The 72,089-nt window shown below is 43.0% G+C and overlaps 1 protein-coding gene across 1 annotated transcript; it reads left to right on the forward strand.

Annotated features, from left to right (window-relative positions):
• Positions 1–17,408: 17,408 nt before the first annotated feature.
• LOC122922191 (protein delta homolog 1-like) lies at positions 17,409–52,682 on the forward strand. Its single transcript, XM_044272710.1, has 6 exons — positions 17,409–17,840; positions 17,941–18,026; positions 43,678–43,738; positions 43,906–44,036; positions 45,388–45,529; positions 51,836–52,682. Exons 2-6 carry the CDS (start codon positions 17,963–17,965, stop codon positions 52,551–52,553), a joined length of 1,116 nt encoding a protein of 371 aa, XP_044128645.1. The 5' UTR covers positions 17,409–17,840; positions 17,941–17,962; the 3' UTR covers positions 52,554–52,682.
• The last annotated feature ends 19,407 nt before the right edge of the window (positions 52,683–72,089 follow it).

Raw genomic sequence — 72,089 nt, forward strand, 5'->3', positions numbered from 1 at the left:
TAGGAGCAGATCCGTCTGTACAAATACCAGACGGATCCGCTCCGAACGCAAGTGTGAAAGTAGCCTAAGACTGGATCCCCTCTCTCTCCAAGTTTATTTGTTTGGGAGGTAATGGATATGTACACGATGCTTGACAGTCCCAGATAGCTCAAGTGTCTGTAGTCAATAAGATGACACAACTGTCAGTAATCTTCCACTGAGGTGATCTGCCATCAGGGCTCCTAAACTACAGCTCAATGTAATGAAAAAGTCCTGACAGTGACCTGCAAATCCCATCATAAAGCCACATATTCTCAGAGAAATAGAAGAGATGGAAGAGCAGAGAAATTGAACGTACAATCTACAAACCTACTCCTATAATATAATACTGCCTCCTATGTACAAGAATATAACTACTATAATACTGCCTCCTATGTACAAGAATATAACTACTATAATACTGCTCACTATATACAAGAATATAACTACTACAATACTGCTCCTATGTACAAGAATATAACTACTATAATACTACTCCTATGTACAAGAATATAACTACTATAATACTACTCCTATGTACAAGAATATAACTACTATAATACTACTCCTATGTACAAGAATATATCTACTATAATACTGCTCCTATGTACAAGAATATAACTACTATAATACTGCTCCTATGTACAAGAATATAACTACTATAATACTACTCCTATGTACAAGAATATAACTACTATAATACTACTCCTATGTACAAGAATATACTATAATACTGCTCCTATGTACAAGAACATTACTCTAATACTGCTCATTATATATAAAAATATAACTACTAGAATACTGCCCCCTATGTACAAGAATTTAACTACAGTATATTAACCCTCCAGTCTCATGTAGAGCAGGTCAGGAGAGCCAACAGATCCTCTATACTACACCACACAGGGCAGCCGACAGATCTTCTATACTACACCACACAGGAGAGCCGACAGATCTTCTATACTACACCACACAGGCAGGGGTGTTGCTAGGATCTCAAAAGATCTGGGGCCCAATGAATATGGCCCAGTTCTCTAAGGCTACTTTAACCCTAGTGGTGGCTTTCTCCAGCTGGCTGTTCCGGCGGGGGAACAGCCTGCCGGATCCGTGCTACCGCTAGTGCACGGTGCTGCCGGAAGTCCGCTCTGGCCCCATTCACTATAATGGGTATTAATGGAGGTCCGGCCGCAGCACAGCAAACATGCCAAGAGGCGACTGGAATAAAACTGCAGCATGCTGTAGTTTTTTTCAGCTCACCTCTCTGCATACTTGCCGTGCTGCGGCCGGACCTCCGGCCCGCCCCATTATAGAGTTATTTACAGTGACTTCATGTTTGGATGTCATATAACTGTTATATTTTGTGTTCACAGAAGCAGAAAAGATTGTATGCCTTTAAGATTCATTATATGAATGTGAGGTAAGCTCAATGACACAGCAGAACCAACAGAAAGCATAGAGTTAAACTGTTGTTGCTGGGCAGGAGTTTTGACCAATCACAGCCAATCTCACACACAGCTTGTGTGGGAAATTCCCCTAGCAGGAACTTCTGGAATTATTATTCACCAGAGAGAGGAGCTGAACAGACATTCGCTCCACTAAGAGCTATGTTTTATGGAAGCAGAGAGCCCAAAATAGGTATTCAAAGCAGTTATATATTGTTCCTATTGTTAATGTAGTGATTAGAACTGTATACTGAACTAGTATATATGTGTATACTGAACTAGTATATATGTGTTTACTTACAGTTCCGCCAATTGCATACTCAACCAATCTGCAAATAGTTACTGCTAACTACATAGGCTCACCGGGAGCAGGCAGTTCCGAGAACAGCCCTATGAAGGCTGTTCTTGGAACTGCCTGCTTCCGGTGACCGCATGTGTTTCAGAGCGGCTCGCGCCGCAGGCACAGGTAAGGACTTACCGCTGCATCGCTGGGCTTGGGAATAAAGATCAACATCTATATTTTCCCTTTAGGTGCTGGGATAAGGTGTGTTGGGCTAACAACTAATTAATACAAATGTCCTTTGGGACTTATTCTTACACCTATTTTTCCCTGCACCTACCAATTGCCTAAGACACAACTTTTAATTTTTGTTCAATTTAAAATGTTTGGTAGTGCGCCGACATAACATTTGTGTTTTAAAATTTCCAGTGACACTGGCCTTTATTTGTTCACTTTCTGTCTAGATACAATGTTGCCATTACAGGCTCCGCGTTTGCCTGTCTTCAGTCACGGCACTGCGTCTAGAGTTAATTTGTATGCGTAAGCACCAGTGATTCCTGTTGTTAAAATTAGAGCCTCACGCTGCCCCCCGACATGTTTCGCCGTGTCACGGCGTCCTCAGGGGTTCGGGCAGTGGGAATAAAGATGGCAGATTGCATGTGTTCGTCGGTGAACACTGCGAACTGTCCATCACTAATTGTTATAGCATTTAAAGTAAAAATGTCTGAGCCTAGTATAACCATGCCACTGTTAGAGGATACAAAGATAGATAGGGTAGAAGGTGAAGACCAAGAAAACCTGTCTGAGATAGAAGAGTCTAATGCAGCACTAGTCTTGACTCAAACAAATCTAGACCAAGCAGATGAACTAAGACATTCATCACGTGCCAGAAAACCGACCCCAAAGATGCTGGAAAATCTGGAGCAAGAAGCAGCATTAAAAGAAAAGACGTTCACCCGGATGTATGATAGGTGAAAATCATACATTAAAGACATTCGTAGAAAGCTAAAGCAAGAAAGTATAAAAAGGAACTTGAGTGACATGGTAGAGACGGTAGAAGAATCTGAATCAGAGCTTATGACAGCATATGTCAACCTGCGGTCATCTACGACACCTTCCCAGGATATTGTAAGGAACATGGACACTTACTGCGGTCACTAAAGATTTAGTAAAGCTCACGAGAGAACTATCATCTGCAGCAATCTATGATAAAGTTAAAGCAAGAAGTAGAATGAACGAGCTCTTTATGATAGACTATGCTAAGTCTTAGGTTGGACCACAATCTCAGGTGGGACTCCCTTCGCTAGCAGAAGTGCCAGCCCCATATCAGAGTCCTCAAGTACTTCAGCTAAAAGAAGAATTGATTGAGCAACTTGCTGTCAAGAGAGCAGAAATTGAGATGGAAGCTTCCATCGAGGCACAGCGCCATCAAATGGAGGCACAGCGCCATCAAATGGAAGCTGAAATGAAAAGTCTGGAAGAAAGAAGTTAAGATCATAGAAGCCAGACTCAGTGTACACAAAGAGGATATGAATCAGAGTAGTCTTTAGTTCAAATCTGTACTAAGTGAAGAAGTAGACTCCTATATGGAAGGAAATCTCCAGCATTTAGTGAGGAAATAAGTCATTATCCTTCCATCCCTGCTCAGAAAGACAAAAAGAGACCTAGTCTAGTGAAAAAGGTGTGTGAATTTACCCTCTATCTCTACCGGTAAAGATGAAGAAAGGGACTCGCCTAATTCAGAACTAAGTGAGAAAATAGAACCGGGTGATTCTATCCCTAGATGTTACTGCAACGGTTAAGATAATGTTACAACTATGGTCCCAGCAAGACAACAGAACAGTCCTTGCTAGACTTCCTGTTCCGGAACACACTGTATTTTCAGGAGACTTACTGAAGTTCATAGAGTAGAAGGCAAGCTTTGAAATGATCATTGAGCATTATTGCTTCAGTCCAGTTGACAAGTTATTCTACCTTCAGAGATATGTTGGTGGGAAGGCAAAGAAAGATGAAGAAGACTACAAGCAAGCTTGGGAAAAATTGAATGCAAGATATGGTCATCCTTTCTTAGTACAAAGCCTTTAGAGAGAAACTGATTAACTGGCCTAAAATAGGTCCTGAAGAACACTTCAGACTCCAAAAGTATGGTGACTTCCTGCAAGCATGCAGCTATGCCATCCCACATGTTCAAGGAGTGGAAGTACTCAACGACTATCTAGAAAACCATAGGATGCTAACTAAGCTACCTGAAAAAGTGGCATCCTACACCACTACATGAACTTCCAAAAAAGGATAAATCCTCAATACCTAAAGATACTGAGGAAGAAAAGAAAGTATCGGTATTCTCTTGCAGAGTGAGGGAAGGAGAAAGCAACGGCACATCAATGGTTGTACCAGTTTGCATTTCAAATCCTAAAAGGAGGAACAAGAAGGTATACGCTTAGGCACTACTGGATGCCCAGAGTGACGTCACCTTCATTGATCAAGAAATCTGCAAGAAATTACAAGTGGCTACAGAACCAGTGAAGCTCAAACTCGCCACAATGACAGGGAGAGACACATTAGTGAACAGTCAGAGGGTCAAAGGACTGAGAGTTAGAGGACTTCAAACTGCACATTAGATACCTCCATCTTATACAAAAGATGATATACCTCTAGATCGAGATCGCATACCTACCTGTGAAACAGTTAATGACTGGGAGCACCTTTCTGTCATATCTCATGAAATGTCCCCGCTGAAGGAGTTTGGTGTTGGACTGTTGATAGGCTACGATTATCCCGAAGCCTTGGTACCACGAAAGGTAATCACAGGAGAAAAGGGTGAGCCCTATGCTGTTCAAACTGATTTAGGATGGGTTGTTGTTAGAGAAAAACAGCAGATCGCAAACTCATGACAGGTGACAGGATTGTATCATCAAATATCTGTCCAAGAGCTACCAACTGTAAGTCTATCAAAAGTAATCAAGATCCTTGAATCCTACTTTGCAGACATAAGTTTCTAAAGAAAAGAGTGTATCCCAAGAAGACATAAAGTTCGTACACACTCTAGAAGAAAGTATTCAGCAGAATCAACAAGGTCATCTTGAAATGCCCATACCTTTTAGAGAACGACCTCGTCTGCCAAATAACAGAAATATTGCCCTAGCAAGATTGAAATGTTTGAAGAAAAGGATGGGAAGAGATCCCAAACTCAAGAATGATTATTTGAAATTCATGGAAGGCATCCTTGAAGAAGGACATGCAGAGAAAGTTAATAACCAACCTAAAGAAGGAGAAGTGTGGTACATCCTACATCAAGGTGTCTTCCACTCAAAAAAAACTGATAAGATTAGAGTAGTATTTGATTGCTCAGCAAAGTACGATGGTGTTCCATTGAACGATCATCTACTAAAAGGACCAGATCTTGGTAGGCGGGCTCAGATGTATTTTGATCAAAATATATTGGCTAAGTGTCTCAGATATTATCATATCAGAATGAGGGTTTAGTCCATATATAATGCTTGCATCTACTTTACAAAGTGCATTTCTGTGGTTTTCTTTAATGATATGGCCAGGGACATCCGCACTTTTCCATATCATATCGTGCAGGATGTTTTTATCTTAGTTTTTTCTGTGTTTGTTCTATGTAGTATTTGCTTGAGGAAGTGGCACCTTCAAGTGTGAATGCGCACCTATTATCTTGGGAGTAGCATTCCTCTGCACTTTTGCCCCCTCCCCTATCCAATAGAGCGCCCTAATTAGGTGGTACATATGGCTGTGCTTGCTCCTCCTCCCATTGGTTGCATGATGCACATGGAGGTGACTAGGAGCAGCACACCATATGTGCGGTATCTTCGCTCCTGAACATAGAAGCCCAATGGCTTAGGTAGGTTTAGCGTAGGACCCGCCTGACCTGAGACTACCTTGGCGCTTGGTAGGCGGGCTCAGATGTATTTTGATCAAAATATATTGGCTAAGTGTCTTAGATATTATTATATCAGAATGAGGGCTTAGTCCATATATAATGCTTGCATCTACTTTACAAAGTGCATTTCTGTGGTTTTCTGTGGTTTTCCAGATCTTACAAACACTCTGCCTGAAGTACTCTGTAGATTCAGAAGGTATCCCATAGCGGTCATGTGTGACGTTGAAAAGATGTTCCACCAGTTTCATGTGAAGAATGAAGATAGAGACTTCCTGAGGTTTCTATGGTGGGAGGACGGAGATACAGATTCAGAGTCAGCAGAATACAGAATGAAAGTACATTTGTTTGGAGCAGCATCAACTCCAGGTTGCGCCAATTATGGTATGAAGTACCTGGCCAATCAGAATGAAAAGGATTGCCCATCAGCAGCATATTTTCTGAAGAAAAACTTTTATGTAGATGATGGTCTCATAAGTCTAGAGTCCACAGAATCTGCAATCAAATTAGTGAAAGAAAGCCAAGAATTATGCGCAAGAGGAAACCTGCACCTTCATAAATTCATCTCAAACAACAGAGAGGTACTGGAATTCATCAGTGACTCTGAACGTGCATCAACATTGAAGAATGTAGATCTTAATTATGATCATCTTCCAGTTCAGAATGTACTTGGATTGGGATGGAATGTAGAGAATGACAAGTTCTTCTTTGAAGTATCTATTGAAAAGAAAGTTGCAACTAGACACACCATTCTTTCCATTCTATATATGATCCATTGGGATTCTTGGCCCAAGTAATCCTCAGAGCAAAATAAATACTACAAGAATTATGCAAACAGAAGTTGGGATGGGACAAGCCCATACCTGAAAATTTGAGGCCAAGGTGGGAGGGTTGGATAAGAGACTTGCAAAACTTGAGAGAAGTTCAGATCCCCAGATGTTTTGTACCTTATGATTTCGGAAAGTACAAGAAAATAGAACTTTATCACTTTTCATATGTCAGTAATTATGGTTATGGTCAGTACTCCAACATCAGAGTTATAGGAGAAGAAAAGATACACTGTGCCCTGGTTATGGGAAAGGCCAGAGTTGCACCTACCAGTATTCAGACAATACCAAGACTTAAACTGACAGCAGCTGTTGTTTCAGCATCAGTAAGCAAGTTTCTGAGAGAAGAATTGGAATTACAAATAGATGAAGAATATTTTTGGACAGACTTACAAGTTGTCCTAGGATGCATAAACAACGAAGCGCGAAGATTCCATATCTTTGTCGCCAACAGAGTTGAGAAAATTCGGGAAATAACAAATCCAGAACATTGGCATCACATTGACACAAAGCATAACCCAGCAGATCATGCTTCAAGAGGCCTGAATGTAACAGAACTGGAGTAGTCTCTGTATGAGTGACAGCTGACTCAAGGTGAGCCAACAGACACTAGTACATGGCACCGAGAAATTAGGAAAAACTGTCTAACCCCAGCACAGGTAGAGTACTGCAGCATGGTAAGTGTTCTGAGTTCAGGACAGGCAGTGAAGAGTCAATACAGAGGTCAGGTCACGCAGAGGATGGTCACAATCCAGGAAACAGGCACAAAGTCAGTACACAGGCAGACAACAGAAACAGTACACATTCACAGGACACTAGCAAGCCAGTAAACCTTTTGTTCATGCACTTTCCCACAGGAAAAGATGCCTTAAGTACCTAAAAGTGGTCAGTAATACACTGGAGCAGATTAGGCTGCCAATGTACTAGTCCTTCAATAAGTGGAGGGAATGCATGGGCCACATGGGCAGAGGAAGAGAGGCCTTGCTGACAAGAAGGCACCGGCCTGCGTGGAGAGACAGAGAAACCCTGGCAGTCAGCCTCATCGGGAAGAGGAGAGCAGGAGGTGGGTACACATTGGGATAAAGAAACCCAGAACCAGTGTGTAGAGTAATGCAGCTATGAGCTGCAACTGTAATAGGGAAAAATACAAGTGAGTCTCCTTGCATTAACCCCTGCCACAGAAGAAATGTCCCTTTCGTGAATATGAACAGACAACTATGTAAAGTCACACTGAGTTCTCAAAATCCTAATTCTGTAATAAACCTCTACCTCCTATTTTATCTAGAAGAGATGTTCTACAAAGATGAATATGTAAAGGTCCTATAAACCAGCATGAAAGAGGACCTGTCACCATTGATACATTTAAAACTTTGCTTTTACTGTCTTCTGTAGTACACAGGGGGACTGGGGGGGGGGGGGTATTAGTGATTGATAGCATTTCTTGTGTAAGTCTGTATACAGAGATATCTGCCAGTCACTGAAGACTGTACATGGGGGTAATCTTAAAGGTGACCTGTCACCTCAAAATGCTTAGTAATCTGCAGGCAGCATGTTATAGAGCAGGAGGAGCTGAGCAGAATGATATATGGTTTTGTAGTAAAAGATTCAGCAAAACATCAAATTTATACATCGAAGGGGTCATTTATTAAGCTTAACAGCTAGTTGTGCCACAATCTGCGATTTCTCTCCACCCACGCTAGGTCTAAAAATGTGGGCGTGGCATGGACGCGGAAGGGGGGTGTATCGGCAGGCCCATATCATTCACCATTTTAAGACCTAAATGTAAGACGGCTCGGAAGCTATCTTATATTTAGAACTGGTGGAGGATCCTCCGAAGTTATGTAGAAGCCGGTGTGAGAACCACCATCAGCTTAGGGGTTTATTAGGACCTACGTCTAACATGTCTTGATCTTTTCCTACAAAACTAAATATTCATTCTGCTCAGCTTCTCCTGCGCTATAACATGCTGCCTTTAGATTGGATTGCATTTGTGGTGTCAGGTCCTCTTCAAGTGGTTTTGAAAATGTTGCTCTCCGAGGTGCTGAAAAGCTAATCATTATCTGTCAACGTAGCAGAGTGAAAATGAGAGCTCACTGTAATATCATAATAGACCCACAAGTATCAAATAAATTAATTATTGATCAAATGGGCATTACATCCTAAACCGTATCAAACAGCATCTGATCATAGGCTATCTATTATTTGTCTCCTGCTTTATCTGTCTCATATCTATCTCCTATGTATCCATCTATCTTTCTAGCTATGTATCTATATATATATCTTATCTATCTCATAATGTCTATCTACTTTGCGGATGGAAATCTCTTGTTTTTGAATGACTGCTCAAGACATGTCCAGATATTAAAGCAAGTCCGAAGAATTGAAATGTCTTTCCTGAATTTCCGGTGTACACCATATCATACGCAGAAATGCGGCTTAGCGATTTTGTCTTTGGATTTCTTCACATAATGGACAAAATGACTCCCCGATACATGCTCTGATTTCCTCTCCAGTCTTGGGAATGCATATCAGGCTAAATGAGTGTGAAGTCATCCTTAGTGATTTAAGAATATCAGACCTTTATAGCTAATTGTGTCAGGAATGAGTGATTCATTCCTATTGTGGAGGTGTCAAATAAAATTGCCAATTATATCATGGAAACAAGTTTAAAATATAAAGTCAGCCTTGTATGTGTGAAATGCAGCTATTACAACTGCACAATATGGAGTGAAGCATCTTCAAGAATATACTGTACTGTACTGCCAATTTTAGTACTCCCCAATAAAACAGCTATAATATCAACTTCTATTTTAAAGCTTTTTTCCCCCAAGATCTCTACTTGCTGCCCATGAGCAGAAACTGAGCTTATAAGACACAGGTAAGTGTGTCTGAATGCTCATCACATGATGCCACTATAGCTCAGATCTAATTATTTTATCATTTTCGTAATCTCATTCAGCTCTGTGTAGCTGAGTTGTTTTTATACACCCAGGGCTTTCTGTGGGCAAGATTACCAATGTAAAGGGCTACAGTTCCCATGATTCCTCATAGACATTACCTCTATGAACAGCTGCTGCATGCCACTCTAAGGTAGTGATATCATTACTCCCTGTTTTCACACACAGCTCTGCTAGGGAGACACTGTTCTGCTGCCCAGAATGTGAAACAGGATCCCTCAATGAAAAATGGCAAATAGTGAAATGAATAATAGAAATAGCAATTAGGGATGAGAGATATGATATATGACCTCCTGTACTACAGAAGGGGGAGAACTAGATAACCTTGTGTTTAGAGTATGAATCCTCTTAAGCAGGCAGTAACAGGAGCAAAGTCATAGGGGTGCAAGTGATACAGTCATACAGAGGTATTTCAGGTACAGATAGTACATTAGTAAGTGATACATCTACTATTTACACACAAGTTTTACAACTCATAAAACCCATTTAAAACATGTCCAGCTTATTCTGACACAAATGTATTACATTAAAGTAAGTTGTTGACTTTTCTTATTCCTGATTAAGGCATTTGGAGATAATAGAGATATATCATATAGGGTTATCCCCCGCAATTGGCACCATATGGCTTTACTTTCAAAATCTATCTATATAATCTATCTAAACAAAAACTTCATAGAACACGAAGAAAAGGCTGATGGGAGCATAACTCCAAGTAATGTAGCCAAGGGAAGAGTTAAATCACATGATTAGATGGGATGTTTAGTTTGGAACAGGCCACATAAGAGGCAACCTGATTACTACGTATAACTGCTGTATATCTGAGGATAGAGATTTGTCTAAGGAGATTGTAATTCCCAGAACAGTGCAGCCGACAAGAGAACATTTCCAGTGTTTCAAACACAGATGGTAGCTCATAATTATTTTGTGTTTTTGTATTATAATAATAGGAATGAAGAGCTGTAAAAGAGAAAATATAAGGAGGGGTCAGAACAAATGAAAAAAAAGAGAAGAAAGAGTAAGAAGATATGCAAGGTACAAAAAAATACAAGGAGAGGAAAACAGACACCAGAAAGAAGAAATAAAGAGGTAGGAATATGAAGTAAAATATGAAAGGCATAAAATAAAGAAATAAAAAAAGATAAAAGGAAGAATAAAAACATGAAGAAAAGAGAGGTGGGGGAGGAAGAATACAAAGAACAAGAGGATGAGGAACAAGAAAATAAGACATGTAAATAAAGTGGTAGGGAAGAATATCAGAAAAAGAAGAGACAGAAGAACAATAAGTGAAAGAGAATAGGAGAAGAACCAAGTAGGATGGGGAAAGTGTAAAGACAGAGGAGAATGAAGAAGAGTAAAATGAGATAGAGAGTAATAAAGAAAAGCAATTAGAGGAATAAAAGAGACAAAAAGTGATATAAAAAAAGGAAAGAAGAAAAGAGCAAGAATAAAAAGAACAAGAAAATCAACATGAAGAAGGGGAAAAGAAGTAATAGGAGGATGAGGCCAAATGAAAAGAATGAATGACAGAAAGAAAAGAGAGGTGGAAAAGAATGAGGAAACAGAAGTAACATGGAGAAGGGAAAAAACTAAGAAGAGGTAATATGAAATATTCTAGTATTTTTATTACTCACAGAAAACACTCTGGTACTGGGTTCTCCAAACTGCCAGGTTTCATCATGCATTTGATTACCACACCAGAAGCATATAAAAATTGTGTTTGCAGCTTGTTTCATACATTTAATACATTTTGCTTCTACTCTATTAGCATGTGGTGAAGAATTCACTGCTTCACACAATCCTAAGGGATGGCTCAGGCTCATTCAGCAGACAACTAAGACTGGATCCCCTCTCTCTCCAAGTTTATTTGTTTGGGAGGTAATGGATATGTACACGCTGCTTGACAGTCCCAGATAGCTCAAGTGTCTGCAGTCAATAAGATGACACAACTGTCAGTAATCTTCCACTGAGGTGATCTGCCATCAGGGCTCCTAAACTACAGCTCAATGTAATGAAAAAGTCCTGACAGTGACCTGCAAATCCCATCATAAAGCCACATATTCTCAGAGAAATAGAAGAGATAGAAGTGCAGAGAAATTGTACATACAATCTACAAACCTACTCCTATAATATAATACTGCCTCCTATGTACAAGAATATAACTACTATAATACTGCCTCCTATGTACAAGAATATAACTACTATAATACTGCTCCTATGTATAAGAATATAAGTACTATAATACTGCATCCTATGTACAAGAATATAACTACTATAATACTGCTCCTATGTACAAGAATATAACTACTATAATACTGCTCCTATGTACAAGACTATAACTACTATAATACTGCTCCTATGTACAAGAATATAACTACTATAATACTGCTCCTATGTACAGGAATATAACTACTATAATACTGCTTCTATGTAGAAGAATATAACTACTATAATACTGCTCCTATGTACAAGAATATAACTACTATAATACTGCTCCTATGTACAGGAATATAACTCCTATAATACTGCTCACTATATACAAGAATATAACTATTATAATACTGCCCCCTATGTACAAGAATATAACTACTATAATACTGCCTCCTATGTACAAGAATATAACTACTATAGGCCCCCCCTAACCCCCCCATTCCTCCCACTTTCATCCATACGTGTCTACTATCATATCACTCTACTATTATTAAGATCCCATAACAATTGATCTGTTGTGTCTCAGATAAGACTGTATCACATTAAAGTACCTCCATGGGCTGCTAATAGATGTATTAAATGTTATCTCATGTAATCTATGCGCCCTGAATGTATTACACACACCAATGCATAAGACATGACTGTTGCTGTATCTCAATGTACCCTGTTGATTATGTTTTTTGAATAAAAAGAACATTGGTAAAGAGTATAACTACTATATTACTGCCTCCTATGTACAAGAATATAAGTACTATAATACTGCTTCCTATGTACAAGAATATAACTACTATAATACTGCTTCTATGTACAAGAATATAACTACTATAATACTGCTCCTATGTACAAGTATATAACTACTATAATACTGCTCCTATATACAAGAATATAACTACTATAATACTGCCTCCTATGTACAAGAATATAACTACTATAACACTGCTCATACTGTATGTACAAGAATATAGCTACTATAATACTGCTCCTATGTACAAGAATATAAGTACTATAATACTGCTTCCTATGTACAAGAATATAACTACTATAATACTGCTCCTATGTACAAGAATATAACTACTATAATACTGCTCCTATGTACAAGAATATAACTACTATAATACTGCTCCTATGTACAAGAATATAACTACTATAATACTGCCCCTAGGTACAAGAATATAACTACTATAATACTGCTCCTATGTACAAGAATATAACTACTATAGTACTGCTCACTATATACAAGAATATAACTACTATAATACTGCTCACTATATACAAGAATATAACTTCTATAATACTGCTCCTATGTACAAGAATATAACTACTATAATACTGCTCCTATATAAAAGAATATAACTACAGTTTTTTAACCCTCCAGTCTCATGTAGAGCAGGTTAGGATCCCACTTGTATAATATTGATGAGTGGTATTATTTCTTTACAGTTGAGTTCCTCCTTTGCTACATGTGTAATAAGTGATGTCCTCAGCTCCTCATGTCCTCCTTGCTAAGGAGCATTGACAATCCTTAACCTCCCCTGACCTCAGCCCCAGGCACGATGTTTATCTGAAGTATGTGAATCACCAAGGCAGTGATTCATTCATTCTCCATCTCTACTAGAAGACCAGCAAGTATTGAGAATTAATTGAAGGCTCCTGTTCAGAAAGTTTGCATAGCACATATTCATGCACAGTCGTAGCAGTGGTGAGTAAAGGCTGTATTACACAGCCCGGTGTGGCCTGCTCGCTAGTGGAGGAGACTGATGCTATTACATGCAGTGATCTCCTCCACAGCATCGTTATGTCATTGCACCTTCCCATGCTGTACAGTGGTTTGCCGGCTGCAGATCGTTATTAAACACCGCAATCTGCTGCCTGCAAACGATAATTTTTTAACATGTCAAAAAATTTGGATTGCCTCTGGCAATCGGCGGCAGTATTACACTGCCAAATAATCGCTAATAAGATTATCTGCAGAAAAATCGTGCAGTGTAATAATACAGGCTTTAGTTGTAGCAGTGCTGATTTTATCTTTTGGTAAACAGGTCTGTTAGATAAGAGGCCAGAAAACCTTCTGTGTTACTTAATGAGGCTCTTCAGAAGTGAATGGAGCCCTGGGCCTACAGGTGCATGTAGTACCACTGTATTCAGGGAGGGGACCCAGGATTGCTGGGGGTCCCAATGGATCTCCTAAGATCCGGAAAAAATATTGGATTTGCCCTTTTACGTGGCAAATTCACTTCTTCTACATTATTATATTTAGGTGTAGTAAAGTTGAGTTTGCAGATACAGCAGAGCTAAAATTAATTTTTTACAACTTGTACTGGTATCACAATAATATATCTTTAGTTTTACATAGGACTGCACATAAAACTATTCTATAACCTTAACTTGATAAGTTCTCCTTATTTGTTAATGATACAGTTTATTGACACATTCATCCCTGCTGCATCTGAGTCAAAGCATCTGTGCACATCCTGACACCATCCATCAGTGCTCAGGGACTAAGACTGTCTAGGAACACATCCTGTAGACAAGGGAAAAGGAAATGCCAAGCGGTCACTTTACTCAATCAATTCCAGGAGGAACAACAGAGGAACAGTACAAAATGGAGTTCTAACACAATAATTGTTATAAAACTACAACAGACTTGTCAGGAGAGCCAACAGATCCTCTATACTACACCGCACAGAAGAGCTGACAGATCCTCTATACTACACCGCACAGGAGAGCTGACAGATACTCTATACTACACCACACAGGAGAGCTGACAGATCCTCTATACTACACCACACAGGAGAGCTGACAGATCCTCTATACTACACCACACAGCAGAGCCGCCAGATCCTCTATACTACACCACACAGGAGAGCTGACAGATCCTCTATACTACACCGCACAGGAGAGCCGACAGATCCTCTATACTACACCGCACAGGAGAGCTGACAGATCCTCTATACTACACCACACAGCAGAGCTGACAGATCCTCTATACTACACCACACAGGAGAGCTGACAGATCCTCTATACTACACCGCACAGGAGAGCCGACAGATCCTCTATACTACACCGCACAGCAGAGCTGACAGATCCTCTATACTACACCACACAGGAGATCTGACAGATCCTCTATACTACACCACACAGGAGAGCTGACAGATCCTCTATACTACACCACACAGGAGAGCTGACAGATCCTCTATACTACACCGCACAGGAGAGCTGACAGATCCTCTATACTACACCGCACAGGAGAGCTGACAGATCCTCTATACTACACCACACAGGAGAGCTGACAGATCCTCTATACTACACCACACAGGAGAGCTGACAGATCCTCTATACTACACCACACAGGAGAGCTGATAGATCCTCTATACTACACCACACAGGAGAGCTGACAGATCCTCTATACTACACCGCACAGGAGAGCCGACAGATCCTCTATACTACACCACACAGGAGAGCTGACAGATCCTCTATACTACACCACACAGGAGAGCCGACAGATCCTCTATACTACACCACACAGGAGAGCTGACAGATCCTCTATACTACACCGCACAGGAGAGCCGACAGATCCTCTATACTACACCACACAGGAGAGCTGACAGATCCTCTATACTACACCGCACAGGAGAGCCGACAGATCCTCTATACTACACCACACAGGAGAGCCGACAGATCCTCTATACTACACAAAACAGGAGAGCTGACAGATCCTCTATACTACACCGCACAGGAGAGCTGACAGATCCTCTATACTACACCGCACAGGAGAGCTGACAGATCCTCTATACTACACCGCACAGGAGAGCTGACAGATCCTCTAAACTACACCACACAGGAGAGCTGACAGATCCTCTATACTACACCGCACAGGAGAGCTGACAGATCTTCTATACTACACCGCACAGGAGAGCTGACAGATCCTCTATACTACACCACACAGGAGAGCTGACAGATCCTCTATACTACACCACACAGGAGAGCCGACAGATCCTCTGTACTACACCACACAGGAGAGCTAACAGATCCTCTATACTACACCGCACAGGAGAGCCGACAGATCCTCTATACTACACCGCACAGGACAGCTGACAGATCCTCTATACTACACCGCACAGGAGAGCTGACAGATCCTCTATACTACACCACACAGCAGAGCTGACAGATCCTCTATACTACACCGCACAGCAGAGCCAACAGATCCTCTATACTACACCGCACAGCAGAGCCAACAGATCCTCTATACTACACCGCACAGGAGAGCTGACAGATCCTCTATACTACACCGCACAGGAGAGCTGACAGATCCTCTATACTACACCGCACAGGAGAGCTGACAGATCCTCTATACTACACCGCACAGGAGAGCTGACAGATCCTCTATACTACACCACACAGCAGAGCTGACAGATCCTCTATACTACACCGCACAGGAGAGCTGACAGATCCTCTATACTACACCACACAGCAGAGCTGACAGATCCTCTATACTACACCGCACAGGAGAGCTGACAGATCCTGTATACTACACCACACAGGAGAGCTGACAGATCCTCTATACTACACCGCACAGCAGAGCTGACAGATCCTCTATACTACACCACACAGGAGAGCTGACAGATCCTCTATACTACACCACACAGGAGAGCCGACAGATCCTCTATACTACACCACACAGGAGAGCCGACAGATCCTCTATACTACACCGCACAGGAGAGCTGAGAGATCCTCTATACTACACCGCACAGGAGAGCTGAGAGATCCTCTATACTACACCGCACAGGAGAGCTGACAGATCCTCTATACTACACCACACAGGAGAGCTGACAGATCCTCTATACTACACCAGACAGGAGAGCTGACAGATCCTCTATACTACACCACACAGCAGAGCTGACAGATCCTCTATACTACACCGCACAGGAGAGCCGACAGATCCTCTATACTACACCACACAGGAGAGCCGACAGATCCTCTATACTACACCGCACAGGAGAGCCGACAGATCCTCTATACTACACCGCACAGGAGAGCTGACAGATCCTCTATACTACACCACACAGGAGAGCTGACAGATCCTAAGTAATTATTATAGGCATAATCATTTTAGGATAAATAAAAATAGTTTAAATAATGCAAACTATAGGAAAGATACATTACTTAAAGGCGATGATAATAATTATATTAATTAGGGATGAGCGAATTTCATATTTTGAAGTTTGTGTGAGGGTTTGTGTTGTAGTATTTACTGAATTGTGCTATGGATTCCGTTACCATGAACCATAACTCCATTCCTTGATGGAATGTATAACGGAATGCCTTTAGAGGATCCATCCGGTTTACGTTATGCAGGAGAGGACTCCAGCATAAAGTAAACTGGATGGCTCAGTTTTGCAGCCCATAGACTTCTATTATGAGGGAATGAATAACGGAATGCCTCTAAAGGCATTCCGTTATGCATTCCGTCATGGAATTGTGTTATGGTCCATGGTAACGGAATCCATAACGCAATTGAGTAAATACCACAACACGAACTTCAAAATATGAAATTCGCTCATCCCTAATAATAATAATAGGCTGAATGAATATTGTTTTCATTATTTTTGTAATGTAGTTTGTTTAATTGTTATTCTGTCGTTGACACCATGGTTATAATTGCCCAGCATTCATTTAGGTCCATCATCATCATCATCATCATCTTCTTATAAGAAGCATTACAAATCCACTTCCTGTTTTGTGAGGAGCTTGGTGAGCGAGGAGCAGCAGTGTCGGAGGCGTGCTTATTTCGGGCTGTGGAGAATAATCCTTATTTCAGTTGTTGCTATGAAGAGATGGAGTAGTTCTGGCTTGAGAAGAATTGATGCTGGATAGCGCAGGCGATGGCTTCTCGTTATCCGCTGCTTTATGATTGTGGAGCCGCATGACTAGTGAATTGCTTTGTTTTCTGTGAGGCATGAAGGTTCCTGCTGTCTGCCACTCATTGGAGTAAGACATTACACTTCTTGGAGAGCAGCTGATTTGAAGCTAATTTGGGCATCTGCTCCGCTTAGTAGTTTCCCAATGAACTGCTGAGAGAAAGAGCTGGCATCTAAAGGGCATCACATTAGTACAATTCCAGAAGTTTGGCTTCAGAATCCTTGGAAGGCGATAAATGGTGGAGATGTAGTGGTTGCTCGATAATTATTCCCTTTGGGTACCGCAATCAAGGTTAGTACCTCGGTGCCCACCTTGTGCCAGCTTGGTCACTATAAATAACATCATGCCTAAATTGTGTTTTTTCGCTGGTAACCAGTGTTTTGTATTTCAGTTACCTGGAGGAACAAGTGGTGATGGACCTGCCAGTTCTTCTTCTGTGCTTCATCTTTTCCCAGTCCATAGTGTCAGCTACTCAAGGTAAATCCAATGTGCTGCCTTTGCCTTGCGTTCATTTCCCAATCAAAAGTGTCTAGCAACCTGCTGCTCCACAGTGGAACTATGAGTCTCATCATCCTCTTTCAGGGGATGATAAGAATTGTGTTTAAAAGAGTCATAGGACTCCCCCTATTTTACTCTATATACATTTCACTATTGATGAAATGACATTTTTATATGTAAGAATAAGAAAACAATTGTGTATGTAGAATTTTTTGGTGTGTGATGCTTCCTATTAAAGGGTTAATATGGATCTGTGGCAAATTTGTGTTGCAAAAACCTTAAAGAACGTTATATTTTTATGATTTTTGTTTCATTGTCTTCTACTATTTCATTATTTCCATTATTACATGTTTTGCATGAAGTAATAATATTACAATCAATCGGCCGTTGCAAAGTAACCAAGCATCCCATTCAGGATACAACCGATTGTAAGGAAAGGGTTTGGTACATATCTGATTGTGAAAAGGGAACTCCACCTGGTTTCATACTCATATGGTATAAGATAATGCTGGTTGTTGGGGGAGAGGGGCTGAGGTCAGCCAGGGGTCTTCCAGCCGAGTGCAATGGTTTGAAGGATTCTGGACCCCCCTCTACACCGGTTGGAAATAACTGGAATTCTCCACTAAAATGGTTATTATCACTTATTCTTTAAAATGTATTATATGTGTTACGTCAATGCCAGCACTTACCTGAGTCACGGTGGGTGTCTGCAATGATAAAGGAGGACTACACCCTCCTATGTAAGTACCGTGAGTCCTTACCTGTAAAGCAACAGGGAGAAGATGTAGAAGTGCTTTCATATTCCCTTACAGGTAGAATATAGCCTATTATAAGCCTCTATAGGATGTAATAAGTAGGATAAAACCATCTATAGAAAATAACCCTGGATGAGATGCAACCCTTTATAGGAAATAACCTTGTAGAGGATATAATGTATTGGCTCTTAGCATACATAAGATGTAACTCTATATAGGATACCTTTGGAAGACCCTATCATTTTTCCCCCCTGTCTGGGAAACAACCCTGAATAGGATTCAGCCCTGTAAAGCATCTTACTATCATATGCGCTTATAAAGGACATAATGTAATGTAAGATATAAACCTGTATAGTCTAGACTATATATATATAACACTCTATAGGAAACCACTTTGTACACATCTGCCCATTTATGAGTAATTGCACCCTATTACCTTTGATATGCCCTGTATGTAAATGCACCCTATATATATATATATTGTGTGAATAGTCTCCATCGGATTCGCCTCTTTTAATAATACATCAGTACTTTGCTGTCATACACTCCATCTACATGGTAACCTTTCATCCCATATTTCAGCCAGCAGCGATGCTACATGTGAGAGCCCCAGCGAGCGCCGGCTCCGTTCAATATCCTGTTGATATATTGCACAGATAAATCTGACTAATTTTTGCCCTCACCCTCCCTCCCTGGGATCGAATGCAATATTGAATTATTTAATAATGCCTCATTAATCTTACAAAATTCCAATATAATCAATTTGGTGTCCCTCCAATGTTGCTCAGATGGGGCGTGGAGAGATTCAACTACAAGCAGGGCGGTATTGTTGTCGAGGCAACAATGCGATGCCCAGCGAGTATCGGGCATAGGTCCTGCCCTAATTAACAATTCACTGCACATACTGTAAATAAGGAACTAATGGCCAACACGCGGTGGCATCTCTCCAGGCCTGATGTCTGACTAATATTGGAGGGACACTTTAAATATTATTCTCCGACCCTTTCATGCCGCAGCCATTTTCCGTTTTTTTTTTTTTTCATTTTTGTTTTTTATTCCCTGCCTTTCCAGAGCCATAACAGTTTTATATTTTTTCCATTCACATAGCCGTAGGAAAGCTTGTTTTAAGTTGTACTTTCTAATGTCACAATTTAACATTGCATACGACGCAGTGGGAAACTGGAAAAATATACAAATGGGGTGGAACTGGAAAAAAATGCAATTCCGCGAGTTTTATGGGTTTTGTTTTTATGGCCTTCTCTATGCAGTAAAACTGATTTGTGCACTTCATTCTCCAGGTCAGTACGATCATAGCAATAATAGATTTTATATAGTTTTTCTTGTGTTGTAATAAAGAAAAAAAACTTTTGAAAAATGAATATTTTCTTTGCATCACCGTATTCTAAGCCCCATAACTTTTTTATAGCTACATCTACGGAGCTGTGCGAGGGCTCATTTTTTAGGAGGGAGATCTGTAGTTTTTTTATTGATGTCATTTTGTAGTGTGTATGACTTTTTATTCAGTTTTTCTGAACATGGCGAATCAGACATTTTGATTTTTTTTCCCTGTTACAGCGTCCACCGTACAGGAGAAATACATTTATAATTTAATAGTCTGGCCATTTTGGAACATGGTGATCCCTATGCTCTTTATATTTTGTATTGTTTGTTTTTATTTTTAATATTTTAATTACTTTTTTTTTTTACTTTTTCTTTTACACCTCTTTTAAGTCCCCCTAGGGGACCTGAACATATGATGGTCTGATTGCTTCTCACATAGACTGCAAAGAATTAGCAATACGTTTAATACGTTCCTATGGAGCCCTGTCACAGGCATAGGTATGTGTTACTGTGGTAGCCTTCAGCCTTACTAAGGGCTACCACAAGGAACAAACGGCTTCCCCGACTGCTGAGCGGGAGAGCTGTTCAGGCCCTGAGAGTGCAGTACTCCTGGGGAGAAGACTCTCAGGTGCCTTGGTCGCAACTGACCCTGGCATCTGAGGGATTAAATGTCCACAATCAGCATTATTGATGATCGTGGACATTGCCTCTGGGTGTCTGCTGTGCATCTGCGCTGCTATCCGGAAGTATAACGGCGCATGCACAGTTGCTACTCCAAAAGCAGAGGCTTTGTGCCACTACTCAGAGCAGCATACAGGCGTAAGATTGTAAGGGCCAGCCAAAATGATGGCCCTGTCAATCAAGTGGCAGGGCGAGCAATGCATCTTCAGTTTTGCGGACACCCACTCGCAGGAGTAGGACTCTGGTTGATGAGACAAATTGATTCGCTCATCTCTACTCGGGAGTCCAAGCTGTTTAGCTTTTTGAAGACAAAGAGTGGATAAAATTGTAACAAACCCTCACCTGTGAGAAGTACATCATTAGGTCTGTCCAGGTTTAAACGATAAAGAACTGAAACATGTGGGGTAATTTAATTTGGCCGACATTTCATTCATCATTCTTAATAAAAATAAAACATAAATGCGCTGGAGTACTATTGTATGAAATGTATGAAGAAGCGCAGGCCTCTAAGTAAATTTTGTGCATCTTCTTTTGTGCCAACAAAACAAACCTACTCCAGCAATGAGCTATAATTGAAGCCAATTTCTGGCATAAGTTACGTAGTTGTTAACAGTCCTGAATTTGCAGGAACTGTCCATAATTTTCAGAGACTGTCCTGGCAATTTCAAGCTGTCCTGAAATGGGTGTGGCTTTTATAAGCCCGCCCATAAATGGTCAGCCCAAGATGGGTTTGGGCATTTCCAAAGCAGGGCTAGGGGGGGGAACTAGCTCTCCTTAGGGAGAGAGCACCCTGCTCGGACACAGGCCTCCTACCCAGTTAAGCCAGTACTCTGCACTGATGAGGGGCAATCACCCCGAAACAGCTGTCTGCAGATGAGGTGCTGGCTTATTTAATATCCAAGTCATGTCACATGGCTTATTTTAAGAGCTAAATATTGACTTATAGGATAGCTGCCTTACATCTGGTGGCATTAGAGGCAAAGCTTGTTAAGAGCTCATTTGCATTTCTTCCCTCCCAAAGCAGGGCTAACACGCCCCATATTTGCATAAAATTATAGTAAATCTGTCAGGCCATGTGAGCCCCCCCTCGCTAAGCCTTGCCCAGTTTTTTCAAATGTGGAGAGTGCGGTGTACAAGTAGGAAAAGTCACAAACTTTTGCAAAATGTGCTTGCTCAAAAATGTACAACTTTCGTGTGCTAGAAAATTGGCATGTAGCCTTTTATAACCCTCCTCCCCTGCAAAGGTATACTAGCAAGTCGACTCGTTTTTCTTTACAGTGGTGTCTGTTTCCGGGAAAGGTGGGTGACCATCAATATGGCTTCCCAAAGAGGTGAGGGGAGAATATCTTAAGAGGGTTGTTTCCAAATATAACATTAATGGCTTATTCTTATGAAGGACCATCACTGTGTGATCAGCGGGGGGCTGAGAATTATAGCGGGACTGCAGAGTTTACGATATGGCGGTGGTATGGCTGCTGGGCTTGGTAGTGCAGCACAATACCATTGAAGGTAATAGGCAGCGCTCTATGTAATGACAAGCTGTAGTACCTGGAATAAGAAAACAGAAGGGTCTATAATGCACCATAGAACAAAATGGCCCCCTCACTTTCTTGAACGTTGGGGTCCTAGACATATCCTTTAAATTAATCAGTGACCAAGACAGAACCTTTTAAAGGGGTATTCCAGTCCACTGGATAGGCGACAAATGTTAGATCAGTTGGGGTATGACCACAGAACCCCAATGTTTGGAAAAACTATCGTCCCCTGGCCACACAGTCATGTCATAGAGCAGAATTACTCAAACTTATTGGAAGTGACAAAAGCAGCTCGACAAGGCGGTGGACTGGGGTCCCCATTATACTGAAGGACTTAGTGGATAGGGATACCATTTTTGGCTGAAATACTCCTAAAAAAGGAAGGGCTGGACTGAGGGCAAAGCCTGGGGGGAGACCCTCATGACTAGAGTTGGAGGGAGTGGACATTGAGGAAAGGGAGGACCTGTGATAAGGGAAGAGCAAGGAAGGGAGGTGTGGAGTCTGTGGAGGGTGTTATATGGGGGGGGGGGATGCACGGGATGGCAGCCATTTTGGTAGCCACCGCATTTGGGCTGCACTGTTTTCCCCTTGTTTTTTCTTTTGACTGCGATTGGTTGAGTGGAGGGGTTGGCCCATCGGACTGGTTCTCATCATGGCAGCCATGGAGTTGGTGGTAATTATGGTTCTGGTGTGGTGGGGATGGAGTCATTAAGGCTCTGGACTCCCCAGTTGCAAAAAAGGGCTGTGGTCTGACAAAGATCTGCCCGGGTTTACTGGGCTTGGGCCCAGGGTTTTGTTCATTCTGCCTCCAAGATGGCGTTCATCGGCTAGAGGTACTGTTACAGGGGTTAAATGGGCAGTTTATGTCAGATTTTTGTGCCCCAAGGACCTTCCCCGGTCTTATTTGTTTGGGAGGGGACCCTAATGGATTGAGGCCTGTAGGTGATTCATGATATTATTTATCTTATGTTTGTTAATAAATGGCTACTGTGGCCAGAACGCTGATCGGATTGTGGTCATGTCGTCAGATGACTCTTGCCTCAGGAGCTGTTCAATGTGGTGTGCAGGGGGCAATAGTGTCTACGGGGCTAGTCAGGACTGTCACATGTAAGGAAAGCAACCGCATCCCTGAACCCCTAGGAGCCGAGGATGCATCCCTACATGGCTTGGTGTATTTGACATTTACAGCTATGGGAAAGCCCTGAGAGATACTGTGGTGGCCATATTAGTTGTCACCCAGATTTCTCATTGTTAGGGCTCATGCACACGACCATATGTATTTTGCGTTCCGCAAAAAAACGGATCAGCGAAAAATACATCTGTGTGCATTCCGTATTTTGCGGAACGGAACAGCTGGCCCCTAATAGAACAGTCCTATCCTTGTCCGTAATGCGGACAATAATAGGATATGTTCTATTTTTTTGCGGAACAGAAAAACGGACATATGGAAACGGAAGGCACACAGAGTACCTTCCGTTTTTTTTGTGGACCCATTAAAATGAATGGTTCCGCATAAGGTCCGCAAAAAAAACCGAACAGACACAGAGAGAAAATACATTCGTGTGCATGAGTCCTTAATTTTAGGGATTATCGCTTTTGTGGTTGAGAATTTTCATCCGTGAAATCCATATCTTATAATTGGTTGGCTGAAGGTTTATGGCGTTCTTGTACCCCGCAGTGAGATGACACTTGCTTTCTGATATTCACACTCATTTTCTAGCTGTAATAAAGCCGAATGAAGCTGTGAACTGTCGCTAAAAATATCTAGACTGCGGGTGTAACTGGCGACAAACTCAACTCTGCTACATTTTTACGCAGCAGTATTTCTTAACATCAGCTCTATAGTCGGCATTTAAAATCAAGCATTTGTGTCATTTATTGAAATAATTATTTTTCAATTTATCACTTACCAAGTGGAAACATCAATATCTGATTGGTGGGCATCTGACACCCAGGACCCCCGCCAATCAGCTGTTTGAGTAGGGACCGGTGCTTGCAGTAGCGCAGCTGCCTCTCTCTACATCCTCAGCGCAGCACCGTCCATTGTATAGTGGCTGTGCTTGGTATTGCATTCAGCCCGATTCACTTCAATGGGGCTGAACTGCCCCTAGCCCTGCGATGGCTAACCTCCGGCACTCCAGCTGCGGTTAAACTACGACTCCCAAGATGTACACTTGCTTGGCTGTTCTTGGCTGTTTAACCCGTATAGAAATGAATAGAGCATGCTGTGAGTCGTAGTTTCACCACAGCTGGAGTGCCGGAGGTTAGCCATCCCTGGCCTAGGCCATGTGACCGAGGAACATGACGTCACATGGCTATAGGAAAAGCTGGAGAAGGCCATGGTGCCTTCTCATACAGCTGTTCGGCCAGGGTCCCGGGTGTCGGACCCCCACCCATCAGATACTGATGGACTAACCAGATTAAATAAATAAAACTTCTGTCTGGGGTATTAGAAGGGGTAGTTCTGAGATTAAAAAAACACTGCACCTCTCCTGCAGCAACATCACCAAGTGGTAATCACTTGAATAGCACTGAACTGCAGTACCAGACACAACCTATGGTCAAGAGTGGTGCTGTTTCTGGTAATAGAGGTAATCCAATACAATACCTTTAAGATGTCAATCAGGTTCACAGCCCATTTACAGCATTTTATAGTCGCAATACTAAATTCAGACTCCAAATATGCATTTTAGATCCATCAACTGCAACTTTTTGACTGTTTCCAAGTAAGAAAAATCCTTTTTTTATATATATATATATATATATATATTTCTATTGCGCTGAAAAATAAGTGGAAATAGCAAATAGGATACAGAAGATTTATATGTGACGTGATTAAATTTTTATGTCTGGATCACTGATGTATCGGTCTCTGGATGATCAGTTTGTGATGTCGGCCTCGTTGTTGAGAAGAAACGTGACTTACGTGCGGTGCTTAAGAAGCCTGGAGAGGCCTCACAATGAAAGGATGTTTTCTCTCATCTGCGCGGAGTCGTGCCGAGCGCTTCCTTCCAGCAGAAAGAGAGAAGACAATAATTGGGCGTCTGCAGGTATTTATAGCTCTGCAGATGACATCCAATGTCGGGTCCAGGGGAGCGAGGTCAGGAGGCTGCTGACGAGTGCGGTACATAGGCCTGTGCCTGATACACCCTCCAATTATTCCTACTCCTAATAACAGCCGTGAGAAAGGAATGACTAGTTATAGAAGGAATAGAAGAAGTAGTAATAAATCTACGATTAATGCTTCTATAAATATGAAACAAGCAACACGAGTAATTCTACTAATAGTAAAAGTAATCGGGCTACCTGCACGTGTTGTGGATTACGTGCGTTTCCTCCATGTGGATTTTTGCGCAGAAAAGCGGCCACATAAAATATTAGCAGCAAAGTGAATAAGATGTTCTGAATCTCATATACATGTTGCATATTTTGTATGTGCAGATATTGCCCAGCCGTGTGTATTTTAACCCGTTAGTGACCACCAATGTAACTTTTTACGGTGGTCACTAATGGGTCTTAGGCTAGGCCACCTCCTTTTTTACGGTGGTCCAGTCTAAGTGCTGCATGGGTCTCTTGTGCAGCGGAGAGCAGGAACTCAGCTCTCACATGAGAAGCGGGCTCCTGTACTAATGGTTCGAACCACCAGAAGCACCAATCTGGGTTGTTTAACCACTTAGATGCCGGGGTCAATAGCGACCTTGGCATCTATGTGGTTTAGAGGGAGTTCTCTCCGTCTCCCATCAGCACCCCTTGAAACAGATCGCAGGGTGCTGATCTACAGCACCCATGGCCGTGCTGCGAACCACAAATTGCTATCCGGAATGCACAGGCACAGGCACTGACCGTGGGCCAGCCGCATGCGGATCGCGACCCCATTCACTTGAATGGGTTCTGTGATCCCTCCGTTCTGCAAAAAAATAGAACAAATTCTATCTTTTTGTGGAACGGAACCCCACAAAAGCACTCCGTAGTGCTTCCGTTCTGTGGTTCCGTTCGGTTCCGCACAGCATCTCCGGTTTTGCAGACCCATTTAAGTGAATTCAACCGTGATGAGGAATGCACACGACCGGTGCCCCGTGTATTGCGGACACGCTGTATGCGGGCCGAAATACGGCCACGGGGTGACACATGTTCATGTGAAAGAGGCACCTCTCTGGCACAGCGGCTGTCATTATATCACAGTATAATACACTGCACTGCATAATCATTACATAGTATTATAGAAGCATAAAAAGATTGCCTGCTAAAGTACCCTTGTGGGACTATTAAGTGGTTAGAAAAAAGTTTAAAAAGTTGTATAAAATAAAAAATACACCTTTTTGTCCATTGCAAAAAAGCGTTTCAATGGAAAAAATTGCAAAAAGCAGATCCCCTCCACATATTTGGTATGACTATGTCCATAAAGATCCTCACTAAACTATTTTTAATACCATATTAAAAAATATATATATTTGCCAGAATTGCTGTTATTTTGTAAAAATCCAGCTCTTTGTCTAAAAAAAGGGTTTTTATTGTGCAAATGTAGTAAAATATAAAAGAACTATTGGGGTCATTGATTGAACTGGTGTAAAGTAGAACTGACTTAGTTGTCCATAGCAACCGATCAGATTTCACCTTTCATTTTTGACAGCTACTTTGGGAAATGAAAGGTGGAATCTAATTGGGCAACTAAGTCAGTTCTACTTTACACCAGTTTGATAAATGACCCCATATATGTATTTGGTATCTCTGTAATCGTATTGAACCAGAGAATAAATTGATAATTTATGGTAAAAGTTAAACGTCAACGCAATGTCACGGCCACGGTTATGGCCGTGACTCCTTGGGAGCCGCATACAGTTGCCCGCGGTTTGGGTAGTTGTTTCAACCGCAGCTTGAGGCATGATGTTGTTTGCCTCAAGTGCGATTGCCGCGGACAACAGCCATGTGTGCGGTTCCCTTGGAGTTGTGTGCGTGTGTGTATGCACGTTTGTATGTCTGGTGTGCACTTTGTGTTGTCTGGTGTGCACTTTGACACTTTTCCTTCACTGTGGCTGCCCGTGGCAACGTTTGGTATGTTGTACATGTGGTGGCAGGGTCCCGGCCTTCGGGCTGTCTCCCAGGACGGCTGCCACCCATGTCGTTGCCTGCGGCAACAGCCACAGGGTGATTTAGTTTGGTCACTTCCCCTTTATGTGTGTTTTCCTTCTGTAGTGCTGGAAGGGTTAACTCCCTTCCCAGTGTGTGTGTGATGTCACTGGGTGTGTCCGGCTGTGGGGTGTGGCTTCTTGGCCTATATAACCTTGGTGTTTGGCATGGCTCAGGAGGTTGCTTCAGTCATGCTTGGCTGGAGCAGCCTCCTGTGCATATGACCTGCCAGTGAGAGCCACCCCTGTGGTCATAAAGATATTGTCCTTATGTTTATGTCTTTATGTGTGTTGATGTTGTATGTTATGTTCTGTTGGGACCTTCCTATGTGTTTGGTGCAGCTTACGGTTCTGGATTCCTGTTTGCGCAGGGATCCAGTCAGCAAGACTGTGACAGGTTGGTGGAACTAATAGTTCGCCTGTCATTCCCGTAAGGCTGTATGAGTTCCCCTTTTCCCAACAGCTTGGCCATGGAGACTCCTGCTCCTCCGTGCCTAGGAGGAGTAGATCGTCTTACCCAGCTCCTAGCTCAGGGATCTGCGGAGGGTAAGTCAGGGCTCCGAGGTTCCTGCGCATGGGTCCTCCTCCCTTAAAGGTCGGCCCATGCAGGTAGGAGTTAGGGTCAGGTTAGGGACGCTTGAGGAGGTGACCTGCTCCCTATCCTGTTCTCCTGGCCGAGCAGCCACAACATCACCTGGCATCGCACGGCTGAGGGTTTTCCCCATCCTCAGCCGTGACACGCAAATACTGAGTGGCAGCATTACTGTTTTTCCCATCCCCCCCCAGAAAAAGTAAATATTATATAATATTAGGGCTCATGCTCATGACCGTTGTTGGCTGGTGCCCATGTTGCGACCTGCAAACAGCGGGTCTGCAATATACGGGCACCAACCATTTGTGCACCGCATAACGTGTGTGGACCCATTCACTTGAATGGGTTTGCAATCTGGAAGGTTTGGTGCAAAATGGAGGCACAAAACCCCACGGAAAGACTATGGATTCCTTCCACAGGTTTTCTTGCCGGTCCTCTGCACAGCAAAAAAAAAGACCTTGCTCAATTTTTTTGCAATGCAGACAAATCACAGACCCATTCAAGTTAAATGGGTCTGCATCCGTTTGCGCCAGCCACATGGACAGTGCCCGTGCATTGGGGACCTCAATTAGTGGCCCCCAATGCAAGGAAAGGGTGGCACACGTTCTTGTGCACAAGCCCTTAATCAGTAAGTTATGTGTACCCTAAAATGATGCCATTTAAAACTACAACTTGTCCCGCAAAAAAACAGAGTTCATATGGCTCCATTGACAGATAAATAAAAAAGTTATAGCTCTTGAAATGCAGTGATGAAAAAATTCAAACTTAAGCCCAAAAATTCCCACAAAAAATATGTATTTTAATCAGGGGCCATTTTTTTGCGTCTTAAAGGGAAACTCTCCAACAATCTGCGCTGCTGGAGCCTAGAAGTTTTTTTGTTTTAGGCCACAGGAGTACAGGCCCCAAAAATTAGGCATTCACTTGACAGAAAAGAACTTGTGATTATGTGGCAGGAGGTACATTAGGCGGTCACTGGATAAAAATTGTACTGTAGGCCACTGGAGTAGAGGCCCAAAAAATTAGGCATTCACCTGACAGAAAAGGCCTTTTATGCCGCTGTATATACATAAGACAAGGACCATTCTTTGTTCTGGGTGGTGGCGGATATGTGTGGACTGGCATGAGGAAATTCAATTACATGTGGTCGTTAGGGATGAGCGAACTCGAACTGTATAGTTCGGGTTCGTACCGAATTTTGGGGTGTCCGTGACACGGACCCGAACCCGGACATTTTCGTAAAAGTCCGGGTTCGGGTTCGGTGTTCGTCGCTTTCTTCGCGCTTTTGTGACGCTTTCTTGGCGCTTTTTGAAAGGCTGCAAAGCAGCCAATCAACAAGCGTCATACTACTTGCCCCAAGAGGCCATCACAGCCATGCCTACTATTGGCATGGCTGTGATTGGCCAGAGCACCATGTGACCCAGCCTCTATTTAAGCTGGAGTCACATAGCGCCGCCCGTCACTCTGCTCTGATTAGCGTAGGGAGAGGTTGCGGCTGCGACAGTAGGGCGAGATTAGGCAGATTAACTCCTCCAAAGGACTTGATTAACTGATCGATCTGCAGCTGTGGACCATTGAGCTGCTGATACTCAATTGCTCACTGTTTTTAGGCTGCACAGACCGTTTGTCAGTCTCATTTTTCTGGGGTGATCGGCGGCCATTTTGTGTCTTGTGGTGCGCCAGCACAAGCTGCGACCAAGTGCATTTAACCCTCAATGGTGTGGTTGTTTTTTGGCTAAAGCCTACATCAGGGTGAAGCTGTCACACCAAGTGCATTTAACCAGCAATAGTCTGTTCATTTTTTGGCCATATACAAAATCAGGGGCAAGCTGCGCCTGTCACCAAGTGCATTTAACCCTCAATGGTGTGGTTGTTTTTTGGCTAAAGCCTACATCAGGGTGAAGCTGTCACACCAAGTGCATTTAACCAGCAATAGTCTGTTCATTTTTTGGCCATATACAAAATCAGGGGCAAGCTGCGCCTGTCACCAAGTGCATTTAACCCTCAATGGTGTGGTTGTTTTTTGGCTAAAGCCTACATCAGGGTGAAGCTGTCACACCAAGTGCATTTAACCAGCAATAGTCTGTTCATTTTTTGGCCATATACAAAATCAGGGGCAAGCTGCGCCTGTCACCAAGTGCATTTAACCCTCAATGGTGTGGTTGTTTTTTGGCTAAAGCCTACATCAGGGTGAAGCTGTCACACCAAGTGCATTTAACCAGCAATAGTCTGTTCATTTTTTGGCCATATCCCAGTCTAATTCTGTCACTAAATCCATACCGGTCACCCAGCGCCTAAATACTAGGCCTCAAATTTATATCCAGCTAAATCTGTCCCTAGTGCTGTAGCTGGGCGAGTTATTTAGTGTCCGTTCAAGCACATTTCTTGTTCTGGGTTGAAATACAATTCCCAATTTAGCAATTTCATAATTTAGTGGTTCCTGCTATATCAGAGCTATTTGAAATCTATCCCAAAAAGGGTATATAATATTGAAGGTGCACATAGGGTCATTCAGAATAACTTCACACACACCCGCTACTGTGTATTTCCAAGTCTAATTCTGTCACTAAACCCATACCTGTCACCCAGCGCCTAAATACTAGGCCTCAAATTTAAATCCCTCTAAATCTCTCGTTACCGTTGTCCTGTTGTAGCTGGGAAAGTTATTTAGTGCCCGTCAAAGCACATTTTTTGTTCTGGGTTGAAGTACAATTCCCAATTTAGCAATTTCATAATTTAGTGGTTCCTGCTATATCAGAGCTATTTGAAATCTATCCCAAAAAGGGTATATAATATTGAAGGTGCACATAGGGTCATTCAGAATAACTTCACACACACCCGCTACTGTGTATTTCCAAGTCTAATTCTGTCACTAAACCCATACCTGTCACCCAGCGCCTAAATACTAGGCCTCAAATTTAAATCCCTCTAAATCTCTCGTTACCGTTGTCCTGTTGTAGCTGGGAAAGTTATTTAGTGCCCGTCAAAGCACATTTTTTGTTCTGGGTTGAAGTACAATTCCCAATTTAGCAATTTCATAATTTAGTGGTTCCTGCTATATCAGAGCTATTTGAAATCTATCCCTAAAAGGGTATATAATATTGAAGGTGCACATAGGGTCATTCAGAATAACTTCACACACACCCGCTACTGTGTATTTCCAAGTCTAATTCTGTCACTAAACCCATACCTGTCACCCAGCGCCTAAATACTAGGCCTCAAATTTAAATCCCTCTAAATCTCTCGTTACCGTTGTCCTGTTGTAGCTGGGAAAGTTATTTAGTGCCCGTCAAAGCACATTTTTTGTTCTGGGTTGAAGTACAATTCCCAATTTAGCAATTTCATAATTTAGTGGTTCCTGCTATATCAGAGCTATTTGAAATCTATCCCAAAAAGGGTATATAATATTGAAGGTGCACATAGGGTCATTCAGAATAACTTCACACACACCCGCTACTGTGTATTTCCAAGTCTAATTCTGTCACTAAATCCATACCGGTGACCCAGCGCCTAAATACTAGGCCTCAAATTTAATTCCCTCTAAATCTCTCGTTACCCACCGCTGTACTGTTGTTGCTGGGCAAGATATTTAGTGTCCGTCAAAGCACATTTTTTGTTCTGGGTTGAAGTACAATTCCCAATTTAGCAATTTCATAATTTAGTGGTTTCTGCTATATCAGAGCTATTTGAAATCTATCCATAAAAGGGTATATAATATTGAAGGTGCACATAGGGTCATTCAGAATAACTTCACACACACCCGCTACTGTGTATTTCCAAGTCTAATTCTGTCACTAAACCCATACCTGTCACCCAGCGCCTAAATACTAGGCCTCAAATTTAAATCCCTCTAAATCTCTCGTTACCGTTGTCCTGTTGTAGCTGGGAAAGTTATTTAGTGCCCGTCAAAGCACATTTTTTGTTCTGGGTTGAAGTACAATTCCCAATTTAGCAATTTCATAATTTAGTGGTTCCTGCTATATCAGAGCTATTTGAAATCTATCCCAAAAAGGGTATATAATATTGAAGGTGCACATAGGGTCATTCAGAATAACTTCACACACACCCGCTACTGTGTATTTCCAAGTCTAATTCTGTCACTAAATCCATACCGGTGACCCAGCGCCTAAATACTAGGCCTCAAATTTAATTCCCTCTAAATCTCTCGTTACCCACCGCTGTACTGTTGTTGCTGGGCAAGATATTTAGTGTCCGTCAAAGCACATTTTTTGTTCTGGGTTGAAGTACAATTCCCAATTTAGCAATTTCATAATTTAGTGGTTCCTGCTATATCAGAGCTATTTGAAATCTATCCCAAAAAGGGTATATAATATTGAAGGTGCACATAGGGTCATTCAGAATAACTTCACACACACCCGCTACTGTGTATTTCCAAGTCTAATTCTGTCACTAAACCCATACCTGTCACCCAGCGCCTAAATACTAGGCCTCAAATTTAAATCCCTCTAAATCTCTCGTTACCGTTGTCCTGTTGTAGCTGGGAAAGTTATTTAGTGCCCGTCAAAGCACATTTTTTGTTCTGGGTTGAAGTACAATTCCCAATTTAGCAATTTCATAATTTAGTGGTTTCTGCTATATCAGAGCTATTTGAAATCTATCCCTAAAAGGGTATATAATATTGAAGGTGCACATAGGGTCATTCAGAATAACTTCACACACACCCGCTACTGTGTATTTCCAAGTCTAATTCTGTCACTAAACCCATACCTGTCACCCAGCGCCTAAATACTAGGCCTCAAATTTAAATCCCTCTAAATCTCTCGTTACCGTTGTCCTGTTGTAGCTGGGAAAGTTATTTAGTGCCCGTCAAAGCACATTTTTTGTTCTGGGTTGAAGTACAATTCCCAATTTAGCAATTTCATAATTTAGTGGTTCCTGCTATATCAGAGCTATTTGAAATCTATCCCAAAAAGGGTATATAATATTGAAGGTGCACATAGGGTCATTCAGAATAACTTCACACACACCCGCTACTGTGTATTTCCAAGTCTAATTCTGTCACTAAATCCATACCGGTGACCCAGCGCCTAAATACTAGGCCTCAAATTTAATTCCCTCTAAATCTCTCGTTACCCACCGCTGTACTGTTGTTGCTGGGCAAGATATTTAGTGTCCGTCAAAGCACATTTTTTGTTCTGGGTTGAAGTACAATTCCCAATTTAGCAATTTCATAATTTAGTGGTTCCTGCTATATCAGAGCTATTTGAAATCTATCCCAAAAAGGGTATATAATATTGAAGGTGCACATAGGGTCATTCAGAATAACTTCACACACACCCGCTACTGTGTATTTCCAAGTCTAATTCTGTCACTAAACCCATACCTGTCACCCAGCGCCTAAATACTAGGCCTCAAATTTAAATCCCTCTAAATCTCTCGTTACCGTTGTCCTGTTGTAGCTGGGAAAGTTATTTAGTGCCCGTCAAAGCACATTTTTTGTTCTGGGTTGAAGTACAATTCCCAATTTAGCAATTTCATAATTTAGTGGTTCCTGCTATATCAGAGCTATTTGAAATCTATCCCAAAAAGGGTATATAATATTCAAGGTGCACATTGGGTCATTCAGAATAACTTCACACACACGCTTCTGTGCATTTCCAAGTCTAATTCTGTCACTAAATCCATACCGGTCACCCAGCGCCTAAATACTAGGCCTCAAATTTATATCCCGCTGAATTTGAATACAATACATTGTGCCAAATAATATATTTGTTGTTGTGGTGAACCATAACAATGAGAAAAACATCTAGTAAGGGACGCGGACGTGGACATGGTCGTGGTGGTGTTAGTGGACCCTCTGGTGCTGGGAGAGGACGTGGCCGTTCTGCCACATCCACACGTCCTAGTGTACCAACTACCTCAGGTCCCAGTAGCCGCCAGAATTTACAGCGATATATGGTGGGGCCCAATGCCGTTCTAAGGATGGTAAGGCCTGAGCAGGTACAGGCATTAGTCAATTGGGTGGCCGACAGTGGATCCAGCACGTTCACATTATCTCCCACCCAGTCTTCTGCAGAAAGCGCACAGATGGCGCCTGAAAACCAACCCCATCAGTCTGTCACATCACCCCCATGCATACCAGGGAAACTGTCTCAGCCTCAAGTTATGCAGCAGTCTCTTATGCTGTTTGAAGACTCCGCTGGCAGGGTTTCCCAAGGGCATCCACCTAGCCCTTCCCCAGCGGTGAAAGACATAGAATGCACTGACGCACAACCACTTATGTTTCCTGATGATGAGGACATGGGAATACCACCTCAGCATGTCTCTGATGATGACGAAACACAGGTGCCAACTGCTGCGTCTTTCTGCAGTGTGCAGACTGAACAGGAGGTCAGGGATCAAGACTGGGTGGAAGACGATGCAGGGGACGATGAGGTCCTAGACCCCACATGGAATGAAGGTCGTGCCACTGACTTTCACAGTTCGGAGGAAGAGGCAGTGGTGAGACCGAGCCAACAGCGTAGCAAAAGAGGGAGCAGTGGGCAAAAGCAGAACACCCGCCGCCAAGAGACTCCGCCTGCTACTGACCGCCGCCATCTGGGACCGAGCACCCCAAAGGCAGCTTCAAGGAGTTCCCTGGCATGGCACTTCTTCAAACAATGTGCTGACGACAAGACCCGAGTGGTTTGCACGCTGTGCCATCAGAGCCTGAAGCGAGGCATTAACGTTCTGAACCTGAGCACAACCTGCATGACCAGGCACCTGCATGCAAAGCATGAACTGCAGTGGAGTAAACACCTTAAAACCAAGGAAGTCACTCAGGCTCCCCCTGCTACCTCTTCTGCTGCTGCCGCCTCGGCCTATTCTGCTGCTGCCGCCTCGGCCTCTTCCTCCGCCTCTGGAGGAACGTTGGCACCTGCCGCCCAGCAAACAGGGGATGTACCACCAACACCACCACCACCACCTCCGTCACCAAGCGTCTCAACCATGTCACACGCCAGCGTTCAGCTCTCCATCTCACAAACATTTGATAGAAAGCGTAAATTCCCACCTAGCCACCCTCGATCCCTGGCCCTGAATGCCAGCATTTCTAAACTACTGGCCTATGAAATGCTGTCATTTAGGCTGGTGGACACAGACAGCTTCAAACAGCTCATGTCGCTTGCTGTCCCACAGTATGTTGTTCCCAGCCGCCACTACTTCTCCAAGAGAGCCGTGCCTTCCCTGCACAACCAAGTATCCGATAAAATCAAGTGTGCACTGCGCAACGCCATCTGTGGCAAGGTCCACCTAACCACAGATACGTGGACCAGTAAGCACGGCCAGGGACGCTATATCTCCCTAACTGCACACTGGGTAAATGTAGTGGCAGCTGGGCCCCAGGCGGAGAGCTGTTTGGCGCACGTCCTTCCGCCGCCAAGGATCGCAGGGCAACATTCTTTGCCTCCTGTTGCCACCTCCTCCTTCTCGGCTTCCTCCTCCTCTTCTTCCACCTGCTCATCCAGTCAGCCACACACCTTCACCACCAACTTCAGCACAGCCCGGGGTAAACGTCAGCAGGCCATTCTGAAACTCATATGTTTGGGGGACAGGCCCCACACCGCACAGGAGTTGTGGCGGGGTATTGAACAACAGACCGACGAGTGGTTGCTGCCGGTGAGCCTCAAGCCCGGCCTGGTGGTGTGTGATAATGGGCGAAATCTCGTTGCAGCTCTGGGACTAGCCAATTTGACGCACATCCCTTGCTTGGCGCATGTGCTGAATTTGGTGGTGCAGAAGTTCATTCACAACTACCCCGACATGTCAGAGCTGCTGCATAAAGTGCGGGCCGTCTGTTCGCGCTTCCGGCGTTCACATCCTGCCGCTGCTCGCCTGTCTGCGCTACAGCGTAACTTCGGCCTTCCCGCTCACCGCCTCATATGCGACGTGCCCACCAGGTGGAACTCCACCTTGCACATGCTGGACAGACTGTGCGAGCAGCAGCAGGCCATAGTGGAGTTTCAGCTGCAGCACGCACGGGTCAGTCGCACTACAGAACAGCACCACTTCACCACCAATGACTGGGCCTCCATGCGAGACCTGTGTGCCCTGTTGCGCTGTTTCGAGTACTCCACCAACATGGCCAGTGGCGATGACACCGTTATCAGCGTTACAATACCACTTCTATGTCTCCTTGAGAAAACACTTAGGGCGATGATGGAACAGGAGGTGGCCCAGGAGGAGGAGGAGGAGGAGGATGAGGAAGAGGGGTCATTTTTAGCACTTTCAGGCCAGTCTCTTCGAAGTGACTCAGAGGGAGGTTTTTTGCAACAGCAGAGGCCAGGTACAAATGTGGCCAGCCAGGGCCCACTACTGGAGGACGAGGAGGACGAGGATGAGGAGGAGGTGGAGGAGGATGAGGATGAAGCATGGTCACAGCGGGGTGGCACCCAACGCAGCTCGGGTCCATCACTGGTGCGTGGCTGGGGGGAAAGGCAGGACGATGACGATACGCCTCCCACAGAGGACAGCTTGTCCTTATCCCTGGGCAGCCTGGCACACATGAGCGACTACATGCTGCAGTGCCTGCGCAACGACAGCAGAGTTGCCCACATTTTAACCTGTGCGGACTACTGGGTTGCCACCCTGCTGGATCCACGCTACAAAGACAATGTGCCCACCTTACTTCCTGCACTGGAGCGTGATAGGAAGATGCGCGAGTACAAGCGCACGTTGGTAGACGCGCTACTGAGAGCATTCCCAAATGTCACAGGGGAACAAGTGGAAGCCCAAGGCCAAGGCAGAGGAGGAGCAAGAGGTCGCCAAGGCAGCTGTGTCACGGCCAGCTCCTCTGAGGGCAGGGTTAGCATGGCAGAGATGTGGAAAACTTTTGTCAACACGCCACAGCTAACTGCACCACCACCTGATACGCAACGTGTTAGCAGGAGGCAACATTTCACTAACATGGTGGAACAGTACGTGTGCACACCCCTCCACGTACTGACTGATGGTTCGGCCCCATTCAACTTCTGGGTCTCTAAATTGTCCACGTGGCCAGAGCTAGCCTTTTATGCCTTGGAGGTGCTGGCCTGCCCGGCAGCCAGCGTTTTGTCTGAACGTGTATTCAGCACGGCAGGGGGCGTCATTACAGACAAACGCAGCCGCCTGTCTACAGCCAATGTGGACAAGCTGACGTTCATAAAAATGAACCAGGCATGGATCCCACAGGACCTGTCCGTCCCTTGTCCAGATTAGACATTAACTACCTCCCCATAACCATATATTATTGGACTCCAGGGCACTTCCTCATTCAATCCTATTTTTATTTTCATTTTACCATTATATTGCGATGCTACCCAAAGTTGAATGAACCTCTCCTCTGCCTGTGTGCTAGGCCTAAATATATGCCAATGGACTGTTGCAGTGGTGGCTGACATGAAGCCTCATTCTCTGCTATGACATGCAGACTAATTCTCTGCTGACATGAAGCCAGATTGTCTGTTACGGGACCTTTCTCCTCTGCCTGGGTTCTGGGCCTAAATTTATGAAAATTGACTCTTACAGTGGTGGGTGACGTGAAGCCTGATTCTCTGCTATGATATGAAGACTGATTCTCTGCTGTCATGAAGCCAGATTGTCTGTTACGGGACCTCTCTGCTCTGCCTGTGTGCTAGGCCTAAATATATGCCAATGGACTGTTGCAGTGGTGGGTGACGTGAAGCCTGATTCTCTGCTATGATATGAAGACTGATTCTCTGCTGACATGAAGCCAGATTGTCTGTTACGGGACCTCCCTCCTCTGCCTGGGTGCTGGGCCTAAATATATGCCAATGGACTGTTGCAGTGGTGGCTGACGTGAAGCCTCATTCTCTGCTATGACATGCAGACTAATTCTCTGCTGACATGAAGACAGATTCTCTGTTACGGGACCTCCCTCCTCTGCCTGGGTGCTGGGCCTAAATATATGCCAATGGACTGTTGCAGTGGTGGCTGACGTGAAGCCTCATTCTCTGCTATGATATGAAGACTGATTCTCTGCTGACATGAAGCCAGATTGTCTGTTACGGGACCTTTCTCCTCTGCCTGGGTTCTGGGCCTAAATTTATGAAAATTGACTCTTACAGTGGTGGGTGACGTGAAGCCTGATTCTCTGCTATGATATGAAGACTGATTCTCTGCTGACATGAAGCCAGATTGTCTGTTACGGGACCTTTCTCCTCTGCCTGGGTTCTGGGCCTAAATTTTTGAAAATTGACTCTTACAGTGGTGGGTGACGTGAAGCCTGATTCTCTGCTATGATATGAAGACTGATTCTCTGCTGACATGAAGCCAGATTGTCTGTTACGGGACCTTTCTCCTCTGCCTGGGTTCTGGGCCTAAATTTATGAAAATTGACTCTTACAGTGGTGGGTGACGTGAAGCCTGATTCTCTGCTATGATATGAAGACTGATTCTCTGCTGACATGAAGCCAGATTCTCTGTTACGGGACCTCCCTCCTCTGCCTGGGTGCTGGGCCTAAATATATGCCAATGGACTGTTGCAGTGGTGGCTGACGTGAAGCCTCATTCTCTGCTATGACATGCAGACTAATTCTCTGCTGACATGAAGACAGATTCTCTGTTACGGGACCTCCCTCCTCTGCCTGGGTGCTGGGCCTAAATATATGCCAATGGACTGTTGCAGTGGTGGCTGACGTGAAGCCTCATTCTCTGCTATGACATGCAGACTAATTCTCTGCTGACATGAAGACAGATTCTCTGTTACGGGACCTCCCTCCTCTGCCTGGGTGCTGGGCCTAAATATATGCCAATGGACTGTTGCAGTGGTGGCTGACGTGAAGCCTCATTCTCTGCTATGACATGCAGACTGATTCTCTGCTGTCATGAAGCCAGATTGTCTGTTACGGGACCTCTCTGCTCTGCCTGTGTGCTAGGCCTAAATATATGCCAATGGACTGTTGCAGTGGTGGGTGACGTGAAGCCTGATTCTCTGCTATGATATGAAGACTGATTCTCTGCTGACATGAAGCCAGATTGTCTGTTACGGGACCTTTCTCCTCTGCCTGGGTTCTGGGCCTAAATTTATGAAAATTGACTCTTACAGTGGTGGGTGACGTGAAGCCTGATTCTCTGCTATGATATGAAGACTGATTCTCTGCTGACATGAAGCCAGATTCTCTGTTACGGGACCTCCCTCCTCTGCCTGGGTGCTGGGCCTAAATATATGCCAATGGACTGTTGCAGTGGTGGCTGACGTGAAGCCTCATTCTCTGCTATGACATGCAGACTAATTCTCTGCTGACATGAAGACAGATTCTCTGTTACGGGACCTCCCTCCTCTGCCTGGGTGCTGGGCCTAAATATATGCCAATGGACTGTTGCAGTGGTGGCTGACGTGAAGCCTCATTCTCTGCTATGACATGCAGACTAATTCTCTGCTGACATGAAGACAGATTCTCTGTTACGGGACCTCTCTCCTCTGCCTGTGTGTGTGCTGGGCCTAAATATATGCCAATGGACTGTTGCAGTGGTGGCTGACGTGAAGCCTCATTCTCTGCTATGACATGCAGACTGATTCTCTGCTGACATGAAGCCAGATTCTCTGTTACGGGACCTCTCTCCTCTGCCTGTGTGTGTGCTGGGCCTAAATATATGCCAATGGACTGTTGCAGTGGTGGCTGACGTGAAGCCTCATTCTCTGCTATGACATGCAGACTAATTCTCTGCTGACATGAAGACAGATTCTCTGTTACGGGACCTCCCTCCTCTGCCTGGGTGCTGGGCCTAAATATATGCCAATGGACTGTTGCAGTGGTGGCTGACGTGAAGCCTCATTCTCTGCTATGACATGCAGACTAATTCTCTGCTGACATGAAGACAGATTGTCTGTTACGGGACCTCTCTCCTCTGCCTGGGTGCCGGGGCCTAAATATCTGAGAATGGACTGTTCCAGTGGTGGGTGACGGGAAGCCAGATTCTCTGCTATGGAACCTCTCTCCAATTGATTTTGGTTAATTTTTATTTATTTAATTTTTATTTTAATTCATTTCCCTATCCACATTTGTTTGCAGGGGATTTACCTACATGTTGCTGCCTTTTGCAGCCCTCTAGCTCTTTCCTGGGCTGTTTTACAGCCTTTTTAGTGCCGAAAAGTTCGGGTCCCCATTGACTTCAATGGGGTTCGGGTTCGGGACGAAGTTCGGATCGGGTTCGGATCCCGAACCCGAACATTTCCGGGATGTTCGGCCGAACTTCTCGAACCCGAACATCCAGGTGTTCGCTCAACTCTAGTGGTCGTCACAGGTGTGGAATTCCTCTGAGATCCATGCCTCATTAAGTTTTAGAGTTCCATGGCAAATTGTGCCAGCTTCAGCCTGCCTCTTCCTCTGCCTGTCATTTTCAAAATGACCCTGTGCCTAAGTCCCTAGAGAAGAGCAGTATTTGTGGAAGCAGGTATATCGCAGGCCTCAATCAATATTTGGTCGAAACAAGTAAATCAAACCCCTTAATCAGTATTTTGTGGTAGCAGGTATATCACACCCCTCAAATTTTTGGGGGGGACACAACTGTTATATCACACCACCCTGTTTCTTTGGGGCAACAGGTATATCACACCCGTTGCAATTAGTTGTTCCAATAGCGTTTGTCCTTCTATATAGCTGCGGTATTGCAGCAGAACAGCACACAACTGCTGCACAATACAAATGCACTATAATATACTTTCTGTGGCAAAACAGATTGTGTTCTTTGATAGGGGGGGGGGGGGTGTTCATGTGCTGAAACATCTCAATTGGCTGTCCTGTCCCACTTGATGGATGTGTCATAATTCAAAGTTGGGCACAATGCAAAAAAATATGGCGCCGGCGGATATCGCCATATGTTCGCATGTTCGGTGAACCGCAAACGCGCAAAGTTCGCCGCAAAACGACCGCCGGGTGAACCGCAAGGCCATCTCTAGTAGACATAACTATAAAAAAGTTATAGGGGGTCAGAATGTGGCGATGAAAACAAAAATTATTTTTTTCAAAGTATTATTTTTTTTTCAGTATTAAAACACAAAGAGCCAATCAGTATTTAAATGATAGGAGCCAATCAAAATTTTACATTCATTCATGTAAATCCTGGCAGACTGTGCAGCACCAACCCCTGGAAGTGACGGCCCATTTGCCGTCTTTATACGACACCATTATAGGAGAATATTTAATCCCTGGCTGTGCAGACGATTGGCAGCAGAGGACATTACTGTATATCATGTGCTGTCTAGTGAGAGGGGCGGCTGAGCATCAACAACAATCTGGCGGTAAATTCTGTCTTCTACATAGATGGTGATCACACCCATCAGGCGTAAGATCCCTACACATCAGCAGGAATAATTAGGGAGATTTTCAGTAGTCTTGAAAAGATGTGTGAGCTTTCCAAGACAAAAATCAAATTTAGGCCACCTGCACACAGGTACGGGTGAATGTAAATAAGATCCACTCATTTCTGTAAGGACTTATGTGCGTTTCTGCAGCATGTCCGCACCAAAATCTGCGATGTCTAACAGCGGTTTTTGGTACGTATTTGATGTGGTTTTGCCGCAGATCTCATCCTTCCATTGAAAAGGGTGAAATCCGCAGCTACAACCACAAATATAATGGACATGCTGCAAATTACGAAATCTGAAATGCAGGTTAATATCTGCGAACATTTGTGGAATCTCATACACTTTCTCATATACTGTAATACGCTGCGGTTTTTCTGCACTGGAATCCGCGAGGAAAAAAACGCACGTATTCCGCAACATGTGCAGGTGGCCTTAAGAGGTTGGTTATACTTTGCCATCAATACCTTTTACCTTTCTTTACCTTTTTCTTCCTGATAATGTATCCTTTAGGGTCCATTCACATGTCCATAGTGTATTGCGGCTCTGCAATACACCCGGCCGGCACCCCAATAGAACTGCCTATTCTTGTCCGCCTCCATTCCTGCCCCATAGAGAATGAATGGGTCCGCACCCGTTCCGCAATTTGCAGAACGAATGCGGACACATTTATGGATTTGTGAATGGACCCTTAGATAGATTATCAGCATCTGATCAGCAGGGGTCTGACCCCTGGGACCCCCGCTGATCAGCTGTTTGAGAAGGCAGTGGCGCTCACAGTTTTTGCTGCTTCCCGCAGGCCAGTGACATCACAACTCTTTCACTGCAGCTCAGCAACATTCACTTCAATGGGGCTGAGCTGCGTTTGGCCACGTGACATAGTTGTGACGTCACTGGCCTGTGGGAAGCAGCGAGAAGGCTGCAGCACTACTGCGAGTCCCACTACCTTCTTCTTCCAGCTGATCGGTGGAGGTCCCCTGCTGATCAGATACTGATGATCGATTCTGAGGATAGATCGTCAAATGTAACGAGCCCCTTTAAATAAAATTCTTATACAGTTATACAGTTTAATGCACACAGCTCATATGCAGACATGTGTTACCGTGGCTACAAACAAAGCATGTGTTGACAGTCTGATTTTTGCAGTCCCTTCCGTTTTGCCTCTTGCTAACCTACCGATGGATGAGAGTATGACAACAGTGCCCGACTGCATAGGGTTTGTTTGAGGCCTGTAACCATGGAGACACATAGGTCTGCAAAGGAGCTGTAAACATAATAGTACAATATTTTCAAGACCGTACATAATCGATTAGTATTTTAAGTTCGTATTATTGAAGAACGTATTCTTGCCATTTAAAGAACAGTGAATTTGCTTTTAAGATGAATTTTTGTAATTTTGATGGGGAGTGCTTTTTAATTATTGGATGTCTGGAAAGGGTTACCGAAAATGCTAATTGATAACCTCCTCATGCTGCAAATTATTTTTTTTGAGCCCTTGTAGGGTGGGGTATATGGAGGGGTCTGGTTAAGAAAAGACTTGCTGTAGGGAAAGGTTTCTTGCACACGACGGCTGTTCTTGTCCGCATTTTTTGCGGGTTGGATGCGGATCCATAATCTTCAATGGGCCTGCAAAAGATGGGTACAGCACACTGCTAATCTGTATGTCTGTATTATGGATACCCTATAGAGGGCAGGACGTTTCGTTCCCCAAAATGTAGATGGCACACAGAAAACCTACACAATAAAATAGAGCCCACAATGTACCCAATACATAACATAATTCTTTATTGCAGTATACAAAAAATTATTGAAAGATTTCTAAAATCACATGATATAAGAGAGGTGACAGAAATGACGCCATCCAAGACCTACACAGGACACATGGTACTATGTACAGCTGTAACTAGTGACAAAGACACTGACACCGAATACATGATTTCTATATTTCAACATCTATATAAAAATCGTAACGCAACACTTATGTACCAGTGGCAAATAATAACACCAAATAAAGATATCTATAACTCACCCATGAAGTACATATGGTCAGGGATGGCGATCCGTGTTTTATGGATCCGCAATTTGCGGAGAGCAAAAACAGCTATGGCACCCCTTAATTTAATGCGTGTTGCTTCTGTTGGATCACAGAGAATGGAGCGGCTGTCATGGAACAGCTGCACCATTTGCTCAAGAACAGGAGCCTGGAAGAGTGCACGTAACCAGTGCACAGCCAGGGACTGAATATATGTATAACTGTAAGGTAAATTATTATAACCTGCTGTGTAATATGTGTCTTCTAGGAGCATGCAGGGAAGGCTGCCACCCGACAAATGGCTACTGCGAGGGTCCTGGAGAATGCAGGTGTGTACTGTGCAGGAGACATACTTTAACAATAGGCATTGTATCATTTGTGTTCTAGGATTCAGTATCGTGCTCTGCCCCCTTGTGCCCCGTACTAGGTATAGCACAGTGTATCAATTTTTGATGGAGTGTTCCTTTAAGTCTTGTTTTTCTTTTCTTTTTTGCAGGTGTCACACTGGCTGGAAAGGACCGTTCTGTGACCAGTGTATCCCATTCCCTGGTTGTGTCCATGGAAGTTGTAATAAACCCTGGCAGTGTATCTGCGACGAGGGCTGGATCGGGAGCCACTGCAACATTGGTGCTCGAATCATTTATACAAATTCCCAATACTCAAAAATAGCATTTTTAATAATTTGATTAAAAAACTGGTTGTTAGTGTCTCTTGAAACCTCTCATAATGAATTTACATACTATGCATTACAACAACAACTCCCTATTCACAGGATGTGTCAGATTGGGAGGGGTCAGGCTGCTGGGACCCCCGCAGATCACCAGATTAGGGGCTCTTGTTCTCCCATTTGAGTTCACCAGCAGACACGCATTTTAATGGGACTGCAGGGGATGGCCAAGTGTTCAAGTATCCCTGGCAGACCCATAGAGATGAATGGAGCGGAAACGCTCATGCATGTCCGCAGCTCCATCCAAGTCAGGGAAGACGGGCCCCCGTTCTTGTGATCGGCAGGAACCCCAGAGGTCAGACCCTGGCCGATCATTTATCCTCTATCCTGCGGATAGGGGATACGTTTTTGTAATGAGACAATCCCTTTAATAATGGGAACTATTCATAATCTGCTAATTATTATTACTACAATAAAAATCCGTTAATCTGGAAATAATAATTCAGAAAGTCTGGTTTTCATTCTGCACAGATATGCAATATCATATGGGACATTACTGAATAGAAAGAATCAGTGAGGAGATTTCTCTACCTTTAAAACCAGTTTTATATATTTTTCCATGTCTGATAATCTAGAAAATCTAATAATCCAATGATCAGGCCCCATTGAGCAATGAATGCTACCAATAGAAAAACTCAATTTACAGGAATGCATCTCATATCTGATGCATGAAACACACACTACCAGCTAAAGCAAAGGAAAACTGTGACAACAGCGCCACCTGCAGTTTAGGCTGGAAATTTGTTTTACAGATTTCTTTTCCTCTCTGGGTTTCAATAATATTTTTGGTGTTATTTATAAATTACACCTTTTGCCCCTCATATTAGCTATACCTGCCCCATCACAGAGCAGTGCGTGCCAGCTGTGCCCAGCCAGGTTTGGATAAGGTGCTTGGCAGAGGAGTGACTTAGAGCTCCTGAGGCCCAAACCAAAATCCATAATAGAGCTGCCAACCTACTATGTGCCACTCTGTTGGTATCTCATGTGGTATAAGGGCCTTGGGGCTTTTCAGTTCTATGGCCCAGTTGTGTCCTCTACCCCTACATCCCCTTTTGCTACATCCCTGGTGTATGAGCACCCAAGGCAGAAATAGCAAACTCAATCCAATTACAAAAACACATGAGAAACCCCCATAAAGGTACAAAGAGCTGAATTTTGAATACAGCTTTGTGTGTGAACGGAGCAGAGGTACATGACTGGAGCAGTTCGCTGTAGTGTATTAGAAATGTAACGTATGTGTATTTCCTGCAGATATCCATCCATGTGCTGCTGTTCCCTGTTCCAGTAACTCTACTTGCATCGAAACGGGTGATGGTGGATACATCTGCCTCTGTGCTCCGGGATTTACAGGAAGAAACTGCATGGTTAAAAGGGGACCCTGCAATACGAATGGGTAACTGATCGCTTTTAAATTACTTTGACACTTGCGCTAGGCGCGGATCCGTCTGGTATCTGCACAGACGGATCCGCACCCATAAATGCAAACGATGGTATCCGTTCAGTGCGGATCTGTCTGCATAACAGCTTTTTCAGATCTGAGTTTTCACGACCATTGGTGGCAGCGGAGCGGCATTTCCGATCAGAGTCCCAGTTAATCTCTGGGGCTCCGATCGGTTACCATGGCAGCCAGGACGCTACTGCAGTCCTGGCTGCCATGGTTACTTAGCTTATACTTACCTGCGCTGTCTGTGGCCGGCCGGCGCTCCTCCTACTGGTAAGTGACAGGTCTGTGCGAAACTTAGTAGATGAAATGAAAGGGTTACTTCAGTAAAACTGAAGCTCCGCCCCTCCTGCCCCGAGTTAGGCATAGTACATATACTGCTTAGGTTGGGCAGGTTCATATAATGCCAGACACCGGCATGATGGTGGAGACAGGAGGAAGCCAATTATTAAGGGAAATACATTTTAATTAGAAGGATCTTGTGAAAATAAGGCTGCATTCACATCTCCGAGATGATCAGGCTGCCTGATTCAATATAATTTGCATGCGGATGGGACCCCGCACATCCATGTGGCTGCACAATTTTGCAAGAAAAGCCAAGACCTTATTTTTAAAATCCTGAGCCCATTGACCGCTGCATGTGGGTGGAGTTTTATGCCGCCACCGAAGAGTGTAAATGCAGCCTCAGATAATTAAGATGATTAAACGCAGCACATGCGGGCATTTTTCGTAGCAGTCTTTTTTTTTTTTTATGCGTCATGTTCTGGCATTTTTTTCTTTGATTTCTTGTATTTTTTCCCATAGACGTGCATTGTTTTGCTTTTATTTTGACATATTTTAAAAAATGTATGTGCCAAAGAGTGTTACATTTTTAACGACTTTTCTTTACCAATGCATTTTTTGCATACTGCTGTAGACATTACAGGGGTATGCACTTTCCTATGTAAGAAAAAAAATAAAAGATTAAAAATGGTCAATGCTCAAGCACACCATAAGGCCCTAAGTGCCACAAAAAGTCTTAAATAATGCTGCACAAGTCAGGTGTTTATGGATGTGCTTTTGGACAAAAAAAAAAAAAAAAAAACAAGTACACCCAAAAACTATGTGAAAATGTCAAATGTCATGTTTTTTTCTCAGCTTTTTTTTTTTGCTAGCAAAAAATTGCTGCAGCACCAGATTTTACATGTTGACCAATAGGAAGTTATAAAGCTCCAAATAGAAACAGCTTTTTTTGTGGTGGTGTTTCAAGACAGTTTACATATTTTTTCCTTGGTGTTTTTTTTCTTTTCAAATCACAGCATTCTCTGGGTGCAATGTTTTTCTGGCAACCACAGACAAAAATGCAAGTAAAAAAATGCATGAAATGCATAGTATTTTTTACAATGTAGTCAAGGTAGCTATATGGGTCCCATCTAGGGTATGTGTTGTAAGGGCAAGTGCTGATTGGTTCCGTCTCCTATAATTATAAATCACTTTCTATATTCTTTGTAATGAAATTCCTTGTAATGTAGTGAACCAATGAAACAATTAATAATCTGACTGCAGATGATCACATTCCAGCAAATGCCCAGGATTCAATTCGGAGTGACGGCACCAAACTACCCTCTCTATGTATCACACCATCAACAATAAACGTATTCATCTGCTCAAATCCCACTCCTGACATCAAGTGTTTTATTGTGCATTGGATGATTTGAGAATAAATAGGTGATATAAATATAATATTAAATATAAGGTAAAACAGACAAATCACATACAGAACAATTAATAATCAATCACATGGCCTGCACAGTACAATATTGGGAGGACTTCTGCCCCATGGTGATACAAGAGACAGACAGACCCACAGCCCCCTTCCTGGATGGTGTTCTCGATGGAGTTACAATTAACTGAGATAATCACTCAGGAATGTTGCCTTCTCAGCACATTGGGCAGTTTGTGTATGTCATCTACTTATTCCTAACTAACTACATTACAAGGAATATCATTACAAAGAACATAGAAAATAATATAATAATAAAGGGGACAGAACCAATCAGTACTTATATATATATGTAAAATACCCTTACAAAACAGGGTAATTCTTATATAAAGCACTCATGGTGTCATTGTGGCTGAGATCAGGTATATCTTGGTATTAGTTTTATGCTATCATTAAAACTTTCAAAGGAAAAAACAACAACAAAGTTGATTAAACTTATCACTGAGTTGTGAGGTTCATGGTCTCTTGTGCTCAGTAAAAACCTAATGCATGAGTATAAGTGTATCAGAGAACTGCTGCCCTGGCTGCATCAGTATTCAGTGCAGTGATTATAATTTGTGATGTACCTATAAATCCTGGAGAATGTTTGCCAGGTTCCTGAATCTCCAGGACGTGGCCCCAATGTTCTACAAACCGCAGGACACCAAGCTGTCTCCTGTTCTAAGGACGACTGTTCCGCTTGTCTCATTAGCTGTTTAGACATTTGAAATTCAGATCCAATTAAAATGTCTACTGTCCTTCTAAACAGCTAACAATATCCCCGCCTGATCTCTGAACCTGCGCCACGTTCTGCGCCTCATACTGGGAGTACATAGGAGGCAGTATTATAGTAGTTATATTCTTGTACATAGGAGCAGTATTATAGCAGTATTATAGTAGTATTATAGTAGTTATATTCCTGTACATAGGAGGCAGTATTATAGTAGTTATATTCTTGTACATAGGAGGCAGTATTATAGTAGTTATATTCTTGTGCATAGGTGGCAGTATTATAGTAGTTATATCTTGTGCATAGGATGCAGTATTATAGTAGTATATTCTTGTACATAGGAGCGTATTATAGTAGTTATATCTTGCTATAGGAGCAGGTATTATAGTATATTCTTGTACATAGGAGCAGTATTATAGTAGTTATATTCTTGTACATAGGAGCAGATTATAGTAGTTATATTCTTGTACATAGGAGCAGTATTATAGTAGTTATATTCTTGTACATAGGAGGCAGTATTCTAGTAGTTATATTCTTGTGCATAGGTGGCAGTATTATAGTAGTTATATTCTTGTACATAGGAGCAGTATATAGTAGTTATATTCTTGTACATAGAGGCAGGTATTATAGTAGTTATATTCTTGTGCATAGGTGGCAGTATTATAGTAGTTATATTCTTGTACCATGGCAGTATTATAGTAGTTATATTCTCTGTACATAGGAGCAGTGTTATAGTAGTTATATCTGGTTCATAGGAGCAGTATTATAGTAGTATATTCTTGTACATAGGAGCAGTGTTATAGTAGTTATATTCTTGTAGCATATGGTAGGCAGTATTATAGTAGTTATATTCTTGACATAGGAAGCAGTATTATAGTAGTTCTATCTTGTATATAGGAGTCAGGTATTATAGTATTTCTATTCTTGTAACATTAGGAGAAGTATTATATAGTTATATTATTGTACATAGGAGCCGTATTATAGTAGTTAATATGCCTGTACATAGGAGGCAGTATTATAGTAGTTATATCTTTGTACAAGAGGCAGTATTACCTAGTTATATTTCTTGTATATAGGAGCAGTATTATAGTAGTTATATCTTGTACATAGGAGGCAGTTTATAGTAGTATTATATTCTTTGTGCATAGGTGGCAGTATTATAAGTAGTGTATATTCTTGTACATAGGAGCAGTATTATAGTATTATATACTTTTACATAGGAGCAGTATTATAGTAGTTATATTCTTGTACATAGGGGCAAGTATTAATAGTAGTTATATTCTGTACATAGGAGCAGTATTATCCTTGTACATAGTATGGCAGTATTATAGTAGTTATATTCTTGTACAGAGGAGCAGTATTACGTAGTTATATTCTGTATATAGGAGCAGTATTTAGTAGTTAGATTCTTGTACATAGGAGGCAGTATTATAGTAGTTATATTTCTTGTACATAGGAGCAGTATTATAGTAGTTATATTCTTGTACATAGGAGAGCAGTATTATAGTAGTTATATTCTTGTACATAGGAGCAGTATTATAGTAGTTATATTCTTGTACATAGGAGCAGTATTATAGTAGTTATTCTGTACATAGGAGCAGGTATTATAGTAGTTATATTCTTGTACATAGGAGCAGTAGTTATAGTAGTTATATTCTTGTACATAGGAGGCAGTAATTATAGTAGTTATATTCTTGCTACATAGGAGCAGTATTATAGTAGTATATATCTTGTACAATAGGAGCAGTATTATAGTAGTTATATTCTTGTACATAGGAGGCAGTAGTTATAGTAGTTATATTCTTGTACATAGGAGGCAGTATTATAGTAGTTATATTCTTGTACATAGGAGCAGTATTATAGTAGTTATATTCTGTACATAGGAGGCAGTATTATAGTAGTTATATTCTTGTACATAGGAGGCAGTATTATAGTAGTTATATTCTTGTACATAGGATGGCAGTATTATAGTAGTTAATTCTTGTACATAGGAGCAGTATTATAGTAGTTATATTCTTGTACATAGGAGCAGTATTATAGTAGTTATATTCTTGTACATAGGAGGCAGTATTATAGTAGTTATATTCTTGTACATAGGAGGCAGTATTATAGTAGTTATATTCTTGTACATAGGAGGCAGTATATAGTAGTTATATTCTTGTCATAGGAGCAGTATTATAGTAGTTATATTCTTGTACATAGGAGGCAGTATTATAGTAGTTATATTCTTGTACATAGGAGGCAGTATTATAGTAGTTATATTCTTGTACATAGGAGGCAGTATTATAGTAGTTATATTCTTGTACATAGGAGCAGTATTATAGTAGTTATATACCTGTACATAGGAGGCAGTATTATAGTAGTTATATTCTTGTACATAGGAGCAGTATTATAGTAGTTATATTCTTGTACATAGGTGGCGTATTATAGTAGTTATATTCTTGTACATAGGAGCAGTATTATAGTAGTTATATTCTTGTCCTAGGAGGGGCAGTATTATAGTACGCTCGACACATTCTTGTGCATAGGTGGCAGTATTATAGTAGTTCTATTCTTGTAAATAGGAGCAGTATTATAGTCAGTTATATTCTGTATATAGGAGCAGTATTATAGCAGTTTCGATTCTGTACATAGGAGCAGTATTATAGTAGTTATATTCTTGTACATAGGAGCAGTATTATAGTAGGTATAAAATCTGTACATAGGAGGCAGATTATAGTAGTTATTATTCTTGACATAGGATGCAGATTATAGTAGTTATATTCTTTTACATAGGTGGCCGTATTATAGTAGTTATATTCTTGTACATAGGAGCAGTATTATGCTGTTCGATTCCCTGTACATAGGAGGCAGTATTATAGTAGTTATATTTCTTGTACATAGGAGCAGTATTATAGTAGTTATATTCCTTGTTACATAGGATGGCAGTATTATAGTAGTTGATATTCTTGTACATAGGATGGCAGTATTCTAGCTAGTGTGATTTAGTTGTCTTGTACATAGGTAGGCAGTATTATAGTAGTTATATTCTTGTACATAGGAGCAGTATTATAGTAGTTATATTCTTGTACATGGGAGGCAGTATTATAGTAGTTATATTCTTGTACATAGGAGTAGTATTATAGTAGTTATATTCTTGTGCATAAGAACAGTATTATAGTAGTTATATTCTTGTACATAGGAGCAGTATTATAGTATTTATAGTCTTGTACATAGGAGGCAGTATTATAGTAGTTATATTCTTGTACATAGGAGCAGTATTATAGTGGTTCTATTCTTGTACATAGGAGTAGTATTATAGTAGTTATATTCTTGTACATAAGAACAGTATTATAGTAGTTATATTCTTGTACATAGCAGTATTATAGTAGTTATATTCTTGTACATAAGAACAGTATTATAGTAGTTATATTCTTGTACATAGGAGCAGTATTATAGTAGTTATATTCTTGTACATAGGAGCAGTATTATAGTAGTTATATTCTTGTACATAGGAGCAGTAATATAGTAGTTATATTCTTGTACATAAGAACATAGGAGCAGTATTATACCAGTTATATTATTGTACATAGTAATAGTATTATAGTAGTTATGTTCTATTATGTGGGGGGCTTATTAAAGTAGTCTTCTTAGATAAGGCGCAGTATATTAGTGTTTTAATTCATAATTCTCACATCTGTTTTTGAGGTCCAATCCATGTTGGAAAAAATGTGTACTGTGGTAGAACCATGAAGTTTTTCAGATTCATTGACTGACTTTCCATGTGTGATTTTATATTTTTCTACAGGTCTCCTTGCAAGAACGGAGGGACCTGCGTAGACAACAATGGCTTTGCTTCTCTAGCTTCTTGTCAGTGTCCTTTAGGCTTTGAAGGCAATAACTGTGAAGTAAAGAAAGATGGCTGCTACCCAAACCCTTGTGCAAATGGTGGTAATTGCACTAATGTTGACACAGGATTTGAGTGCAAGTGTCCAGGAGGGTTCAGGGGTCAGTCTTGCAAGGAAGTCACATCATTGTGTAGCAGTAATCCCTGTGCCCATGGTGGAACCTGTCATGAGAAGATCAGAGGATTTCAATGCGCATGTCTACCTGAATACACAGGCGCTACATGTGATGTACTGAATACAAATAAGAAGGTCCATGCAGTGGTCAATCGTTATCATTTTCAGTCCCACCACAAGATTTTTCCACACCAAGGGCACGAAGTCTTGAAGATCACAATGAAGGAGACAGTCCACAATATGGACGCGTTCCTCAGCAGGAGTCAGATCATTTGCTTCATTGTCCTGGGTCTTCTAACTTGCCTCATTGTCCTGATCACGACCGGAATTGTTTTCTTCTCAAAGTGCGAGACCTGGTTGGCCAATGCCAAGTACAGCCACCTTATCCGTAAGAAAAAGGATTTCTACATGAAATCCAACAGAGAAGAGGGCAATGATGTCAAAATAATTTTTCCTGAAAAGGTTAAAATTGCTAACTATAACAGGAATTACACCACTATTTAAAGAAATGGGGTATAAAGGGGGTCAAAGTTTAGACCACCTCTCGGTTGAGTCATCGCAACCTATTCCAGTGTTTCTTGCATACCATATCTTCTGAGCAAGGGTGACGGCTCAGAAAAAGAATGTTGTTTTTTGTTTTTTTTTGCCACGTGAACCCTTGTTGAATCAAAGTCTAAAGCTGCCCATATGCACAAGATAAATGCTGGCTGAAATTTGACCATTTTATCTGGCGATCATGTCAAAGTTTTAAGCGGAAAATCAATCATGATGGCCAAAACTTATCTATCAGGATGGATTTTTTTGGGCTGTTGCCGCCAGAAAATGTAAGTTTTTTTGCATGATTGACCAGATGCAAGCCTTTGTGCTGGCCCACCTTGTTGTGGTTTATTGGTGGTCAGATCATTTGAACAACCGATCGGCCATAATTCAGCTGATACTTATCTAATGTGTATGACCTGCTTTAGTCTAGTCCAGGCATGCTCAACCTGCGGCCCTCCAGCTGTTGTAAAACTACAACTCCCACAATGCCCTGCTGTAGGCTGATAGCTGTAGGCTGTTCGGGCATGCTGGGAGTTGTGGTTTTGCAACAGCTGGAGGGCCGCAGGTTGAGCATGCCTGGTCTAATCCAACATATAAGCGATACTGCACTTACTGCACTTAAAATAATTGTCCAGGATTAGAACATGTCTGCTTTCTTCCTAAAACAGTGCCATCCCTGTCCACAGGTGGTTTGTGGTATTGCAGCTCTGCTTCATTATTTCTGGATAAAAACAGACAGTTTTTTTATCCTGTACAATCTATTTAACACATAACCCTTTAACTCTTTAATATATAACAGCCTCCCTTCAGCCAATATCAACATCATAGTGTTGCCAAAAGCTTAAAGGGGTCTGCCACTTTCTGGCTACTTGTGACCAATGTGTTTGTAAGATGATTATATTGCACTTACTAATATAGTCTTTGTTAAAATTCTGCACAATTTTCTATATTTCATTAGGTATGCCCCTTTGTTTGCCAAGTCTTTTGTGCTGTCCACATATAGGTACTGTCCATAAAATGGCCGATGATGGAGGGTCATGTGACCAGACAAATCATCTCTGTGATGTCTCTTGCAGATGACAGGTGCAGCGTATTTAAAAACAGGAGACATCACGTGGAGGTGATCTGCCTGGTCACATGACCCTCCATAAGCAGCCATCTTATGGACAGGACCTCGGTGTGGACAGCACAAAAAACTTTGCAAACAAGGGGGCATATAGAAAATGGTGCAGAATTTCAACAAAGGCTATGTTAGTAAATGTCTTATAATCATCTTACAAACAAATAGGTGAACAGTAATCAGAAAGTGGTCAACCCCTTTAAATATGGAAGATGAGTCCTCCCACTGGAGAACCAGGCAGTACCTCATGAGTTATACATATATATATATATATATATACACATATTTCTTATTTTTTTTCTTAAAAATAGCAGCCATCAATGTGAGATTGGGGAGGGTCCAAATTTAGGACCTCCATGAATCTCCAGAGACCCCTACAGTATTTGTATGGCACATCCTTTTGTCTAGCTCTGCCTGGTTCTGCACCACAACACGTTTATTCTGATTGTGCACAGATCCACCACCAATCACCAGCCGATAGTCTGCTCATTATCCATGTTTTCCCTCCTAAAAAAAAAACTCTTAAAGGGTTAAAATAGATTTTCTTAACCCTACAAGGCAGATGTTTTAGTAGGCAGGGAAATAAAATCAGTGACAAACCAATGTGTGGACCCAACCAACCAACTACACCCCCTAGTGGTATTTCCCTTGCCCTGCAGGTACACATAGTCATGTGACATGTTACCCGGATTTAGAAGAATGCTGCATTATGAGATCTAAATAATAAGGTGCTTATAATACTCATTCTGAAGTTTTCAAGCCCAATCTTCGCTGGTTTCCTAATCAAAGTTATCAGCGTTACATTTATAGGATGATTGGAGTTTTCCTTTAACTACTTGGTCAGATCTTGGAACTATGACAAACCATTATAATTCATAAAATTCTATGCCAGGCGTAGAACAAATGGGGCCTCTCATGCAAAATCAAAGATGGACCCCTACTGTGCTGATTTATGTTGATGCCCTTTTTTGTTAACATTGCAGTAGTTGTGGCTGTGAGGAGCCTTATGCAGGTTCATAAGACCAGGGGGACAGGGTAACGCTGGGTTCACACCTGAGCGTTCGCGATGGAGCGCTCTGTATGCGCGATTCTCCGTCTCACATACGCGGCTCCGGAACAAGCGAACGCCCATTGTCGCGCGTTCCCGCTGAAGTCTATGTACGGGAACGCGCGACAAGACGCCCCAAAGAAGCTCATGTACTTCTTGGGGCTTCGGGAGTTTTACAGCGCGATCGTACGCGCTGTAAAACGCTCAGGTGTGAACCATTCCCATAGGGAATCATTGGTTCTTGCCTGTTGAGCGTTTTACAGCGCGTAGGAACGCGCTGTAAAACGCTCAGGTGTGAACCCAGCCTTAGAGCTGACCCCCATGTTATATGTCCCGTCCATGGGCTGCCTGTATGTTAAAAATGTGTTATTCAGGGGATGGTAAGACGCCACCCGGAGACTTGTACATAGCACCCATGTCTCGTGCTGCTCCATTTCTGTACATGTAAATTGCTGCTACCAATCCGAAATTGTCTTTCTAAACATAATAAATCTATAAAAGATGCAACGTTTCTACAAATATCAAGTGTCAGATTATGTATTTAGAGCATTCTTGATGCATATATCCCAAAAGACCTGGAACACAAAAGGGGCAAAGTCTGTGCAAATTTGCATCAAAAGGGAATTTTATGCCAGTATTCAGAACCAGGAGGAGAGGGTTAAAATGTCCAAGGTTAGGTATGAAGTGTGCTCCTGATACCTGCACAGTAGGTGGGCCCATCCTGGTGTGATGTCTGAAGCCTTGAGCCAATCAGATGTCTCTTATTTGCTGCTTCCCCTCTCCATATAAAGCTATGTCACTGAGAAGCAGCACCCCCTCCCCCTCCTCCCTGTCTACAATTTACAGTGTTACATTAGATGGATTTTTTTTAATGGTGGAGGAGCTTTAAGAATATCTATAGAGATACTGCAGGCAAAGACCCTCTTCTCTCCCCATGTAGTGTCATTGAGAAGCTGCAGCTGCACCTCCCTCCTCCCTGTCTATGATTCACAGTATGACACTAGATGGAGTTTCTGGTGACTGAGGAGGTTCATAGAGCTCCTGGAGACAAACATCCTCTCTTCCCATCATGCATTTTAATTGAGAAGCTGCAGCTGCACCTCCCTCCTCCTCCTCCTCCTCCTCCTCCTCCTCCTCCTCCTGCTTCTTGTCTTCTTTTTACTGTTCATTAAATTGATATTTTGAGGCCTGAGTAAGTTTCTGAATATTTGGAGAATTGAAGCTCCAGGCTGTTGCATGGTGAGGAAGATGTCAGTTTTTCACCTAAACTGATATATTGAAATATGTAAAGAGATTTATATCTAGTAGTCCTGGAGAATACTTCTAAAGGGAACCTGTCAGAGGCATTTGCAAAGCAATCGAATCCGTGCATGCACCATATGGAAATTATATATTTTCAGTATTGGAGGTGGAGATGCTCAGGAGAGAAGTCAAGCTGTTTCTTGCCTCAATCTACCCCAACATCCCTAAGGACAAGGGAACCTTATCTCCAGGCCCTTGGAAGTCTTGTGATGAGCTGTTGTCTTGGCGCATGTGCAGTGAAGCAGAGCGTACTTGCCCTGGCATCAATGGTGCAATGTGCATGCAGCGGGACCCCGGGAGTGCACTAGGAGTTTAGAGATTTACCTGTTGAATTTCCCACCATTCCAGCTTTGCTGTCCCAGTCTTGGCATACAGGGCTGGCATCACTTCGAAAACCCCTGCAACCAATCATTGGTCTCAACAATGTCTCTTTGAGACAGATTGGACCGGCATCACTCGATTGGCGAGAGATTCAACAGGTAGGTGATTACTTTGTTATTTTTAAACCATCCCCTGCCTGTGTCCTACTATTTACTAATCTTGGACAACCCCTTTAAATATTTCATTCATCCGCTTCTGTAACCAAATATTAGCATGGGAATCTGAGGCATGAGACTAACCAGCTGCTACGAGGAGTTAATTCTACACTAGAAGCTCTAGACGTGGCGGGGGCAGTGGACGTCATATACGTAGATTTGAGGTTCTGTCTAAAGGGTTTGTACAGTAAACACTTCAATTCGTTCCAAGCAGCTGCTTCCAAGGTAAACTAATTAATAAGATGCATCAAAAAGGACATCAATGCAAATGATAACAATACCTACAGTAGGTAAGTCACACTGTTACTACTCCTATTGATAATGGGTACTCACCTAATCTCATTATCAGCATAGTAAGGACAACCCCCTCTCCTGACATGTCTCTTTTAGCAACTATATGCACCGCACATGTAATGACAAGTCTGGGGCATCTATTCTTATGGCTCTAGGTTATGCCATTCCTTTATTATTCCTGCTAGAAGTTTTGAATGAATTACTGCCAGTTTGCAATGAAGGTCCAGCTGGATGTTACCAGTAGGGGGTGTCCCTGCATAATCGGACACTGGCAGCACTGATTGGATAGTGTCAGACTGTGCAGGGACACACCCCCAACTGGTAACACCCATCTGGATCTTCATTGCAAACTGCCAGCAATTCATAAGAATAAATAGATGTTCCAAAATTGTTATTACATGGGGGATGCAAGTCATTACTAAAAGAAACATGTCAGGAGAGGGGAAAGGTCCTCTTTAATATGATGCAATAGGCCCCTATGCAGCTGCACATGTTGTACATATGGTCAGAATAACAATAATCATACAGAATAATAACCCTATTACCTTTCCACCGTGTTCTCAGTTCCTTAGTGTCTTTAGTCAAGTTATTAAAAATGAAATTGTCACCACCAGACATCTGAGAAGCTCTGACAGATGTTCTTCAGAACCTCCTGCTTGAGGTTCCTTTTGTTTTGCTTTCGTTTTCTCATCTCGTTAGCCTCTCTCAGCTTTCATGTAGTTGCACTGATTGCATCCCTTTAAATCCCTTCCCATACTGCATCACTTTGCGGTTTATACAACTTCCTGGAGTGTGCTGATGCTAGAAGCTGTTACTACTGCATCCACAAGATAAGTCTGTTTTCTTTATTTCTGTTTGCCTGTGGGCTTGATCCTAGGTGACCCTGACAACCTCCGTATTAAGTGTAGGGAGCCGGTGGTCGTGTCCCCTCACTAATATAGGGTGTTCAGGTGCATACAGCAGAGGAACGAGGATATGCAATTTTCTACCATTGAGATTTTTGCATAGGCTGAGCAGTAAGGGAGAGAGCTAGGGCTTACCCTCCTGTTCCTTAGTTTTGGATCAAGTCAGTCGGATCTTCATTTGTGTCTTCTAGTTTTCTGTAGACCTTCCGTGACAGAAATTCAGCCATTGCTTTGTTGTATCTGTACCCCGAAAAGCTGAGTGATAACCATTGAGCTTTACAGCCCCTCATTGTCAGCCTTCTTGTGTGATGACGCAACATCAAGTAAATCTGTAGGCACAGTTATGAGTTGACCAGTGATTCCAGTTTGGCTGCATTGTCCACAGGGCTGCATCACCAATTAGGCAAGGTGAGGCGATCGCCTCAGGTGAGGGTCCCCTCAGACAAGTGGGGGCGGTGGTAGGGCTGAGGGAAATGAGCGCTTCTATTGTGGAAACACTCATCTCTCTATATTCAACTGTATCGCTGTTCTCAGGACGAAAATACAGTTGAATGCTGCGGCAGATCACAGGAGCGATTTCTCTTTGTCCAGTTCCTTTTGATCGGCTTCAGGCCTTGTGCCTGCAGCTTATCAGCGGTTGGTGCCGGTGCGATGACATCATCATCATTGCCCCGCCTGAGCCGGGCTGAACGGCATTCCTGCTGACAGAGGTATTTTACTTAATTTTGTTTTTTCATTTGACACTATGCTGTTGGGCCACTATACGGAAGGAGAGGAGAAGAACACAATGGAGAGATCTACTGGGGGCACACATTATGGAATAATACTGCTGGCACACAATATAGGGGGGCACTATGGGGACATTAGCTCAACCGTGGGCACTAAGAGGATGTATTTTTTTGTACAGTACATAAGGGCGGCATTTTTTGTACTGGCACACATTATGGGGGACTATGAGGATATTGGCTCTACTGCAGGCGCTAAGAGGGGGGATTTTTGTACTGCCACACAGTAGGGGACATTGGCACACAATATGTGGGTAATATGGGGACATTGGTTCTATTGAGGGCACTGAGAGGAGGTATATTTTGTACTGGCACACAGAACAGTGTAGTTGTACTGGCGCACACTATAAGGGACCTTTTTTTATTTTACAGGCACACATTTTAAAGGGGCATTTTTTGTACCGGCACACATTATAAGGGGGCATTTTTTGCACTGGCACAGATTAAAAAGGGTATTTTTGCACTGGCACACATTATAAAAGGGTGCATTTTTTTGTACTGGCTTGCATTTTAAGAGGGCATTTTTTTTTACTGGCACACATAGGCATTTTAATTTTTCTCTCAGTCAGCAGAAAGGCTAGGTGCACCTCTGATTGTCCATTGGAACCTGAGGTAGACTAAAATGATTCTTCTGTCTTACCTACAGCCCTTTCATGCCTCATGTTCCACGCTGCACTCCTTCAAGCTTAGCTTCAGGCTTGGACTGGCCCACAGGGGTACAGGTGAATCCCCCAGTGGGCCCCTGAGCAAAGTGGACCCCTAGTCTCCCACCTCCTGCACAGGTGTAACATAACACAGTAGACTTACTGCCCTACTTACATATATTCAATGTACAGCACCTAAACCAGCCTATGTTCATGGAAAATAAACTTTAGTTTATTATTATAGACACAATCAGATAGCGGAGATGACTTCTAGGTATAGAGAAAAGCTAGCCAGTATTCTCTTTTCCCCAGGACCTACCTTCTCAAAGTTGCTGCAGGGACCCCCACATTCAATCATCTGGTAGCATCTTGCTGCTGTGTGAGCAGGTAATATTTGAATGTATCCGTACGGTGGGCCCCCAAAACAAATTTTACTGGTGGGCCCTAGGCAGCCCAGTCCAACACTGCTTAGCTGCATTGTCTTCTGGAGTCTGAAATCAAGCATTACTCTCAACAAAGGCTTAGACATGCTGTATCCTTTCCTCCTACTTTACACCGCAGCGTTGCTTGTTCGGATTGGCTGATGTGTATTAGCATAATTTCAGCACGGAGAGATAATTTCATCTACAGTAGGACAGGATTATAAATTACAAGTGGCTAAAACTATCCATGAGAAAAAGATGACCAGGTAGGAGCCTCAATTTTGGGAAAATGAAATGAACCTTAATATTTTACAAAACACACTTGAATGACTCTGTATTTCATTTTCGTTCTGAGTGGCTGGACGGTAGCAGGATCTTGGTTACTTTGTTCTCTGTACAGGCCGAGGTCCCCGAGGTCAATACTGCTTCAAAATCATTATATAATGCCCTATAGTGTACAACCATTACATTATAAAAAGGGAATATGCCTTTGATACAAGAAAATCCAAAACAATATTAACCTGAACAAACAGAATTTGGCTACTTCACTTGTATATACAATATAACACAATGTCACCTGTAAGCCAACAATACAGTACAATGCCACCTACTGGTCAACAATATAACACAATGTCACCTGTAGGTCAACAATGCAGCACAATGCCACCTACTGGCCAACAATATAACACAATGTCACCTGTAGGCCAACAATACAGCACAATGCCACCTACCGGCCAACAATATAACACAATGTCACCTGTAGGCCAACAATACAGCACAATGCCACCTACCGGCCAACAATATAACACAATGTCACCTGGCTGGATGGTATGCTGTGCAGTGACAAACAATAAAAAAGGCTGCAGCGTAGAATCATTACTAAAGCCCCTTCATCAGGGGCGTAGCTATAGATATGGATAGATCAAGGGGAGTAGCTATTGGGGTTGCAGTGGTCGCAATTGAAACTGGGCCCATAAGCCAGGGGGGCCTGCAGGACCCCTGTTGCCAGTAGCACACTGTCAATTATGTATCACCATCCTCAGGACGGTGATACAGTTGGATGCTACGATGGGGCACATGATCAATGTCTCCCTGTCCCGCCTTTACCTCTGATAGGCTTCAGACCTACAGGTACATGTGGCCGACACGATGACGGCCTGAGCCAGGCAGCGTACAGCTTAGGAAACAGGCCAGAAGAGGACTGCATCGCATCACTGACAGCCGCATGGAGGTAAGTATTTCAGTTTATTGTCTTTTATTTGGTACCATGCTGTTGGGCTACCATGCGGAGGAGGAGCACTACGGGGGCATCTACTGAGGGCACTAAATAGGGACATTTTGTACTGGCACACATTAGGTGGCATTTTTCTACTGGCACACATTATAAGGAGAAACATTACGACTGGGGGACTATGGGGAACATAATTACTAGTATGGGTACAATAGGGCATTATTACTACTGGGGGCACTGTTAACACTAAGGGCACTCTGGCAGATAATTATTTCTATTGATGAGACTTTAAGGGGGCACTATTACTGTGGAGACCACCCTGGCACAGTTTCAGCTTAGCACAATTATTTTTGGGGTCCATTATAAAATTAGTACCAGGGATACTATATTTGCTGGGCACAGTTATTTTTTTGTGAACTGTGCACCAATAATTATTGAAGGGGGCACTATCTGCATGGTGTTAGTATTTTCTGGCGTATAGTTTCTGCAGTATAGTATGGGGTAGCACTGCGGGCACAGTATTGAGGGTGGCAGGATGATGGAAAAGTAGGAAACTAAGATGTCTGTGTGTAAAACTCTGCAGAGACGAGACATGGCTGACAGGAATCATCATGGCGGTCTGGTCTGAATGAAGAAGATGAGGTAAGAGAACATCTATATCAGAGGAGACGTCAATGGATGTAAGAGGTATGAGGCGCTGTATTCTCCTGTATGTTTTGTAGCGCTATATGTAATATTTTCCAAGTACGTATGTCTTTAAAACAGCAGGGATGGAGGGAAAGGTAGAAATTGGCATGGGGGGGGGGGGAGGGGTGCCATTTAAATTTTTGCCTCAGACAGCAGAAAAGCTAAGTGCACTCATGGTTGGATGTGGATGCCATCTACCTTCCTCAACATATCCAAGCTGTCTTTTGTCTCAACCAAGGGTTTGAGATAAAAAGTTTATTAATTGGTTCCAGGAGGTTGCTGGTTTCTGAAACAATAGGCCTTTGTTTGGGTTTTGAGCTTTTGTCCCACTGCTAAATTTGACCGTTTTTTTTTGTGAAAGACCTCCACTAAGGCTACTTTCACACTCACGTTTTGTGAGGATCCGTCATGGACGGATCTGTTCAGATAATACATCCGTCTGCATCCGTTCAGAACGGATCCGTTTGCATTATCTTTAACATAGCCAAGACGGATCCATCTTGAACACCATTGAAAGTCAAGGGAGGACGGATCCGTTTTCTATTGTGCCAGATTGTGTCATAGAAAATGGATCCGTCCCCATTTACTTACATTGTGTGTCAGGACGGATCCGTTTGGCTCAGTTTCATCAGAAGGACACCAAAACGCTGTAAGCAGCCTCCAGAGCGGAACGGAGACGGAACTGATGCATTCTGAGCGGATCCTTTTCCATTCAGAATGCAAACTGATCCGTTTTGGACCGCTGAGCCCTGAACGGATTTCACAAACGGAAAGCCAAAACGCCAGTGTGAAAGTGGACTTATTTGTAAGAAATCTGGCCTTTAAGATTTTCTCCACAGGCCAGGACCATACAGAATCTTTTAATTCATCACTGAAATGGCAAGCACTGGGGATTTTAAATGAACTCTATGAGGAACAGGACGGCCACGATGAAGGTAAGTATCCTGTTTTTTTTATTACCTAAATCTGGAAAAGGGGTTGTCCGGGTTCAGAGCTGAACCCAGACTCCCCCTTTTTTCACCCAGGCAGCCCCCCCTAATCTTAGCATCGGAGCATCTCATGCTCCGATGTGCTCCCTTGCCCTGCGCTAGATCGCGCAGAACACAGGCTCTTTTGTTTATCATAACACACTGCCGGGCGGAAGCTTCCGCCCGGCAGTGTGTTCGGTGACATCTTACGTTTTACTGGCTAGGGCAGCGCTAAAGCCCGCCCATCAGTGCTGGTGACATCACCGGGCTTCCTGGCAGCCCCATGGAGAGCCTGGTACGTCACCGGAACTCCTAAAAATGCCTTTGCCCTCGGAACTGCTCCGTTGCTCAAGTCAGGGGGGCTGCCTGGGTGAAAATGGGGATATGTCCGGGTTCAGCTCTGAACCCGGACAACCCCTTTAAGTTTCCTCTGTCTAAATACCTGGAAATTGACTTGTTTGTCAAATTAGTTACTGTGGAAATCAATAAAATCTCTGAAAGTATTCAGGGACATAATCTTACCAGAGAACAAAGATTGTCCCTACAACAGCTGAAACAGATGAAAGGGGTTGCCAGGGTTTTAATATTGATGAGATCGGTGGGGGTTCGGCACCCAGCACCCCCGCCGATCAGCTGTACGATGAGACAGTGCACACGTGCAGTCTCTCTTCTCTCTCTTTGCCATAGACAGCAGCGGTGAGCAGGAAGAGAGAAGAGAGACAGCACGTGTGCACTGTGCGTGCCGTCACCTCGTACAACTGATCGGCGGGGATGCCCGTTGTTGGACACCTGCCGATCTGATATTAAGGGTAGGTTATCAATATAAGAGCACCCGGAGAACCCCTTTAAACCCTCGGATAAGGCCTCATGCACACGACCATCGATGCAGAGCAGGTAAGCACTGAGGAGAACACACGCCTTGCTTGAGCGCTGTGTTCTCTTCATACTGTTGATCGGCGGGGGTTCTGGCAGTCGGGCCCCCACCAATCTTATTTTGGAAATGCCAGCAGTAGAGCCCCCACCAACCTGATATTGATGACCTATCCCGAGGATAGGTCATCAATGTAGGATAAGCAGACAATCCCTTTAAATACAGAAAAGCTGCAGCTTCGCCCCCCTCCTCCCTAATGTCTTTGTCTTCTATTTACCGTATTCCACTAGAGGGGTTTTGGGGGAACTAAGGAGGTTTCTGAACATTTAGGTCCTGCGGGCAAGGAGCGAGATCTCCAGGCTGCTAGTGGGTGAAGATATTTTACATTTTATATATTCACCTTTCTGACTGATTTATATGAATTAATAACGAAATGAGCATGATCCTTTTAAATCGCTAATCTTTGGAAGTTGGTAAAAATATTTGCTTTGCTGCCCAGGGTTAGAGAGTTCATCCCATCTGTCACAGCAATACAACATATTTTTTTGGCCTCTGTACCTAAACCGTAAATACAGTACAGTATGTAATCCAAAGGCGTAAACTAATAAGAGCGCAGCGCACTGGTCCGCTCTCACGTCCGTGGATGTTGAAACAAGGTCATGACTACCAGCGCTGTCTTAAGAACAAAGCAGAGAGATTTGCGGAGCAGTATAAACATCGATACAGCACGTCTGACTACACGTCTCAACTACACAAACCTAGTACCCCTCCCTCCTGCTCTATAGTCATTCCATACTCCATATTCCATACCCATAAGCTGTCACAGAAAGCATGACCCAGATCTTCAAGGAGTTAAAGGGGTATTCATATCTTATAAAACAATTGCACATTGCTAGTACCCCCGCTTATTAACCACCCATCTCTTTGCCATATGCCATTTACTATAGTGAAAACAAACTTGGCAGGGGGACAATTAAAGGTACTTAAATTGCAGAAGACAGGCTTGTGTGAACTTCCATTGATCCGTCTCTTTTTCTAGAATTTATTCAGCTTCGTCGATCAATTTTCAACAAGTCTTCATTTATTTCCTGGCAATGCAGGAACGTGGAGACTAGAAAGAAGGTAAGTACAACCCAAAAGGAAATACAAAAACTATAGATTGTTTGGTTTCCATTCACAAATGAGCAGGGGGTGCTTTGAAGTTGGTGATTTGGATCATACCATAGGGGTAATATATATAGTAGGGTGCTTGGACTCCACTTCCCTATAGCCAGGCTCGGACTGGCCTACAGGGGGAATAGGTGAATCCCCCGGTGGGCCCCTGAGCAAGGTGGGCGGGCCCCTAGTCTCCAGGGGCGGATTGGCCATAGACCTTACAGGGAAATTTCCCGGTGGGCCGATGCCCAGGGGGCCGCCTGGGCCCTCTTCACGGCCGGCCAGTGTAAGTTTTTGGGGATGTATTTTGTGCTGCTGGCAGTTTTTGTGAGGCACTGTGGTATTTGGCTCTGATGAGGTGATATAATGTGCCACAATATAGTATTGCTAGCCCTGACTTCCATCAATTTGGACCCAACTATTTTTTCCAAGGCCACTTTAAGTTCCCATTCCTCCCCGCTAGTCTTCCAAGTAGACTTACTGCACTACATACATATATTCAATGTACAGCACCTTAACCAGCCTATGTTCATTAAAAAAAACTATAGATTATTTATTAAATTTGAATGTATCCGTACGGTGGGCCCCCAAAATAAATTTTACCTGTGGGCCCTAGGTACCCCAGTCCGACACTGCCTATAGCAGACACACTCTCATTATTAATGTCCAGTCATTGTCAGTACCTGGTCACAGCTCGATGTACAGTTCACCTTGGAAACTCTATTGCTTCTATAATGCACAAGTCTAAAACGTCTCCACATGTCATGTGTATAAATATCCACTAGGTGGCAGTGTTTGAACACAAAACACAGTCTTCAACTGAATGCTGACCTCTTGGAAATGATTAGTTTCATCTTACTATCTGTCTGTCATATCTATCTATGCATCTCATATCTACTGTATCTATCTATCTATCTATCTATCTATCTATCTATCTATGTGTATCTATCAATCAAATATCTGTCTATCTAAAATGTACCAATTTAATCCTATATCTATCTATCTATGTGTCTATCTATCAATCAAATATCTGTCTATCCATCTACTAATCTAATCCTATATCTATCTATCTCATATCTATCTATCTATCGATCTATCTGTCTATCTTGTTGGTGGGGTCAGCGATGACAGACTTCACAGGATTTAATGCTTAAAAAAATTATAACAGCAGCCAAAGTTAAGCGGTCACTTTGGAACAAGTTCACAGGAACAAAACACCTGCCCGTCTGGGCACTAACTATGCAGAAGTTCACCTTACCTAAGTAAGTCAATGCAAAGGGGGAAATGGGCTTTGCACAGCCCATGGGTCATGCAGTATCCAGGCACTGACTGTATTTATTCCCCCAGTTATGATTCCAGCAGCTACACCTGGATTTGCCTCAGGCTAGGGAAAAGGAGTGTACGGGAGTGGGAAGGGAATGGCAAGTCACACTACCAATACATATCTGCCATTCCATAAAAATCCAGCCCATAAAAACGTTTAAAAAAAAGTGTCATAGCAAACTATATTTACTAACTATCCGTAGCTCAAATTGTGACGTCACACAGCGCTCCGTGTGAGCGCGAGCGAGTAAGCTTTGAACGAGAGCTGTGCCGCCGACCGGGGCAAGCTCAGTGAAAGCAATTATAATAGGGTGTAGCCTCCCGAATCCCCCTCATGTTGATGTGAGAGCAAGAGAGAAAGCGCGAACAAACAAGAACCTAGAAACAGGTAACTACCAATCTGGGGGTTTAAAGCTATTGTATATTGTGTTTTCAAGGCACTGACAACAGTGAAGGCGGGCAGGGAGTGCATCGCGCGGTACCACAGTATAATTGTTTTGATGAAACAACCCAGCTTTCCTGGATTATTTTTACCTCACCTATCTAAGCATTCTGGGTGTGATGTACAGTACTTTACCAGACACTTTGTTACACACATATCTATCTATCTAGCTATCTATCTCATATCTGTCTATCTTAGAAATATCTATCTATCTATCTATCTCTCTCATATCTATCTTGTATCTATCCGTCTGTCCGTCCTTCTATCCAGATGTCCATTAGCACAGTGTAATAATGACATCTTGGCTCTGTTGCTGGAACGATCCGCCACCTCCACCCCCAGCAGCTGTACAATAGAGAAATATAACTCACATCCCTTCATTTTTTTGCCAACATATTCCTATATCATCTGATTCCCGTAACAGAAATTTACTGGTAAGTTCTGCATCAGAACCAAAAGAAGGGGTGTCTGGGGGCTAAGTAGAGAGGTTTTGGCTGGATGGGGGTCGGGGTGACTCAGTTACTGGGTGACTCAGCTTATGGCCTGGGGTCACAGAGGCCGGGTGTTACATCCTGTAATACGAACAGTGAAATCCAAAACCTGTAGGCAGCTTCCTGTGCAGTTCCAGTAAAGAGCGTCCATGGCTGACCCCAACTCAGGTCAGCCCACCTTCGTGTTATATAGTCTGTTAGTCTGTGACTAATATCATTGACTATTGTATCTGCAGAAATGGTGTTTATGGGCTCCCCTTCTTTTTTAGGGGGGAAGGGAACAGACTTTAGTTATGGAAATTTCACACAAAGTTCATTCAGTCCTGAAACCTTGGAATGGTCTTTTAAAGGCATGCCCTGTGTAGTTGGGGAGCTATGGCTAATTGCCTCCTTCGTTGCTCTATACCTTTTCTACTGGTCTGCACAGTGTTTCACTTGGTAGAACTGCACTTTCAGCTGCAGAGCTGCTCTTCATACTTGGGCTACATTCACATGACCATAGTGTTTTGTGGTCCGCAAACTGCGGATCCGCAAAACACGGATACTGGCCAGTGTGCGTTCCGCAATTTGCGGACCGCACACGCCGCCGCTATGATAAAAAATGTCTATTGTTGTCGGCAATTGCAGACAAGAATAGGACATGCTGTGTCTTTTTTGTGGGGCCGCGGAAAGAAACTATGGATGTGAACAGAACACTGTGGGTCTGCATCCGTTCCGCAAAATTGCAGAACAGATCTGGACCCATTCATATGGTCGTGTGAATGAGCCCTTACTGTGAGAATATGAACCATTATCAGTTACTATGGACAGCTGGCGACAGTCACCAAATGAACAGAATTATACAGAAAATCCTCTTTCCTCCCTCCATTCCACCTGTCAGTCTTATCTCATATCAACTAACATTTGAATTCAAAATCATGAGACATTTAGGCTTCATCCTATAACATAACAGGTAAGTACCCAATCCTCCATATTCTGCACAAACCACATAGCCCATCATATATAAGATATGAGATAGATATTAGATAGATAGATAGATAATAGATAGATAAATAGATATAAGATAGATAAATAGATATGAGATAAATAAATAGATATTAGATAATAGATAGATAGATAGATAAAGATAGATAGATAGATAATAGATATATAAATAGATACTAGATAGATAGATAGATAGATAGATAGATAGATGCATCTGCCTAGGGCTTTTAATCAGAGGTATCATGTCGATGGATTCTACATTGCCCTGAAATGTTGTAGGCCAAAAGCTGAGGAGAGGCAAGTCTGGTCGTGTAGATCCCATCTGTTGGAAACCACCTCGCTGGTAGATGGGCTTATTTTGATAAAAAAAAAGTGCTCAAAGAACTTCTAATTTTCATATAGTAAGTATAGACATGCAGGTTACATTTTTTCATGTCTCTAATGTTTCCATGGGTCTTTGTGCATGGCAATGTGCTGCTACTTCTCTACTCCTGCTCCCTCTTTGACCGTCTACAATCTGGCTTCTGTCCCCACCACTAAACTGAGACTGCCCTCACCTTAGTCACTAATGACCTACTAACAGCCAAAACCAAAAAAACATTACTCTGTCCTCCTTCTCCTTGACCTGTCCTCTGCCTTTGACACTGTTGACCACTCCCTTCTGTTACAAACTCTCTCATCTCTTGGCATCACTGACCTGGCCCTCTCCTGGATCACATCATACCTCCGAGAGCGGACATTTTGCGTCTCCCACTCTGTTGGTGTCCCGCAAGGCTCCGTCCCAGGACCCTTGCTCTTCTCTATCTACACTTTCGGCCTGGGACAGCTCATAGAGTCCTATGGCTTTCAGTATCAGCTGCCCACACACAGATCTACCTCTCTGGTCCAGACATCACCACCTTACTATCCAGAATCTCACAATGCCTATCTTCCATATCCTCCTTCTTCTACTCTCGCTTTCTAAAACTTAACATGGATAAAACAGAATTCATCATCTTTCCCCCATCTTGCTCAACCCCCCAACAGACCTATCTATTACGATCAATGGCTGCACACACTCCCCGGTCAACCAAGTGCGCTGCCTTGGAGTAACCTTGGATTCTGCCCTCTCCTTCCGACCGCACATCCAAGCCCTTTCCACCACCTGCCGCCTCCAACTCCAAAAAATCTCCTGCATCCGTGCTTTCCTCAACTTTGAGTCTGCAAAAATATTTGTACACGCCCTCATCATCTCCCGCCTAGACTTATGCAACATCCTCCTCTGTGGCCTTCCATCTAGCACTCTTGCACCCCTCCAATCTATACTCAACTCTGCTATTTGACTAATCCACCTCTAACCCTACTATTCCTCTGCCTCTCCCCTCTGCCAATCCCTTCACTGGCTCCCCATTGCCCAGCGAATTCAGTTCAAAATACTAACAAATACATACAAGGTCGTCCACAACCTGTCCCCTTACTACATCTCTGAGATACATCCCCACATGCAATCTTCGATCCTCACAAGACCTCCTTCTCTCCTCTCCTCTTATCACCTCTTCCCACAATAGACTCCAAGATTTCTCCCGCGCATCCCCCACACTCTGGAACTCACTACCCCAACATATCAGACTCTCACCTACAGTGGAATCCTTCAAAAGAAACCTGAAAACCCACCTCATCAGACAAGCCTACAACCAGTGACCCTGCTGCCTCTATACCGCCACGACCAGCTTCACCCGCACTGTGTCCTTCTCCCATACCATGTAGATTGTAAGCCCTCACAGGCAGGACCCTCTCTCCTTCTGTACCAGTTTGTAACTCGTCTTGTTTATACTTAGTGCAATTGTCTGTATTATGAATGTATACCCCTTTTCATAGGTACAGCGCTATGGAATGAATGGCGCTTTAATAATAACTAGCAGAAGGACCCGGCTTCGCTCGGGTATATTTAATCTATTTCATTTAATGTTTGTGTGTGTCGTTAAAAGATATCAACACTATGCACTATAACAGTGGCATCTACAGCACCCCGCCCCTTAACAGTGACCTCCACAGCCCCCCACCCCTTAACACTGCCCCCCCACAGTGCCCTGTCCCTTAAAATTGGACCTCCACAGCAGCCCACCCCCTTAACTTTGACCTTTACAGCAGCCTTCCCCTTTAATAGTGAGTTTCACAGCACACCACCCCCTTGACAGTGACCTCCACAGGGGCCCGCCCCCTTAACAGTGGCCTTTACAGCAATCTGCCACTTAACACTGACCTCTATATCGGACCATCCCCTTAACTGTGACCTCCACAGCAGCCTGCCCCTAGGGTGGCTAGAGGTCTAGTTTTAGGCCGGACAGTCCGTCTTTCAGACTCCCTTAACTCCATCTGGCGCAGGGCCTGGACGGACACAAGGATGTCCTTTTGAACAGCTCACTCTCAGACAGCAGCACTGTGCTGTCTGAGTGTAAGCTGCAGGAAGAAAGTCACCGTCCCTCCCACCCCTACAGCTGTAACAATACAGCCTAGACTGCAGCGGCTCCCTGTGACGATACGCTGGCTTGCGCTCCAGCGTGGAACGCACCGGCCGTCTGCGATGATACGCTGGCTTGCATTCCAGCGTGGAACGCAGCGACCGCCTGTGTTGTTACGCTGGCTTGCGCTCCAGCGTGGAACGCAGTGGCCGCCGGCCTTCTGTGACTCCACCCACTTACCATTCAGCCCTTAAATTGAAGACAGGTGCTAAGCAGGGTGTTCCACTAATGGAGTGCGCACCCTGCTAGCTCCATGGTATCTGAAGACTCTGTCCACATATCCAAACCTGGATGCCTAACTACATCGTGAAGGACTGTCTACCTTCTTGCCACTGGCTTTCTAGCCAGGACCAACTAACCGCAAGTATATGCCTGTTACCTGCTCTGATTAATGTCCTGGAACTCAGAGTGAACCTACTGCATAGTATATACTAAACTGTGGACATGCTATACTAACTCTGAACCTACTGCATAGTACATACCAAACTGTGGACATGCTATACAAACCCTGAACCTACTGCATAGTATATACCAAACTGTGGACATGCTATACAAACTCTGAACCTACTGCATAGTATATACCAAACTGTGGACATGCTATAAAAACTCTGAACCTACTGCATAGTATATACCAAACTGTGGACATGCTATAAAAACTCTGAACCTACTGCATAGTATATACCAAACTGTGGACATGCTATACTAACTCTGAACCTACTGCATAGTATATACCAAACTGTGGACATGCTATACAAACTCTGAACCTACTGCATAGTATATATCAAACTGTGGACATGCTATACTAACTCTGAACCTACTGCATAGTACATGCCAAACTGTGGACATGCTATACTAACTCTGAACCTACTGCATAGTATATATCAAACTGTGGACATGCTATACAAACTCTGAACCTACTGCATAGTATATATCAAACTGTGGACATGCTATACTAACTCTGAACCTACTGCATAGTATATATCAAACTGTGGACATGCTATACTAACTCTGAACCTACTGCATAGTATATATCAAACTGTGGACATGCTATACAAACTCTGAACCTACTGCATAGTATATATCAAACTGTGGACATGCTATACTAACTCTGAACCTACTGCATAGTATATACCAAACTGTGGACATGCTATACTAACTCTGAACTTACTGCATAGTATATATCAAACTGTGGACATGCTATACTAACTCTGAACCTACTGCATAGTATATACTAAACTATGGACATGCTATACTAACTCTGAACCTACTGCATAGTATATACCAAACTGTGGACATGCTATACTAACTCTGAACCTACTGCATAGTATATACCAAACTGTGGACATGCTATACAAACTCTGAACCTACTGCATAGTATATACCAAACTGTGGACATGCTATACAAACTCTGAACCTACTGCATAGTATATATCAAACTGTGGACATGCTATACTAACTCTGAACCTACTGCATAGTGTATACTAAACTATGGACATGCTATACTAACTCTGAACCTACTGCATAGTGTATACTAAACTATGGACATGCTATACTAACTCTGAACCTATGGCATACTATATACTAAACTGAGGACATGCTATATACTAACCTTGAACCTATGGCATACTATATACTAAACTGAGGACATGCTATATACTAACTCTGAAGCTATTGCATACTAGATGCTAACTCTGAACGTTGCACAAGCTTATACTAACTCGTGACTCCTGTAATACTGAGAGTCCCTCTTTACCATCAGTAAAACTAATTAGATGGATAGCGGTAAATGAT

The sequence above is a fragment of the Bufo gargarizans genome, chromosome 11 (genome assembly GCF_014858855.1).
Source record: "Bufo gargarizans isolate SCDJY-AF-19 chromosome 11, ASM1485885v1, whole genome shotgun sequence".
Lineage (NCBI taxonomy): Eukaryota > Metazoa > Chordata > Amphibia > Anura > Bufonidae > Bufo > Bufo gargarizans.

Coding starts and splice junctions, on each gene's coding strand:
- LOC122922191 (XM_044272710.1), top strand. CDS start 17,963: ATGGACCTGCCAGTTCTTCTTCTGTGCTTCATCTTTTCCCAGTCCATA. Junction 44,037..45,387: donor CGGGAGCCACTGCAACATTG/GTGCTCGAATCA, acceptor TATTTCCTGCAG/ATATCCATCCATGTGCTGCT. Junction 45,530..51,835: donor GGACCCTGCAATACGAATGG/GTAACTGATCGC, acceptor ATTTTTCTACAG/GTCTCCTTGCAAGAACGGAG.